Below are 56,893 nucleotides of genomic sequence, written 5' to 3'. Positions count from 1 at the left end.
CTATCTATCTATCTATCTATCTATCTATCTATCTATCTATCTATCTAACTAAATATACATACATATAATTTTTTCCCTTCAACTAGTCTAATACTGACAAAGGTCTCATGAGTTACGAATATCATCTTTCCATGCAGGAATGTAAACAGTTCAACCTTAATAAGTCTCTTATGATTTCTCTTTCTTGTTTACCTCTTCATGATCCACTTGATTCTTGTATTTGAAAGTCAAATTTTCTATTCAGCTCTGGTCTTTTCATCAATAATGCTTGAAAGACCTCTACTCCACTGAATAACCATTTTTTCCCCTAAAGGATTATACTCAGTTTTGCTGGGTAGGTGATTCTTGGTGGTAATCCTATCTCCTTTGCCCTCCAGAATATTATATTCCATGCCCTGCAGTCCTTTAATGTAGAAGCTACTAAATCTTGCATTATCCTGATTGTGTTTCCACAATATTTGAATTGTTTCTTTCTAGCTGCTTGCAATATCTTCTCCTTGACCTGAGAACTCTAGAATCTGGCTACAATATTCCTAGGAGCTTTCCTTTAGGGATCTCTTTCAGGAGGAGATTGATGGATTCTTTCCATTTTTATTTTGCCCTCTGGTTCTAAAATATCAGGACAGTTTTCCTTGAGAATTTCTTGAAAGATGATGTCTAGGCTCTTTTTTTTTATCATGGCTTTCAGATAATCCAATAATTTTTAAATTCTCTCTCCTCAATCTGTTTTCCAGGTCAGTTGTTTTTCCAATGAGATATTTCACATTGTTTTCTAATTTTTCATTCTTTTGGATTTGTTTTACAGTGTCTTGATTTCTCATAAAGTCACTAGCTTCCAATTGCTCTATTCTCATTTTTAAGGAAGTATTTTCTTCAGTAATCTTTTGGGCTTCCTTTTCCATTTGGCCAATTTTGCTTTTTAGGGCATTTTTCTCATTGGCTTTTTGGACCTCTTTAGCCATTTGGGTTAGGCTAGTTTTTAAGGTGTTATTTTCTTCAGTATTTTTGGGGGTCTCCTTTAGCAAGCTGTTGACTTGTTTTTCATGATTTTCTTGCATCCCTCTCATTTCTCTTCCCAGTTTTTCCTCTACTTCTCTTACTTGCTTCTCAAAATCCCTTTTGAGCTCTTCCAAGGCCTGGAACTGATTCATATTTTTCTTGGAGGCTTTGGATGTAGGAGCTGTGACTTTGTTGTCTTCTTCTGGTTGCATATTTTGATATTCTTTGTCACTAAAGTAAGATAATATAGTCTGACTCTTTTTATGCTGCTTACTCATGATCCTGGTGAATTACTTGAATTTTAAACTGTTAAGGTAAGAGTTTGCTTCCAATGTGGAGAATGTACTGTCCCAAGCTTCAGGGGTTTGTACAGCTGTTTTCACAGATAGTTCTAAGGACCTGTAAATTTTCAGTTTTTCCAACATGATATGATAAGGGGTGAGGTGTTTCCTCTCCACTGCCACAACAAGCTCCAAAATGCCAGAATTCTCCTTGCTCCAGGACGCTCCCCTCAGAACTGTGACCCAGATTCAAGCACGGGCAGGGCAAGAGATTCCTGCCTCAGCACTAGCAAAGAGATCCCTGAAATCAGTCTGTGGTCCAGAAGCTCAGGAGGCAGCCACTGCCCCAGAGGCTGTGCTCAGGACTTGTGACTGAGACCTAGCTCCTTCTCTCACCGCAGTCACAGACTATTACCAGTGACTTTCTAAGCTGTCTTTGGCCTTCATGTGTTGAGTAGTCTGGAAACTGCCACAGCTGTCTGTAATTCAGACCTCTGAGACCTGCTCCAGGTTCCCTGCAGCCCACATGCCCACACAGCACTGCACTACTCTCCCCTCCCGGGTCGATATACCTTTTTGATCAACCATCCAGGTTGTCTTGGGCTAGAAATTTGTTGTACTCTGTCTTTTTGTGGTGCTTTAGAATTTGTTTGGAGCCATTTTTTTACAGGTATTTGGAGGGGTGTGGGGGAGTGCTCAAGCAAGTCACTGCTTTCACTCTGCCATCTTGACTCTGCCCCTGGAAGTTTCTCTTGAGAAAACTTAGTTAAATTTTTTCAAGGGAAATAGAGGGGTTTTGTAACTGTTGCTGTTTTATTTTTTGTTGTTTATTTTTGTAAGTATTTATAACTAAAAAAGAAAGTCCTTTAGCTTCTGCAGTTAGAGCATTTATGACCTTGACAGAGTAGTTTTGTGGCTGATTCCGGGGAATTAACCACTTAATAGTGTGCAGTGGAGAACTAGAGAAAATGAATCTGGATGATTCTTGCTTAGTTTGGCAGTGAAAAAGAAGAAGTCAATACACTGAAGATACCTCAGATTAGGAATTGAGGTCAATACAACATTGTGGATAGAGGAGACTTGAACATTCTTGTAGGTGAAAGAAATAATCAAAATGATCAAGCATTTATTAACTGTCTATTATGTGCCACATAGAGAGCTAAGCATTTTACAAATCCTATCTGTTTTTTTTTCCTTTATAGTAACCCTCAGAGTTAGGCATTATGATTATCGACAATTTAAAATTGAGAAAATTTAGGCAGATAGAAATTAAGTGACATGTCCAAGGTCATACAACATTAAGAATCAGAGGTCAGAATAGAACTCAACTTTTACTGACTCCAAGATTGTATGAATTATTTGCCTATTAAAGAAAAAAAATCATGATTCCAATAACAATAGAAACAAAAGAGTCAAGAGCACAGGTGAATGGTGAATTATTGGAAAGGAAGTCCTCCTTATGCTTTGAGCAGGAGGGAAAATATATGTTTTGTTTTGTTTTTGTTTGTTTTGTTTTGATCTTGATCTTTTAAGCAAAATAGGCAAGGCATTCTCCTATGGTCTATGAAATATTAGATTTAGTACTGGGAGTAACAGTTTAGAAAGCTTCTTGAGAAGCTTAAGGGTATCCAGGGGAAGGTAACAAAATTGATGCAGGGACTCAAATCTATTCCATATGTATTGCAGTAAACGGTATTCAGCCTAAAGAAAAAAAAATGCTTTACATGTTCACTGTTTTTAGGCATTTTAACAGGCTTTTATGTGGAGGAAGAATATGCTTTCCTTGCTTCATCCCAGAGATGAGATTCAGCAATAATAGGTATTCATTGTATAAAGAAAAATTTCATTCTAAATGAAAATGAATCTTCCTAATAGTCGTGGCTATCAAAAATGAACTGAGTTGATTCAAAACTAGTGGATTCCCCCTGATGTAAAATCTTTAAGAAGTTGATGAGCACTTTTCAACAATTTTCACTGACTTTTTCAGTCAAGGTTTAGAGGAGATGGGTGACAAGATCCCTTTAAACTATGAAATCCAACAATGCATCTATTGAAGGTTGAGAAGTGTAGTTTTGGAAGAATGTTTAAGGTTTGCTACAGAGATTGAGGAGGTCATAACATGAATAATAAAATTACAGAATAGAAAAGAGTAAATAGCAGAAATTAGATAGGTTATACTGTGGTGCATTCAATCAGGGCTGTTTTTTGAGTTTAGGCAACAATGCTCAACAGCTCGGAGCATACATGATAGGTGGTTCAAGTTGCACAAAGTTCAGGCCTGGCACAGTAAGAACAATAGAAGGCCAAAGGGGTAAAGAATTATGAGTTTGTGATATCATATAAACTATTAATCATAGAATCCCAAAGCCTTATGGAGAAAAATGAAGCCAACATACTTCTAAAGAATTGAGTTGGGGCAGCTAGGTGGCACAGTGGATACAGTACTGACCCTGAAGTCTGGAGGACATGAGTTCAAACCCGGCCTCACACCAAACACTTGACACTTACTAGCTATGTGAACCTGGGCAAATCACTTAATGCCAATTGACTAAAAAGGAAAAAAAAAACTGCCAAAAAAAATTGAGTTGCTTGTTTGTCAAAACATGAAGTCATTGAGGAAAAAAAAAGACAAAGACAGATGCAGAGAGATTTGCAGTTTTTAATAAGAGAGAGACAGAGACAGAAAAAGACACAGGGAGATATTTGCAGTTTCTATTTGGTCAGGGAGGCATTTTGGTATTTGGCACACTATTAAATAGCATTTCTAAAATATTTATTAACAATTTAGCATAGTTTTTTTTTGCTTCAACTTTAATGCATTAAATGGTACTCTAGTGCTCTGATAGAGTAACTGTGTCCTTCTAAAAGCTGAACGTACCTCTAGAGTTTGATTTTGGCACTGAAATTACTGAAACTGTCTTAGGAGGCAAAATTGAGGATTGCACATTGGAATAAAAGTACCATCTAAAAGCTCAGCAATTCATTCTGAGGAAACTGTATTAAAACTGAATTGCCCATCTTTCTCTTCACAATATCAGGGAAAAACTAGTATTCTATAACTCAAAATCCTTACAATCAAAATATATTTCCACAATATTCTTAAATCCCTCCTTCCACATCTTAAAGTTATACCCTGAGTCTAGGTCAATGTTAAGTTAAAAATGAACTTAGTATTACTTATCATTATTTTTATGGAAAAAACCTTTCTTCCTTGCAAATTTTCTGAAAGTCCTTTATTAGCCCTCTTTTGATTATATGTCTTAGTTTTCTGGGCTTTCTAATTGTCAGCCTTTAAACATCTTTTCCCTAGAATTTGGTCTGTATTGATTAGTCTCCCCTTCTGAAACTTATCTTATCCAGGTCTCCAATTCCAAGTGTTTCCCTAGAGAAAAGAGTATTGAGGGTAGGGGAAAGAGAGAAAAGAATGAGTTCATTCTGAGCAATTGTCACATTAAGGATGAATAGGCCTGGTTAAGTGTCCAACAGTGGAAGACTCTGGGCAGAGTATTTCCAGTTTATCAGCCTCTTGACTGTCCTTTTATCCCTACCCATATTATTTTCCATAGATAGTTCTTTAAATCTAAATTATGTGCAAATCTGTATAAACCTTGCCCTAGTTTCTTTATTCTCATTCATGAGCAATGGAGCTCTGCTAATTATACTATAAATTTATATTATCTAACCTTAGCTTTGCCATTGGAGGTGTTCAGCTTTATTTAATCCATGCCTGTTTGGCTCCATTTAGAATTCTCCACATCCATAGTTCCTCCCCCTATCCATATGAGTCATGTTGTGAAAGAAGAAAGAGAACAGAAGAGAAAGAAAAAGCCCCAAACTGTAAAAATATTATGCTTTGATCTGTATTCTGATTCCATCAGTTCTTTCTCTGGCCGTGGATAGCATTTTCAATCATGACTCTTTTCGAATTATTTTGGATCATTGTATTGCTGAGAAGAGCTAAGTAAATCACAGATGATCATTACATGATGCTCTTGTTACTGTGTACAATGTTCTCATGGTTTTGCTCACTTTACTTTGCTTCAGTTCACATAAGTCTTTCTAGGTTTTTTCTGGAATCCACCCATACATAGCCATAATTTTATACTTTTTTTTATACTTTTAGCCAACCACCAAACCATCTCCCAACCCCTTCACTTATCAAATAATTTCATTGCTTTTTTTTAATAGACAAAGTGAGAAACATAGAATTTTATTGTACCATAAGAAATTCATAATATGACAGATTCAAAGAAACTTGGAAATATTTGTAAGAAATGACACAGAATAAAGTAAGTGGAAGCAGAAGGAAAATTTACTTGCTAATCACAATAACAATGTGAAGAGAAACAACTCTTAAAGACCTTAGAACTGTAACCAAAGCATTGACCAATAGAGACTTCAGAAGATTGTAGATGGAACATAATTCCTATAAATACCCAATTTGCAGAAAGGTGATAGACTTGAGAAATGGTCTCCAGAGTGAGTCCTGAGACTCCAGAAAAGGACAGGTATTAAACCCCATGAGTCCCAAAACCTCATCCTCAGGGGTATTTGATCAACCAGTCAGAGGGTAGGAAAATGGGTGATATTCTTCTTTCCATAGCATTAGTCGAACATGGGGGTAATCTTCAACAGTTGGCATTAGTCAATAAACACCTCCTCTCCACCCCACCCCATCACTCATCCGAAATGGAGATAACTGAGAGGGCCTAGAAAATAGAGACTCTTATCCCTGTCTTCCCTGCTGAGTGCTACAGCAGACAGGGAGGATAAATGTGTATATGTATAGCAGTGGACAAAAAAATGATCAAATAAGTACCAAAAAAAGAGGCATGCTTGGTTCCTTTAGGAAAACAGAGAAACTTTCTGGGTCAAGTGACACTAGATGCAAGTGATGAACCCCATGGCAGAAGCAGGGCAGGACCTACTGACTAGGTCTTCTCTGCTAGTCCCAGGCTTGAAGGCAGCCTGTAGAGGAGGCCCAAATCTTGCCCATACACACCCTTGAGGTCTTTTGCCTAGACCTCTTCCCTACCAGGGGCTTTATCTAGTACCGGGATTCTACCATAGGATTCTCAATTTCACGCTTTCTTGAGAGCAACAGTGAAATATGTCACTTTCCTTCATATTTGTCTTACAATGTATCTGTATCATCAAAAATCTGGCCAAGGTATATATTGTTAGAGCACATGACCTTGTCTGAGCCTCCCTGTCCCACACATTATTCTCTACTGTGTGTGATATTAATTTGCATACATGCTGTTTCCTACCAGTACAATATCAGCTTCATGAGGGCAGAGATTATTTCATTTTTGCCTTTGATTCACTAGCATCTAACAGACTGTCATGCACATGGTAGCATATCAAGCTCTATATCCAACAATTTTTGTGCATAATAAGATTTAGTTATCATTGAACATGCTACATTCCTTGATATACTTGCTTCAATAAATATAATACTGTCCCTTAATAATAGCCCAATATTTTTTATAGTATTTAACATCTACAAAATATTCTTCATATCAACTTTGTGAAACACATTGTCTAGGAATCATCTTTACATCTTTACTTTACAACTGAAGATGCTAAAAGAGTCCTTTAGACTCTATACTGAGAGAGTAGATAGGATTTCCCAATGATCCAAGCTTTAAATCTGTATCTTCTGATTTCAAATCCAGCACCCTTTCTAAAACTTACACATAACCAGTGTCAGCCTTAGGCAAAATATGAAAGAAATTCATTGGCCCTTCTTCACTCTACTTGCTGTATCTATATCTCATCTGCTTCTCAGCCATCCATGCCTTTTATGCACCTGAGTGAATGCCATTTTTTATTTTTAGAAAACTTTGTTGTTATTGTCATTGTTGTTGTTGTTGTAAATTTTCCTTTACATTGCAACTAAAACTACCAGTTGAAAATTTTCCACAATTGTTCCTAAGTCCATTATCTAGGTCAAAAGAAAATAAATTTAATCTCTTTTTTGTATGGTAAACCTCCATACTTTAGCTGATAGTTACACATATCTCAATGACTCTATTCTCTAACCTAAACAATTTCATTAACTACAACTGACCCTGAAGTGTCATGATCTTGACACCTTTCATCCTGGTTATATAGATAGATGGAGGTTTTTATTAGTTGATTACTATATGATTGGTACTGCTCTAAATAATAGGGACTAAAATACAAACAAACAATGTAGTCTTTTCTCTAAAAAAAGACAAAACTTTACATTATAATTGGAGAACACAAGACATAAGAAGAGCTAGAAAGAAAGAGGGAGTGTAGGCAAGAGAAAAGAGGTTTGATTACAAGAAAGACTTACCTATCAGAATAAGAGGTGGGGGGCAGAGGCGGTTGAATTAGGGATGGAGTTCAAATATTGTGGATGAAGACAGTCATAGTGGGAATGTGGGTAGGCTGAAATGCAGTAACAAAACCAAACAATATTACAAGGTACAGTAGATATTTTTCCTTCCCCATTTTGTACTTCATGGCCTTCTTTCTTCAGTTATACTTTTGTAAATTATATACTTCTTGATTGATGAGTTTGTTAGAAATGATGGGTTAGTTCACTGGATTCTTCCTGAATAGATTTTGTCAATTTCTCTAAAGAAAATTTCATAAAAGTGTCAAGTGGATCAGAACTGGTCTCTAACTTGTGGATGGCTGGAGGCAAACAAACAGAGCAGGACACAAACAAGAGAGTCAGGATACAAACAGAAATTGATTTAATTTTAGAGTGATGGACATGGTGTATGCATAAGGAAACTCCCCCTTCCTAAGAAGGAGGGTTTATGGCTGCTAAGATTGGGGTCACTTATCTACATGAAAGTCACTGGCCCACAATACAATAATTCTTAGGTCTTTAGATAGTTATCATGACTGGCATTTCTTGGGATTATACAGGAATCCTTGGGCCCTATGGGAGCAATCATTGTTTCAAGTCTTAGGGGTCATGACCACCCTGACAGGTAAAGAACCTGAGCTCTGTGACAGGAACGGGGTACCTGTCAGTGACAAGGAACATGTGATCTATGACCCTGGGAAATAGGGGGATTTCAATTAAATGGTTCTTTAGCTGTGATGTCATTTGATGTCTTTAATGTTTCAATTGATTTTTTAAAATTGTAGTCCTTTTAGCTGGTTCATTGAGCCCAGTGGCATTATAGAAGCATATTTTGATATAGGTTACAATATTAACTCAGTATATCAATATGCAATGCATTAAGAAACCAGGACTTTGGAGAGTATATGAATCAAAACAGTGAATAAAAATGGATGCTGAATGACAGCTTTCCTTAAAACAAATACCCTAATGGGTAGAGAAACATCAAACTTTCTGCTCTGTGCTGAGGGATACATAAAAAGAAAATTCATACTCCAGTATATTTTTACTTGCTATTCATTGTATAATGATATTTAAAATATTTTTTCTACATTGGGTAAAATATAAAATGACACAAATAATTGGAAAAATGAAAAGTGTAACTGATGACTTTCTTTACCAGCTTCTACAGATGTATACAGTAATGGAATCATACTTTTTAAATTTTCATTATTTTTCCTTATTCAATAGTTTATTTATTTACAATTACATATAAAAACAATTTCCATCAAATTTTGAGTTCCAAATTCTTTCCCTTCCTTCCTTTCACCCCTCATAGAGAAGGCAAACAATTTGACATAGGCTATATATGTATAGTCATGCAAAACACATTTCCATGTAAATCTTTCTGTGAGAGAAAACACAGAGAAAAAATGAGAAAAAAATAAAGTAAAGAATAAGTACTTTTGACTTACATTCAGGTTCTACAAGTTCTTTCTCTGGAGGCAGACAGTACCTTTCACCATAAGTCCTACAGAATTGTCTAGGATCATTGCATTGCTGAGAATAGTTAAATTATTCATGGTATATCATCATACAATATTGCTGTTACTGGATACAATGTTTTCCTGGTTTTGCTCATTTCATTTTGCATCAGTTCATGTAAGTCTTTCCATGTTTTTCTGAGAGCATCCTGCTCATCATTTCTTAAAGTACAATAGTATTCCACCATAACAATATACAACAACTTGTTTAGCCATTCTCCAATTGGTGGACATACCATTAATTTCCAATTCTTTGCCACCACTAAAAGAGCAGATGTAAATATTTTTGATACACATAAGTCTTTTTTCCTTTTTTTTAAATCCCTCTCTTTGGGATACAGATGTGTAGTATTGCTTGGACAAATGGTATGCATGGTTTTATAGGCCTCTGGGCATAGTTCAAAATTGTTCTCCACTATGGTTGAATATGTATACAATTTCATCAGTAGTATATTAGTGTTTTAATTTTTCCATATCACCCCCAACATTTGTCATTTTCCCTGTCATAGAACCAATCTGTCAGGTGTGAGGTAGTAGCTCAGAGCTGTTTTAATATGCATTTCTCTCATCAGTAGTGATTTAGAGCATTTTTATATGATTATAGATAGCTTTCATTACTTTGTATGAAAGCCACCATTTTAAAAAAATTAAAAAAAATAATAAAAAGCTACCTTTTCACATCTATTGACCATTTATCAATTGAGAAATAGCTCTTATTTATATGAACTTAACTCCATGTTCTATGTTTGAGAAATGAAGTCTTTATCAAAGAAACTCACTGTAAAATTCTTTCCACATTAATTATTACCAATTATGTATTTTCCTCAATCCTATTTTCACCATTTATCCTAATTTGTCTCTTCTTTTACCTTGTCCATTATCAAGTGTTCTGCTTCTTACTTTTACCCCCACCAAAACTGTCCTCCCTTCTATCAGCTCCCCTGTTCTTCTATCCTCTTCCCTTCCTACTTTAGTGTGTATATTATTCTCTCTTTGAGCCAATTCCAATGAGAGTAAAGTTCATGTGCTACCCTCCCCACTTTCCCCATATTCTCTTCCAAAATGGGTGGGGAACCTGTGGCCTCAAGGTCACATGTGGACTTTGAGGTCCTTAGGTACAACCTTTTGACTAAGTCCAAGTTTTCCAGAACAAATCCTTTTATTAAGCAGCTTTGTTCATGAAGTTTGTATTTAGTCAAATGGACACACTTGAGAACTTGAGGCACACATGTGGCCTCGAGGCAACAGATTCTTTACCCCAGCCCTCCACTATAAAATCTCTTTCAGGCCTCTTTTATGCCAGGCCATTCTATTTTGCCTCTCCCTTTCACCTTCTTCCAGTGCATTCTTCTTTCTTATCCATTACTTTTTTTTTCCTATTCATACCATCACATTCAACTCACAACTCTGCTTTCTGTCTACGTGTACTCCTTCTAACACCCCTAACAATGAGAAAGATTTTAGGAGTTATAAATATAATTTTGCCATGTAAGAATATAAACAGTTTAACCTTATCAAAACCCTTATGATTTCTCTTTCCAGGTTACCTTGTTCTGCTTCTTTTGCATTTTGTATTTGAAAGTCAAATTTTCTATTCAGATCTGGTCTTTTCATCAACAAAGTTTAAACTCTTCTATTTTGATGACTGTCCATTTTTCACCTAAAGGATTATACTCACTTTTGCTGGGTAGGTGATGCTTGGTTGTAATCCTAGCTCTTTGGCCCTCAGGAATATCATACTGAAAGACCTCCAACCCTTTAATGTAGAAGCTCCTAAAACTTCTGTTATCTTAAAAAGGGCCCCAGGATATTTGAATTGTTTCTTTTTGGCTGCTTACAATATTTTCTCCTTGATCTGGTCTGGAAAATGGTTGTTATTCTAGGGCATTTTCATTTTGTGATCTTTTCAGGAAGTATTCAGTGGATTCTTTCAATTTCTATGTTACCTTCTCATTTTAGAACATCAAAGCAGTTTAATAATTTCTTGAAAGATGCTGTCTAGGTTCTTTTTATCATTATTTTCAGGTGGTCCAATAATTCTTAAATTATCTCTTTTGGATCTGTTTTCCAGGTCAGTAGTTTTTCCAATAAGATATATCACACTTCTTGCTATTTTTTCATTCTTTCGATTTTGTTTGATTGTTTCTTGTTGTATCATAATAATTAGCTTCACCTTAATCAATTCTAAATTGTTTTGTCTAATAATTTATTTATTTTTAGTTTTCAACATTAACTTCCATAATATTTTTACTTAAATTTTCTCCCCCTTACTCTCCTCCTTCCTCCCCAAGATGGTGTGTAATCTGATATAGGTTCTACTTCTACATTCATATTAAGGAAATTTTCATATCAGTCATGGTGTGCAGAAGAATTAGAACTAATAGGAAGAACCACAAAAAAAGAAGAAATAAAAAAACAAAACAAAACAAAACAAAAGGAGAGCAATTCGTATGCTTCCATCTGCACTCAAAATCCATAGTTATTTCTCTGGACATGGATAGCATTTTCCATTATGAGTCTCTTGAGTTGTCCTAGATCCCTGCATTGCTGAGAAGGGTTAAATCTATCAAAGTCAGTTATCACATTATGGTGTTGTTACTCTGTACAATGTTTTCCTGGTTCTTCTCATTTCACTCATGAACAGTTTATATAAGTCTTTCAAATTTTTTTTTCCCTGAAGTCTGCTTGCTCATCATTTCTTACAGCATAATAGTATTCTATTATATTCATACACCACAACTTGTTCAGCCATTCCCCAATTGATGGGCGTCCCCTCAGTTTCCAATTTTTGCCACCACACAAAGAACTTCTATAAATATTTTTGTACATGTGGCTTCTTTTCACATTTTTATGATTTCTTTGGGATTAAGCCCTTGAAGTAGTATTGCAGGGTCAAAAGGTATGTACATTTTTATAGCCCTTTGGGCATAGTTCCAAATTGCTATCCAAAATGGTTGGATCAGTTCACAACTCGACTAACAAGCATTAATGTTTCAATTTTCCCATATTTTCTCCAACATTTATCATTTTCCTGTTTTGTCATGTTAGCCAATCTGATAGATGTGATATGTTGTTTCAGAGTCATTTTGATTTGCACTTCTCTAATCAAAAATGATTTAGAGCAATTTTTTGTATGATTAGAGATAGCTTTAATTTCTTCCTCTGAAAACTGCCCATTCATATCCTTTGGCCATTTGTCAATTGGGTAATGAGTAGTATTCTTATGAATTCAATTCAGTTCTCTCTATATTTTAGAAATGAGGCCCTTATCAGAGATACTGGCTATAAAAAACTGTTTCCCAGATTCTTGCTTCCCTTCTAATATTGGTTGCATTGATTTTGTTTGTGAAAAAAAATTATTTAATGTAATCAAAGTCTTACATTTTGCATTTCATAATGTTCTCTATCACTTGTTTGGTCATAAATTCTTCCCTTCTCAATAGATCTGATAGGTAAAGTATTCCTTGTTCTCCTAGTTTGTTCATAGTATCAGTCTTTATATCTAAATCCTGTAACTATTTTGACTTAATTTTGCTATAGTGTGTAAGATGTTGGTCTCTGCCTGGTTTCTGCCATACTGTTTTCCAGTTTTCCCAGCAGTTTTTTTGTTAAATGGTGATTTCTTATCCCAGAAGTTGGAGTCTTTGGATTAATCAAATAGTAGATCAGTATAGTCATGAACTGTTGTGTCTCGCATACCTAACATATTCCACTGATCCACCACTCTATTTCTTAGCCAGTGCCAAGTAGTTTTGATGATTGCTGCTTTATAATACAATTTAATATCTGGTACAGCAAGGCCACCTTCCATTACATTTCTTTCTATTAGTTCTTTTGATATTCTGGACCTTTGTTCTTCCAGATGGATTATGTTACTGGTTTTTTTTTCTTATTTTTATCTCTATAAAATAAATTTTTGGTAGTTTGATTGGTATAGCATTGAATAAGTAAATTAATTTAGGTAGAATTGTCATTTTTATTATATTAGCTATGCCTACCCATGAGCAACCAATTTTTTTTGTCAATTGTTTAGATCTGACTTTATTTGTGTCAAAAATATTTTGTAATTGTGTTCATATAGTTCTTGGGTTTGTCTAGGCAGGTAGACTCCCAAATATTTTATGTTGTCTACTGTTTCTTCAAATGGAATTTCTCTTTCTATCTTTTGCTGTTGGACTTTGTTAGTAATATATAGAAGTGCCCATGATTTAAGTGGGTTTATTTTATATACTGGAACTTTGCTAAAGTTGTTTATTATTTCAAGTAGGTTTTTTTTTATGTGATTCTTTAGGATTTTCTAAACATACCATCATATCACCTGCGAAGAGTGATAGTTTTCCTTCTTCTTTATCTATTCTAATTCTTTCAATTTCTTTATCTTCTTTTATTGATGAAACTAACATTTCCAGTAAATTATTAAGTAACAGTGGTGAAAATGGACATCCTTGTTTCACCCCTGATCTTACTGGAAATGCTTCTGGCTTATCCTGATTGCATATAATGTTTGTTGATGATTCTGGATAGATGTTACTTATCTCTTTGAGGGAAAACTCCATTTATTCTTAATGTTTTTAATAGGATGGGGTGTTTTTTTTGTTTTGTTTTGTTTTGTTTTGTTTTTGTCAAATGCTTTCTCTGCATCTATTGAGATAATCATTTGATTTCTGTTAATTTTCTTGACGTTATGGTCATTTATGTTGATAGTTTTCCTAAAATTGAACCAGACTAGCATTCCTAGTATAAATCCCACTTGGTCATAATGTATTATCCTTGTGATAAATTGCTGTACTCTCTTTGCTAATATTTTATTTAAAATTTTTGCATCTACATTCATTAGTGTGATTGGTCTATCATTTTCTTTCTCTGTTTTGGCTCTTCCCTGTTTAGATATCAGTACAATATTTGTATCACAAAAAGAATTTGGGAGGACTTTTGTTTTGCCTCTTTTTCAAAATAGTTTATATGTTATAGGAAATAATTATTATTTATTTATGTGGTAAAATTTATTCAAATCCATCTGGCCCTGGAGATTTTTTTCTCAGAGAGTTCATTGATGGTTTTTCAATTTCCTTTTCTGAAATGGGGTTGTTTAAGTATTTTATTCCTCTTCTGCTAATCTGAACTACTTATATATTTTTGTAAATATTCATTTATTTCACTAAGACTGTCCAATTTGTTATCATAGAGTTTGGTAAAACATCTCCTACATATTGTTTTATTTAGCTCTTCATTAGTCATGAATTTTCTCTTTTCATTTTTGATACCTGTAATATAGTTTCCTTCTTTCTTTTTTTAATCAAATTAACCAAAAGTTTATCTATTTTTTCATAAAATCAACTCTTAGTTTTGCTTATTAGTTCAAAAGTTGTATTAATTTTATTTTTATTAATCTCTCCTTTGATTTTGGTATGTAATTGGGGATTTTTATTATTTTTCCAGCTTTTTTCATTGCATGTCCAATTCATTGAGCTGTTCTTTCTCTTTTTTATTTATGTAAGCATTTAGAAATATAAAATTTCCCCTAAGAACTGCTGTGGCTGGATCCCATAAGTTTTGATGTGTTGCCTCATTATTGTCATTTTCTTCGATGAAATTATTGATTGCTTTTATGATTTAATGTTTGAACCACTCATTCTTTAGGATTAGATTATTTAGTTTCCAATTATTTTTAATCTATCTTTCCATGGCCTTTTATTAATGTAATTTTTAGTTCATCATGATCTGAAAAGGGTGTATTTAATATTTCTGCCTTTCTGTATTGAATTGTGAGGTTTTTAAAGCCCTAGTACATGAATTTTTGTGTAGGTCCCATGTACCTACACAAAATTCAGTTTCCTCCAGAGGTCTACCATATCTAACATTTCCAAGATTTTATTCACCACCATAATTCCTTTCCAGTTTAGTTTAACATTAGATTTATTTAGTTCTGGGATGGAGAGGTTGAGGTCTACCACTAGTATAGTTTTGTTATCCATTTCTTCTTGTAACTCACTTAACTTCTCTTCTAAGAATTTGAGTGCTATACCACTTTGTGCAATATGTATAGCATTGGTAGTACTTCATTGTTTATGGTACATTTTAAAGAGATGTAGTGTCTTTCCTTATCTCTTTTAATTAGATTTATTTTTTGCTTTTACTTGGTCTGAGATCTTTTTTTGTTTTTATTTTTTGTTTTTTTTTGTTTTATTTTTACTTCACTGAAGCATAATATTTTCTGTTCCAGCCTCTGAATTTACTCTGTGTAGCTCTCTGTTTCAAATATGTTTCTTGTAAACAACATATTGTAGGCTTATGGTTTTTAATCCACTCTGCCATCTGTTTTCATTACATGGGAGTGTTCATCCCATTCACACTCACAGTTATGATTTCTAACTATGTCTTTCTCTACATCCTATTTGCCTCTGTTTATTCTTTTCTCTCTCCCTTCTCCCTTTCATTCTTCACTGGTGTTTTGCCTCTGACTACTGCCTCCCATAATCTTCCCTATCTTCTATCAGCGACCCCTAGCTTTTCTTTTACCTTTCCTCTATGACTTTTTACTTCTGTTTTTACCCCTTTCTCCTCCTACTTACTATAGGGTAAGATACATTTCTATAATGAAGTGAGTGTGTATGTTATTCCCTTTTGAGCCAAATCCTCTGAGGGTAAGGTTCAAACAATACTCCTCTCCCTCCCCTTTTCCCCTCTAATCTAATAGGTCTTTGTGCCATCTCATTGTTATATTTTACCCTTTTCTGTCTCCTCCTTTTCTATTCACCCAGTACAATTCTTTCTTTCACCACTTAATTATTTATATCAATAATATCAAAGTCAATTGATGTCCACACCTTCTGTCCATGTATATCCCTTTTAAATGTCATAATAACAATACAGTTCTCAAGAGTTAAAAGTATCATCTTCCCATACAATGATGTAGTTGGTTTACCTTTACTGAATAATATATTTTTTCCTTCTTTACCTTTTTGTACTTCTTTTGAGTCTTGTATTTGAAGATCAAATTTTCTGTTCAGCTGTATTTTTTTTTCATCAAGAATGTTTGGAAGTCCTTTATTTTGTTGCAATTCTATCTCTTCACTTGAAAGATTGTGCTCAGTTTTCCTTGGTAGTTGATGTTGGTTGAAATCCAAGTTCCTTTGCCCTTCAGAATATCCTATTCCAAGCCGTCCAATCCTTTAATATAGAAACTGCTTGGTCCTGAATAATCCTGATTTCACTCCAATGACACTTATTTTTTTCTGCTTCCAGCATTTCTTCCTTGACCTTATAATTCAGGGATTTGGTTGCAATATATCTTGGTGTTTTCAATTTGGGATCTCTTTCAGGAGATGACCAGTGGATTATTTCAATGACTATTTTACTGCCTGATTCTAGGACTTCAAGGCAGTTTTCCTTGATAATATTTGAAAGATACTGTCTAGGCTCTTTTTCTTATCATGGTTTTCAGGTGGACCAATAATTCTTAAATTATCTATAAGTCATTCTCCAATTGATAAATGGCCAAAGATTATGAACAGCCAGTTAGCAGATGAAGAAATTAAAGCTATCTATATTCATATGAAAAAATATGTTCAAAATCATTTTTGATTAGAGAAATGCAAATCAAAACAACTCTGCAGTACCACATCACACCTATCAGATTGACCAACATGACAAAACAGGAAAATGATCAAAGTTGGCAATGTGGGAAAATTAGAACTTTAATGCACTGTTGGTAGAGTTGTGAAATGATCCAACCATTTTGGAGAGCAATTTGGAACTATGTCCAAAAGGCTAGAAAATTTGTGCATTCTCTTTGAACCAGCAATAACACTTCTAGGGCTGTATCCAAAAGAGATCATAAAAAATGGAGAAAGTGCTTACATATACAAAAACCTTTGTAACAGGTTTTTGTGCAGTGGCAAAGAATTGAAAATTGAGGGGATGCCCATCAATTGGGGAATGGCTGAACAAGTTGTGGTATATGAATGCAAGAGAATACTATTTTTTCTTTTTTTATTAATTTATTTTTATTTATCAATAATCACTTCCTTATGCTTTTGAGTTTAAAATTTTTCTCTCACTTCCTCCCCACCACCCTCCCCAAGACAGCACACAAACTGATATAGGTCATACATTTACATTACTATTAAACATATTGTTACATTAGTGAAGTTGTAAGTAAAAATTAAAACTAATAGGAGGAACCATCAGAAAGAGGAAACAAAACTCAACAGAAGAGAAAAAAATAGCAATTCAACTTTCATACTTCTCTCTTTGGATGTGATAGCATTTTCCATTATGAGGCCTCTGGTGATGTCTTAAATCCTTGTATTGCTGAGAAGAGTTAAGTTTATCATTATTAGTCATTGCACAATGTGGTTGTTATTGTGTACATCGTTCTCTTGGTTCTGCTCACTTCACTCAATATCAGACCATACGAGTCTTTCCAGGTTTTTGTGAAGTCAGCCTGTTCATTGTTTCTTATAGAAAAATAGTATTCCATTACATTCATATACCACAACTTGTTCAGCCATTCCCCAATTGATAGGCATCCTCTTAACTTCCAATTCTTTGCCACAACAAAAAGAGCTGCTCTGAATATTTTTGTACAAGTAGGTCCTTTTCCCATCTTTCTGATCTCTTTGGGATATAGCTATAGGGTTCTGGCAGTTTACCTGGTGTTGGGCTGGAATCAACAAGGTTGGGACTCTCAGGCAAATCTAGGTTGCCTCCTTTTCCTTTGCTTTAGCTTTGTTCAGCTCCTTTTAGATGAGTGCTGCCTGGTGTTTATCTGCCTGGGGCCCCCTGCAGTGCTGCCTCACTTAGTTCTGCTGAGGCACTGGGAGACTACTTTGCTGTAGAATGCCGATGCACCCGGTGGTTTTCTGAGCTAGTTTCCCCCTCTTCCCCTACCCTCACTGAGGTACTCAGAGATTCAGGTGTTGGTGTTTGCTTGCTCTACCACCTGGGCTTCAGGATCTCCTCCTGGTTGGCAGTTGGAGGCTGTAGGTTTCTGACAGCTTTCCTGGTGTTAGGGCTGGAATCAGCAAGGCTGGAACTTTCAGACAACTCTAGGTTGCTTTCTTCAGCTCCTTTCAGATGAATGATGCAGAGTGTTTATCCGTCTGGGGCGCTTTGTAGTGCTGATTCCCTTATTTTTGCTGAGGCACTGGGAGACTCCTTTGCTGTAGAATGGTGAAGCACCAGGATCTCCAGGTGTGCTAAAGTGGGTCTTTCTGCTAGCTGGCTGGGATGCCTCCTATTCCCTACTACTCCCCTTCCCCCAGGGTAAGATGGGCCTTTCGCATTAATCTCTCAAGCTACCTGGGCTACTGCACTGCTGTTCCCCGTCTTTTTTCTGTTTCTGCTGTTCCAGGGTTTTTTTCTGGGGTGATATTTTCTGGGTTTTCAGAAGTTAATAGGGGAGGGTGAGAGTGACTACCTTTTTACTCCACCATCTTGGCTCCCAGAAGCAGAGGAATACTATTTTTCTGTAAGAAATGATGAGCAAGCAGATTTCAAAAAAACCTGGAAAGATTTGTATGGACTTAACGTTGTGCACAGCAGCAGACATGATATATGATGACTAAATTCGATGGACTTAGCTCTTCTCAGCAATGTAAGGATCTAAGACATCTCCAAAAGTCTCATGATATAAAATGCTATCTATATCCTAAGAGAGAACTATGAAGCTGTAATGTAGATTGAAGCATACTATTTGGTCTTTTTTTTTCCTTCACTTTTATTTCTTCTTTCTTGTATTTCCTCCTATTGGTTCTAATTCTTTACAACATGACTAATGTGAAAATATGTTTAATAGGAATGTATATATAGAACCTATATCAGATTGCATGCTGTTTTGTGGAGGGAGTTGGTGAGGGAGGTTGGTGAGAAGATTATGGAAGTGATTGTTGAAAACTAAAAATAAATTACTTAGTTAAAAAAAAAATCCTTAAAGCATCTTTCCTGGATCTATTTTCCAGGTCAGTTTTTTTTCTTTTTTCCAATGAGGTATTTTTTTTATTTTCTTCTTTTTTTCATTATTTTGATTTTGTTTGACTGACTTTTGATATCTCATAGATTCATAAGGTTCCAGTTGCCAAATTCTAATTTTTAACATATTGTTTTCTTCAGTTAGCTTTTGTTTCTCCCTTTCTATTTGGGAAATTCTAGAGATCTTTAGCTCAGTGAATTTGTGTACTTTCCTTTCCATTTTTGCCAATTCTACTTTTTAAGTAGGTTTTCTATTCACTGCATTTTGTACCTCTCTTTTTCCATTCTGCCAACTGTATTTTTTAGGGGTTGTTTTTTCAGTCAATTTTTGTCTTTCCTTTTCCAAGCTACTGACTCTCTTTTGCGTACCTCTCCCTTCTTTTCCTAATTTTAATTCTACCTCCCTTATTTGACTTATAAAATTCTTCTTGAGCCCTTCCATGAGGCTTTTGGGGCTTGAGATCAATGAATACCCCCCTTTGAGGCTTCAGATGTAGGTACATTGACAATGTTGTACTCTATTTTGATCTTCCCTTACATCATGATAATTCTCTATGGTCAGTGTTCTTTTCTGCTTTTTGTTCATTTTATTTGTCTATTTCCTAGCTTTTAAAGTTGAGGTCTCCTGCTGGAGCACAGGGAATACTAGTTTCTTGTGCTGAGGGCCAGGGGCCTGATCATTGGCTTTGTGTGCTAGAGACTCAAGTGCTGGTAGCTGGAGGCACGAGTGGTCTGGCAGCTGACCTCGTGCTGGGCTGGGTCCCTAGTGGTGGTGTCTGTCATGTGCTCAGGTCAGCTGGGGTTTTTCTGCATTTCTCCAGGGCTAGACTGAAGCACAGTGAAATCAACTGCTGGAGATGCCTGTCCATCCAGGGCTGTGCTAAGCATGGGGAGGTTGCTGGCAGAGAACAGCTATCTGCCAGGGGCTGTGTCTGCAAGTGTAGTTTTTCTGAGCTGGAGTCTGCTGGTTCTCCTGGCTATGCTGAGGCAAGTGGTGGTCCTGGTGTTGGGATTTGCCTTTTCCGCCATCCTGGGACTCAGAATCTCCCACTAGTTTGTTGAAGTGGGGATTTCTGCTGGCTTACTAGGACTCCTCCTGTCCTGGACTGTGTTCCCCTTTTTACCTGAGTGAAATGGACTTTTCTTGGTGATCCTCCAAGTCCTCTTGGCTAAAAGACAGCAAATATGGCTTTTTGACCCACCCACCCAATATAAAAAGGTACCCTGAACCCTGTTTCCTGAGACATATAAAAAGTAGTGGTGTTCACAGCAAACCACAATCCACTTCACAGGTTAAAGGTACTATATTCCAGTGTGTGTCTGTCCAATGATATTAAAAAAGGACCTCAACTATTAGTTTCAAAATGCCAATTATTATTGTCCAAACAACAGATTCTTCATCTTGAGACATCTTCTGGTGTATAAGGCTGCTTTTGGCTTGTAGCTTTATCATCTGTGGCATAAGTTGCTTCACCAAATGGATATTCTACTACCCTTCTATCATAATATACTTTTATTTCAAATTCAGTCTCAAGGTGAGTTGGATGTCCTATTGCTGGCTATAGATACCTATTCCCATTGGGTTCTGAAAGTGTCTCGGCACAAAAACAACATCTTGGCCACAAGTTACAGACTGTAATTCATATTCATCAAAACTTAGATGAAGGGTGGTATCAGATGTATACAAATCTGTATCACCTTTTAAGCTTTCCTTTGAAGAACTATTTTCCCTTCATGATTTAGTCTAAAATAGCCATAATTTCCAGCTCTAATCTGACTCTGAACCACATGCAAAAGAATCCATTCTTTAGGCACTTCCTCCTTCTCAATGCTATTCACTAAGGACAGTGCTTGGGATGTTAGAAGTATCAGAAGGGCTTTCTTCCAGGGTATTGCCCTAATTGCTGATGGTTTACTAACAAAAGAACTTATTTGTCATCTATAAACATCTTGATTATCAGAGACTTTGTAGCAGGGCTCAGGTCCAGCAGGAACACGACCTGTCACAATCAGTATCGCAGTTCCCCTTCCAACGCAGGAAGCACTGGGTGAGTTCCTGGGAGTCCACTGCCCTCAGGCCTAGGCCAGACTGGGCCATCCCAGGGTGCAGGGATCATGGCTCGGAGAAGGTCAGGTGGGCAGTGGCCACTCAGGCCAGATCGGCAGTAGTGAACTCCTACTCTTCTGTACTATGCATTACTTTGTGAACAACCACAAGCACTCTTTTCAATCCTGAGCTGAGACCAGGGTCCCTGCTCCCCTGCACTTGCAAATTCTGTTGTGCTAGTGGTCATCATTGGATTGGGACTAAGACACAAGACTGAAACCCAGATCCAAGTATATGCAAAGTAGCAGAGTCCTACTCCTGCTGCCAGCAAAGTGACCCCAGCAAATCTCCTTCTTACTTATTGTCTAATCCCCTTACCATCTGTGGGCTGAGAAGTCTGGAAACTGTCACTGCTGCCACTGATTCAGTTGCCCCAAGGCCTGCTCCTGGTTTGCTAGGGCTAGGTTTGTGTTGGCATGGCCTGCACTAGACTATACTCTTCTCTCACCCTGGTGCAACAGATCTTTCCTGTTGACCTTATAAGTTGTTTTGACCTGGAAAAAATATTTCATTGTGTCTTTTTCTGGGTTCTACAGCTCTATAATTTTTAGAGTCATTATTTAAAAATATTTGCAGGGGTTTGGGGGAGAGCTCAGGAGAGTCACTACCTTGCTCTTCCATCTTGGCTCCCCCTAGAATTGTATTTTTAAAACAATGTTTTCTTCAATCAATTATTGTCCTTCCTTTTCCAATCTGTTAACTTTCTCTTGCATAGCTAATTTCTTTTTTCAATTTTCCTTCTATCGGACTTATTTGGTATTTAAAATCCTTTTTTGAGCTATTCCAAGGTTTTTGGGGATTGAGTTCAATTCATCTTCCCCTTTGAGTCCTTTCATTTTATCAGTGTTGTCCTCTTCTGAGTTTGTGTTTGGATCTTCCTTTAGCTACAGTACCTTTCTATAGTCAGAACTCCTTTTTTTGCTCATTTTGCCTATTTCATGACCTTTAACATTGAGCTTTGCTCTTGGGGCTTAGGGAGCATTGAGACAATGCTTCTTATACTTGGAGCCAGGGGCCTGGTCATTGACTGTCTCTTCTGGAGCCCGAGGTACTGGTGGCTTGCCCACTGCACTGGGGTGGCACAGCATAGTTATACCTATTGTGCTGGGGTTCCAGGACTGGAAGTTTGCTTTCTGTGCTGGGGTTGGAAGCCTCATAGCTGGCCTGCTGTATCACTGGCCTGCTGTGGCAGGACCATGAGGCCTAGGCTGATGATCTGTGCCATGTCAAAGAGCTTCCTGATGGCTTGCTCACACACTGTCTGCACTGGGCTGCACTCCCTTTTTACTCATGTGAGACAGACCTTTTTTGAAGTCTTTCTAAATTATCGTAAGCCAGGACATTTGTATTATTCTGTCTTTTCTGGGTTCTGTCACTCCACAACTCATTTAAAAGCTTGGTTTAATGTTGTTTCTGATTGAAACTGGGGAGAGCTCAGGCAACTTCTTGGCTTTTCGCTGCCATTCTGGCTCCACCTCCAGCTAATAGTTTCAAAGTCCTATTTATAAAAATTCAATTTATTTTCCACAAGCAAAATTTTATATGTAGGTTCATCTAAATCATTTTGAAGTCTTTTTTTTTAATTCAGAGATTTTTTTTATTCTTTGGTAAAGTTTTCATTAGAAGACATATAATAAAGCATGAGGAAAAGATATAGAAAAGGTAGTATGATATCACAAATACAGGCTAATGAAGGTGTTTGTTCTAGGCTTAAAATCTCCAAAATGAAGAGTATTTTTCTGCAAAGACAATAAAGTGATTTACCCCCTCTCATATGCACAATATGTCAGGGAATGGAATAGATGTATTCATACACAATCTTGACTGTTATATCTTTCTCTGAAGTATAAAAAAAAAACAAAAAACTATGTTGACACTGGATATTTTGCTGAATACCTCCACTTTTAAACATATTAGAAGACCATTCCTTAGATATGGGGGTCAGACACTTTTCCAAGAGTCAAGTAGCTTGTCTTACATAAAAAGAATGTTATTTTTGAAATGGACACAAGCAAATGGGGAACCCAGGATGGCATAGGGAGAAAGGTTTTCCTCCTATCTGCTTTTCCAGGATGTGAATTCCAGGATTGAAAGAAAAAGCCAGACTTATCATGCCAAAACTGGAAGACAAAAAATATACATAAGTTGTAAGTTCTGTATCTCTCATTCTTTTTTAATTTAATTTTTATTTTCATAATAGTTTATAATAGATGGGAAGAAATATAAAACCCATTATATATGTGAAGTTATGCAAAGCATTTTATATTGGCCACTGGAAAAATAAATAAAGAACAAATACACTTCACTTTGCACTCAGAGTCCATTAATTCTCTCTCTGGAGGTAGATAGCGTTTTTCGTCCTGAGTACTTTAAATTTGTTGTGAATCATTGATTGATCAGAGTTTTTAACATTTGGTTATCATCACAATGTTGCTATCATTGTGAATAATTCTCTACCTTCATTCCACTTTGCATCAGTTCATATGTGTCTTTCTAGGTTTTTCTGAAACCATTTCCTTCATAATTTCTTGTAGAACAAGAGTTTTCAATGAAAATCTATACCACAATTTGTTCAGCCATTCATCAAGTGATAGTCATTTCTTTATTTTCCAAATCTTTTCCACCACAACAGGAGATGCCATAAATATTTTCTTTTTTTAAAATATATGGACTCTTTAACCTCTTCTTGTCCTTAAATTACAGATCTAGTAGTGCATTTCTGAGTCAATGTGTATGAACAATTCTAAAGCACTTTGGGCATAGTTCCATATTGATTTCTAAAATGGTTGGGCCACTTCACATTTTTACTAACAGAGTATCAGTGTATCTATTTTTTCACATCCCTTCAGCATTCCTTATTTTTATTTTCTGTTATGTTATTCAATCTAAAGAATGTGAGTTGGTTTTTCAGATATGTTTTAATTTTCATTTCTTTAATTAGTGATTTATAAGATTTGTTTTCTTATTGTTATTGATTAATAGCTTTCATATAGTTTTCAAAAAAAAACACCTGCACATAATCTTTGATGATTTGTCATTTGAGGAATGGCTCTTATTTATTATAAATTTTGCTCTGTTTTCTGTATATTTAAGAAATGAGATTCTATCAGAGAAATTTAGTATAACCCTCCCCCCAACTTTCCTACTTTAAAAAAAATTTCATCACATTGCTTTGTTTGTCTAAAGCCTTATCAATTTAATGAAATCAAATGTATTAATTTTATCTCCTATGACTTCCTCTATTTCTTCCCTTTTGCAAAGGTCTGACAGCCAGTTTTCCACCATGATCCCTTAAGTTGCTTATGATATCACACTTTAAGTATAAATTATTTATCAATTTTAAAATCATTTTGACATAAGATTTGAGGTATTAGCATATATTTACTTTTGCCATACTACTTTCTAGTTTCCCCAGCAGTTTTTTTATTTGTTTTTTTTCTTTTTGGTCAAATAGTGTGTTTTTGACTTAATAGTTGAGAGCTTTAGCTTCATCAAACACTAGGTTACATTACTCAACCTAGTAATTAGCAATTCCTATTTCTCCAATTTTATCTCTTTATTTGTTCATATAGTGTGTACCTAATCTATCTCAATAATCATCATCCCCTCCATTTCTTATTCAGGAACAAATTATTTTGATGATTACATTTGTAGTAGAAATTGAGATCTAGTACTACTAAGCCACCTTCCTTCACTTTTTTATTTCCTTAATAGTCTTGACATTTTGTTCTTCCAGATGAATTTCATTAAATCATAAACTTAGAATTTAAATCTAATCCAAAAATCTTTCAGATACCCCCCACATTATAATTATTAAATTTGATAATAGAAGGAAATAATATTTTCTCTTGTGTATCAAAGAACATCATAATGAGATTAGCATGTCACATTTTTTTCCCAAATTGCTTTATTCTCAATAAGAAAAATATTTTATCTGACTCTTACATGTAGAGCTTAGGAAAGCCTTTCCTAATCCCCACTTCTAATGATGAATACTCTTATTTAGCTAGAAATCTCTAAACTGACCATTTTTGTTTAAAGAATATATTTTTAGGCTTTGTCATAGTTATATAAGTTGTCAAACTAAGTAGTTTTATCATGGTTATTAACCTTTTCAGGACTGTGTAGTACTGATGCATACACATACATTGAACTATTGTATCCTAGTCTAACATTGTATGGGGAGCACAGTTCTTCTGACCTCAAAGAAAGTAACTATGTTAAAGCTATGTGAGTTTATGATGACCTGTTCTCTTTCAGGGCTTAGGAGTCAGAAATGTATTTACATTCAGGAAAAACACTTACAAAATCTACATCCTGAAAATAAGACACAGATTGTGGTTAGCTTATCTTGATTATTATATTTGGTATAGTCCATATAGCAAATGTTACTTATATATGTGAAAAAAAGAGACTTTTTTGGGGGGGACAATTTATTCTTATTTCATTTTCTTAGATAGATATTTGCCTAAAGGAAGCCAATTCTTAACCCATTGATTGTTATTTGAGATAGAAATTTTAAAACAAAAATTGCACTGATTAGATTTGACTTGGGATTGCTTGCTGCTCAAAAGGAAATTATTATAAAATGTTGTCATTGACACATTTAAGACCCTTGGAGAGTGCTTCATGTGATATGGCTGAAGAAAGTAATATGAAGTACATTTTTTCCAAATTTGTGGACAGATGAATAAGAGATTATAACCCTTCCAGCTGAATAATGAGGAATTGAACCCTTTTTTTCATTGTTCTTTTCTGTTTCATTATAAATATATCCTTAAATAACCAATATTTGCTATGAATTATGAGTTTAGAATTTGCAAAGCACAATTCCTATAAGCTGAATATTTCCTAGTAGAAAATATGATCGGATTTCCGAAAGTTGTCACTTGACAGAGGTTAATCATTTTGATGATTTAATAATAGCTAATATTTGTATAGTGCTCATTATGTGCTAAGCAGTATATTATGTGCTTTGCAATTATTTTGTCATTTTATCCTCACAACCCTGGGATGTAGGTGCTTTTATTATCCCCATATTACAAATGAGGAACTGAGGCAAACTGAGATTAAATGACTTGGCCAGGATCATGCAGCTAGTAATTGTCTTACACCATGTTTGAACTCAGATCTTTCTGATTCCAGGCCCTGTCTACTGGACCTCTTATTTGCCTGCATTTAAATCTTATCAGTAAGATGATTACCAGTTTAAATGAACTCAGAGTGAGAAGGTAAGACACCACTCAAATAAGAATGTTCAGTTGTAAATATAATCATTTTATATTTTACAAACATTTATTAAACTAAAACCCATAAATGTTTTGTATAAGATGAAGCAATTCAATATGTATATTTGTGCAGTTAGTATGAACATTCATCATGCATTGATGTCTACTGAGTATACTATGCAAAGTTCTGTCTGGATACTCTCTCCATAAACTTTCTTGGGGTAAATGCCTTATTTCACATGGTTTTACTTCTAATGACAGACAAATGAATTTCACATCTACATACATAGTCCTTCTTTCACTGCAGAACTCTACTCTTTTATCTTCAATTCTGGTGGTTATTTCAAATTGGATCTCTAAAGGTATCTCAAAGCCAATGTGCCCTAAAATAGAACTCTTTGTCTTTCCCCTCATACTTATCCATCTTCAAAATGACTCTATTACTGTGACTTGTCCTTTGTTCTCAAAGAGGACCATGACATAGGGGAGATGATGGCATGACTTGCAATTAAATTTGATTTGAGTTAGGGAGGGCTGTGCAAAGTCAACATCTTCACTCTCTCCTCCAAAGCCATCTGGGTCCAGTGGCCAGATATGATCAGAATGACTGGAGATGGCTCAGGATGCAATGGGAGACCTTAGTCTTTTTGAGCTAAGGTCTTTTCAAGACCTCACTTTGAGTGAGGGAAAACCTTAAATCCAATTCATTCTGGATCTCATTGAATGGGCAATAGGTCTCTGCCCTGCCCAATGACCACTTAATGGTTATTTTTTGGGCCCTCCTGGCTCAGAATGAATGTCTATAGCAACTATTTCTCTTTTGGCCAGTGGCCCTGAGGGTCTTCCCCTCCAAGTTTGATTTTTTTTTTATTAAAAGAACCATTCCTTAACTCACTTCTTAGAGAAGCCTATTCACTCAACGGTTATGACCTCCCTCAAAGTGAGAATGCTTGAAAGTCCACTATTTCACTGAATGTCCATTTTTCACCAGAAGGATTATACTCAGTTTTACTGGATAAGTGATTCTTGGTTGCAGTCCTAGGTCCTTTGACCTCCAGAATATTCTATTACAAGCCCTTTGGTCCCTTAATGTAGAAACTGCTAAATCTTGTATCCTGATTATGTTTCCACAATATTTCAATTGTTTCTTTCTAGCTGCTTGCAATATTTTCTCTTTGACCTGGGAACTCTGAAATTTGACTACAATATACCTAGGAGTTTTTTTTGGATCTCTTTCAGGAGGTGATCAATGGATTCTTTCTGTTTTACCATCTGGTTTTGGAATATCAAGGCAGTTTTACTGGATAATTTCTTGAAAGATGATATCTAGGCTCTTTTTTTTCTATCATGGCTTTCAGATAGTCCAATACTTTTTTAACCTTTCTCTCCTGCACCTATTTTCCATGTCAGTTGTTTTTCCAATGAGATATTTGTTATTGTTTTCTATTTTTTCATTATTTGGGATTTGTTTTACAATGTCTTGATTTCTATTAAAGTCACTAGGATCTATTTACTCCATTCTAAAAAATGATGATCTTGGAGTTGTTGTTCACTGCTTTCTGATCTGATCTTAATTTTAACCTCAATTTATGCAACAGTGATGCTGGATCTCTCTCTCTCTCTCTCTCTCTCTCTCTCTCTCTCTATCTCTTTCTCTCTCATATATACATACATTATATATATATATATACACGTATATATAATGTATGTATGTATCTATTTTTTTGCTGCTGTTTTGCCTGTTTTGTCTTACCTGAATCAAGTATATAATCACAATAAAGATGTATTTAGATCAACCAAACAGTTATTTTATAACAATAGAACATGTAGTTTTTTTTTTCAGTTTTATGAAGTTTATTTTTTTTAGTCTTTTTTTAACTTTTATATTTAATTTATTTTTTTCGCTTCTGGGAGCCAAGGTGGTGGAGTAAACAAGTAGTTGCTCTTACCCTCCTGTATCAACCTGTGAAAGCACAGGAAATATTGCCCAAGGAAAATCCCTGGATCAGCTGAACCAGAAGAAAGATGGGAAGCAGCAGTCCAGTAGCCCAGGTAGCTTGAGGGATTTATGGGAAAGGTGTCTCTTGCCCTGAGGGAAGGGGTGCAGTACAGAACAGGAACTGTCCCAGCAAGCTAGCTGAAGGTCCCACTTTAGCATACCAGGAGGAGATTCTGAAATCCAGGTGGTGGAGCATGCAAACACCAACACCTGGTCCTACAGGTGACTTATTGAGGGTGGGGGAACCAGTGGAAACCAGCTCAGAAAACCAGCAGGTACCTCAGTATTCTACAGCAGTCTTCCAGGGCCTCAACAAAAATCTGTGAAGTGGGGGGTAGAGCCAAGATGGTGGAGTGAAAGCAGTGACTTGCTTGAGCTCTCCCCTAAACCCCTCCAAATACCTATAAAAATGGCTCTAAACAAATTCTAAAGCAGCAGAACCCACAAAAGAGAGAGAGTGAAACAAATTTCCAGCCAAAGACTGCCAGGATGGTTGATCAGAAAGGTATATGGCTCTGGGCTGGGAGAGGAGCGTAGTTTGGAATGGACACGCAGGCTGCAGCAAACCTGAAGCAGGCCTGAGAGGACTAAATCTTGGCCAGCTATGGCAGTTTCCAGACTCCTCAACACACAAATGCCAAAGACAACTTAGGTCAGGGGGAAAACTCTGTGACTGTGGTGGTGAGAGAGGAGCGCAGGATCCCAGCCCCATTCCTTGGGGGCCACAGCTGCTTCTTCAGCTTCTGGCCCACAGACTGAGGGGGAATTGAGTGGCTGATCAGAGGGGGATTGCAGGGATCTCTCTGCTGGTGCAGGATTCTCTTGTTTTGCCCATATTTGGATCTGGGTCACAGTTCTGGGTGGCAGTCCTGGGGCGAGGAGAGGAAACCCTCTTCACAGTTCCAAGTCAGAAGAGAGTGCTCATAGACCAGAGCACAGGCCAGGAAAGCAGTAAACACCTTACCCTTGATCATAGCACCTTCAAAGAACTAAAAATTTACATGTCCCTAGAAGTGTCTCTGAAAACACCTGCACAAAACCCCTTAAGCTTGGGACAGTACATTCTCCACACTGGAAACAGACTCCTGCCTTAACAAAGAGTCTGTAACTCAAGTAATTGGCTGAGATCATGAGCAAGCAGCACAGAAAGAGTCAGACTATATTATCTTACTTTGATGACAAAGAAGATCAAAACATACAACCAGAAGAAGGCAATAAAGTCAAAGCTCCTAGATCCAAAGCCTCCAAGAAAAATATGAATTGGTCCCAGGCCATGGAAGAGCTCAAAAAGGATTTTGAGAAACAAGTAAGAGAAGTAGAGGAAAAACTGAGAGTGATGCTAAAGGAGACCCAAAAAATGCTGAAGAAAATAACACCTTCGAATTAGCGTAACCCAAATGTCAAAAGAAGTCCAAAAAACCAATGAGGAGAAAAATGCCCTTAAAAGCAAAATTGTCCAAATGCAAAAGGAAGTCCAAAAGCTTACTGAAGAAAATACTTCCTTAAAAGTCAGAATGGAGAAATTGGAAACTAGGGACAATTTGAGAAATCAAAGCACTGTAACACTAATTTTAAGGAATGATAAAATAGAAGAGAATGTGAAATATCTCATTGGAAAAACAACTGACCTGGAAAACAGATCCAGGAGAGAGAACTTAAAAATTATTGGACTATCTGAAAGTCATGATCAAAAAAAAGAACCTTGACATCATCTTTCAAGAAATTATCAAGGAAAACTGCCCTGATATTTTAGAACCAGAAGGTAAAATAGAAATTGAAAGAATCCACCACTCACCTCCTGAAAGAGATCCCCAAAGGAAAACTCCTAGGAATATTGTAGCCAAATTCCAGAATTCACATGTCAAGGAGAAGATATTGCAAGCAGCCAGAAGGAAGCAATTCAAGCACTGTGGAAACACAATCAGGATAACACAAGATTTAGCAGCTTCTACATTAAGGGTCAGGAGGGCATGGGGTATGATATTCTGGAGGGCAAAGGAGTTAAGACTACAACCTAGAATCACCTACCCAACAAAACTGAGTATAATCCTTCAGGGTAAAATATGATCATTCAACAAATTAGGGGACTTTCAAGTATGCCTGTGGAAAAGACCAGAGCTGAATATAAAATTTGACCTTTAAATACAAGACTCAAGTGAAATATGGAAAATGTAAAGAGGAAAGAGAAATCATAAGAGGCTTATTAAGGTTGAACTGTTTATATTCCTGCGTGGAAAGATGATATTTGTAACTCATGAGCCCTTTGTCAGTATGAGGGAAAAGTATATGTATGTATAGATAGAGGGCACAGGGTGAGTTGAAGATGAAGGAGTGATATCTGGAAAATAAAATTAAGGGGTGAGAGAGGAATATACTGGGAGAAGGAGAAAGGGAGAAGTAGAGTTAGGTAAAATATCTCACATGAAACAGACAAGAAAAGGCTTTTACAGTGGAGGGAAATGGGGGAAGGTGTGAGAGAATGAGTGAATCTTATTCTCATCAGATTTGGCTTAATGAGGGAATAACATACACGTTCATTTGGGTATGGAAATCTATCTTACTGTACTGGAAAAAAAGGGAGGAAGGGGACATGAGAGCAGGGGGTTGATAGAGGGGAGAGCAGATTGGGATCAGAAGCAAACACTTCTGAAGAGGGACAGGGTCAAAAGAGAGAGCAGAATAAATGGGGGGTAGGATAGGATGAAGGGAAATATACTTAGTTTTTCACAACAGGACTATTATGGAAGTGTTTTGCATGACTACACATCTATAACCTGTACTGAGATGTTTGCCTTTTCAATGAGGGTGGGTGGAGAGGGAGGAAGGGAGAAAAATTGTAACCCAAAGCTTTAAAAACACATGTTAAAAATAAAAAAAAATTAAAAAAAAAATCTGTGAAGTGCTCCAAGGGGCCCAAAGTGGATAAACATCCTGCAACATCAGGCAACATTCAGGAGCCAGACTACTCAATCCTATGCCCAGAGTTCCAGTGTTGCTGATTCCAGCCCAACACCAGCAAACTGCCAGTACCCTACAGGTTCCACCTGCCAACATTGGGGACCCCAGTACACAAAGACAGTGACGAGGCCCAAAACTCCCAAACAAGAAGCTTGGGTCAGTGCCCTCTGCTCCCCAGCAGGAGAGCTCCATCTCTTTAAAGGCCAGGGAATAAGCAAACACCATGAGTAAAAAGAAATGTACCATATATTGATATTAAGAGAATAATAATGATCAAGGTAAAAATTCTGAAGAGGAAAACATTGTCAACAAATCCACATCTGGAACCTCAAAATGGACTATAAACTAGTCTTAAGCCCAAAAAGCCTTCTTAGAAGAGTTCAAGAAAGATTTTAAAAGTTAATTGAGAGAGGCAGAAGAGTCCTTAAAAAATACAATCGACCAACTGGAAAAAAAAGTACACTGAAGAAAACAAGTCCCTAAAAAATACCATTGGCCAAATGGGGAAGGAGATACAAAATCTAATAGAAGAAAACAATCTGTTAAAAATTAGAATTGGGCAAATGGAAGCTAATGACTCTATGAGAGAGCAAGAATCAGTCAAACAGAAACAAAAAAATGAAAAAAATAGAAGAAAACATAAAACATCTCATTGGTAAAACAACTGACCTGGAGAATCAATCCAGGAGAAACACTTTAAAAATTATTGGTCTACCTGAAAATTATGATGAAAAAAGAGCCTGGATGGTATCTTTCAGGAAATCATAGAGGAAAACTGCCCTGAGGTCCTAGAACCAGTAAAACATCAATAGAAAGAATCCACCAATCACCTGCTGAAAGATATCCCAAATTGAAAACACCAAGGAATATAGTAGCCAAATTCCAAAATTACAAGTCAAAGAGAAAATACTGTAAGCAGCCAGAAAGAAACAATTTAAATATCATGGAACAACGGTCAGGATTACATAACTTCTACATTAAAAGATTCATAGTCTTGGTTATGGAACGTGATATTCTGTAAGGGAAAGGAGCTTACATTACAACCAATGATCAACTACCCAGCAAAAATGAGCATCATCTATCAGGGGAGGAGATGGATATTCAATGAAATAGGGGAATTCCAGACCTTCCTGATAAAAGACCAGAGCTCAATAGAAAATTTGATCTTCAAATACAAGACTGAAGAGAGACATAAAAAGGAAAATGTGGCAGAAATCTACGGTATGTTGTTAATAAGGGCAAACTGTTTACATCCCTGCAAGGAAAGATCACACTTGTAATTCTCGAGAACTGTATTGTTATTAAACCATGTTAAAGGAGTGCACATAAAAGGTGTTGACTTTGATATAATGATAAAAAAAATCTAATCAAGGGTGTTAAATGGATCCAAGTAAGTAGATTAATATGATCTAAGAAAAGGTACTGAGAAAACAGGAGGATGACAAGGGTAAATTACATTACAGGAAAAGACACAAAAAACCTATTACAGCAGAGGGAAAGAAGGGAGGTGGGTGAGGATTGTTTGAACCTTACTCTCATCAGATTTGTCTCAAGAAGGGAATGACATAAAGAGTTAGGAATAGAAATCTAACTTGCCCTATAGGCGGTAGGAGGGAAAAGGGAAAAGAAAAGGAAGGGGGAATAGAAGGGAGGGAAGAAGCAGTAAGGGCAAAGGGGAAGAAAAAGGAATGGGCTAATAGAAGGGAGGAGGGACTGAGGGAGGTGGTGGTCAAAAGCAAAACACTAGTGAGGAGGGAAAAGGAGAAAGGAAAAAGAAAAGCATAAACAGGGGGAAGGACAGAGAGAAAGACAAAGATAGTAATCATAACTGTGAAAGTGAATGAGATGAATTCTCATATAAAACAAAAGTGGACAGCAAAATGGATTAAAAACCATAATCCTACAATATGTTGTTTACGGGAAACACATTTGAAAAACAGTGACACACACAGGGTAAAGGTAAAAATCTGGAACGGAATACGTTATGCTTCAGCTGAAGTAAAAAAAAAAAAAACAGGGGTATCAATCCTGATCTCAGACAAAGCAAAAGCAAAGCTAGATCTTATCAAAAGGGATAAGGAAGGAAACTAAATCCTGCTAAAAGGCACCATAGACAATGAAGTAATATCATTACTAAACATATATGCACCAAGTGGTATAGCATCCTAATTCATAGAGGAGAAGTTCAGGGAATTACAGGAAAAAATAGACAGCAATACTATACGAGTGGGGGACCTCAATCTCCCCCTCTCTGAACTAAATAAATCTAACCACAAAATAAACAAGAAAGAAGTTATGGAAAGTTAGGTATGACAGACCTCTGGAGAAAACTGACTTATCCAGAGTCACACAGCTAGTGAGTATCATGGGTCTGAGACTGGATTTGAACTCAGGCCCTCCTGACTCCAAGGCCAGAGCTCTATTACTGCAACATCTAGCTGCCACAAGGAGGAGAATTCTTTATATATATATATATATATATATATATATATATATACACACATACACACACACACACACACATATATACATATACATACATATATATACATATATATGTATATATATGTATATATACACACATATATATGTATATATGTATATATACACACATATATGTATATATATACACATATATATGTATATATGTATATATACACATATATATGTATATATGTATATATGAAACATAATCAATTTAATAGCATAAAAACTTTTTTATTTGTTCCTTTCTCCACACATTTTTGTTTATTTTCATGTCTTTTTCCTTCCTTTCTTTTTTATTATTTTTATTTAAGTTTTCAACATTCACTTCCACAAGATTTTGAGTTACAAATTTTAGAGCTTATTGCAAATTGTATGTTGTCTTTGAGGGGGTGAGGGGGAGGGAGAAAATTTAGAACCCAAAATCTTATGCAAATAAATTTTGTAAACTTGAAAACACAAATTTGATTAAAAAAGAATTTTAAGTAGGATAAATGATGAAGTGATATGAAGAAATAAGTCTCAAGATTATGGGAGAATGCAACAAATATATATTCATAAGGCAATTTTAAGTAAATTCATATAGATATATAATTAAAATGAAGTTATCTGAAATGAAAAATAAGCATCATATGCAATAGGGTTACAGTAGGAACTTTCATTAAAAAATAAGTAGGGGCAGCTAGGTGGTGCAGTGGTTAGAGTACCAGCCCTGAAGTCAGGAGCCCCTGAGTTCAAATTCGGCCTCAGATCAAACACTTGACACTTACTAGCTGTGTGACCCTGGGCAAGTCACTTAACCCCAATTGCCCCCCCCCCCAAAAAGTAAAGAGATAAAGCCTCAGGCAATGAAAAAAATTAATTCATTAAATAAGCCAACCAATAATAAGTAAATTAATGGTTGATAATTCTCTTGGTAATAAAAGTCTTACATTTTGTATTTCATAATGTTGTCTATCTCTTCTTTGGTCATAAATTCTTCAATTCTCCATAGATCTGATAGGTAAACTATTCCTTGCACTCTCAATTTGCTGATAGTATTTGCCTTTTATATAAGCCTTGAGCCCATTTTGACTTTATTTTGGTATATGGTATAAGATTTATGTCTATGCCTAGTTTCTGCCATACTATTTTCCAGTTTTCCCAGCAGTTTTTGTCAAATAGTAAATCCTTATCCCAGAAGCTGGAGTCTTTAGGTTTATCAAACAGTAGATTGCTATAGTCATTGACTATAGTGTCTTCTGTAGCTAACCTATTCCACTGATCCACCACTTCCGAGTAATTTTGGTGATTGATGCTTTATAATATAATTTAAGATCTGATATGGCTAGGCCATCCTCCCCATCACTTCTTTTGATGAGTTCCCTTCATATCCTGGAAGGTCCATTTTCTTTAAACTAGACATTCCACTATTAGACATATACTACAAGAAGGACATTGACAAAAAGAAAACCTCTATACCTAGAGAAATATTTAGCATAGAATTTATTGTTAGCTAAGTATTGGCCAAATAGGAAGTTAGTCATGGAATTGTCAAATAAAATGACACAAGAAGTAGTGGCATATTAATGTGTTTGGCAGCCAAAGAAAACAGTCGATATAATCAATCGTGAAAAAAAAATGTATATGAACTAATGCAAAGTTAATCTATCAAATGACTGCAATAATATAAACAGAAAAAATATAATCACAATAAAACTGGGTGTTCTAAAATTATTAAAAAAGAATAAGCTCTATTCTTCTTCTCCCCTCTCTCCTCTCAGTGTGTCTTTATCTCTGTATCTTGAGTCCCATACCTTGAATCAGCAAGAACTGAATACAAAACTGGCTTCAGATATTCACTTCAGATTTTCACTATCTGGACAAATCATTTAACATATTTACCTCAGTTTTTTTCATCTGTAAAATAGAACCTACTTCTAATGTTTGCTGTGAGAATCAAAAACATAATATTCTCACAGTGCCTAGCATATAATCATGTGTTATTATTATTGTTATTATTATTATTATGTTTATGTATCTATTTGTCTGTCCATCTGTCTGTCCTTTGCCTTTGTTCTAATCTATCTCTCCCCATATTTCAATTTTCTCTATCAGTTAAAAGTTCTCTAAGATAAGCAATGGCTGTCTGGGAAAGGGGATAAAGAGTGAGATTGTTGGAAATAATTGCATATAACATACTGAATTACCAATTGAGGAATGCTTTCAACCACACTCAATGTGATTACTTGGTGAGGGTGTTTTAGAAAAGGCTTGGTGTTGTATGAGATGAGGTTTTGTTTCAAAAAATTTAACAGAAAAAAAAATAAAAACTTAAAAGAAAGTCAGTGAAAGCACTTGGGCTTAAATGTTGATTTTACCATTTATGTCTAATAGAACAAATCATTTCCTCTCTTTGGGCTTTTTTCTTTTTAACAAAAATGAAAGGGTTGCATTAGAAAATTTCTAAGGTCAGGGGGCTGAGACCAGATGGTGGGAATAAAAGGAGTGACTTGCTTGAGCTCTCCCACAAACCTGTCCAAATACCTGTAAAAAATGGCTCTAAACAAATTCTAGAGCAACATAATCCACAAAAAGAGTGAAACAAATTTCTAGCTCAAGAAAACTTTGAGGGTTGATTAGAAAGGTCTATCACACCAGGCTGGGAGAGGAGCACAGTTCAATGTGGAACCACAAAGACTGGACCTCACTGAACCTGGAGCAGGTCTCAGAGGTCTAAATCAGGGGAAACTGTGGTGGTTTACAGACCTCTCAACCACAAATGCCAATGACAACTTAGAAGGTCAGTAGGAAAAGTCTTTGACTGCAGTGAGAGAGAAGATCAATCCCAGCTCCAGTACTGGCTGTAACCCCAGGGTGGTGGCTGCTTCAGGAGAGGCAGAATTCTCTTACTTTCCCTATGCTGGGATCTGGGTCACAGTTTTGGATGGCAATCCTAGGGTAAGGAAGAGTGGTAGAGTTTGTGGTGGTGGTGGAGAGGGAATCCTCCTCAGAGTTCCAAAGCAGAAAAGAGTGCTTGTGGTCACTCATAGACCAGAGCACAGGCCAGGAAAGAAGTAAACACCTTGCCCTTGATGATACCACCTTGGAAGAATTGAAAATTTACAGGTTCCTAGAAGTATCTCTGAAAACACCTGCACAAAAACCCACAAAGCTTGGGATATACATTCTCCACATTGGAAGCAGACCACTACCATAACAAAGAGCTTACTACTCAAGTAAGTCGCTGAGATCATGAGAAAAATGTGCCAAAAAAAGTCAGACTATAGAATCTTTCTTTGGTGGCAAAGAAGATCAAAACATACAATCAGAAGAAGACAACAAAGTCAAAGCTTCTACATCCAAAGCCTCCAATAAAAGTCGAAATTAGCCCAGACAATGGAAGATCTCCAGAAAGGATTTTGAGAAGTAAGTAAGAGTAGAGGATAAACTGGGAGGAGAAATGAGAGTGAAGCAAGAAAATCATGAAAAAAAGTCAACAGTTTACTAAAGGAGATGAAAAAAATACTAAAGAAAATAACACTTTAAAAGATAGCTTAACACAAATGGCAAAAGAGGTCCAAAAAGCCAATGAGAAGAATGCCTTAAAAAGCAAAACTGGCCAAATGGAAAAAGAAGTCCAAAAGCTTACTGAAGAAAATACTTCCTTAAAAATTAGAATGAAGCAATTGGAAGCTAATGACTTTATGAGAAATCAAGATACTATAAAACAAATTCAAAAGAATGAAGAAAAAAGCAAACAATGTAAAATAGCTCATTGGAAAAATAACTGACCTGTAAAATAGATCCAGGAGAGATAATTTAAAAATCATTGGACTATCTGAAAGCTATGATCAGATAAAGCCTAGACATCATCTTTCAAGAAATTATCAAGGAAAATTGCCCTGATATTTTAGAGCCAGAGGGCAAAATAGAAATTGAAAGAATCCACCAATCATCTCCTGAAAGAGATCTCCAAAGGAAAACTCCTAGGAATATTCTAGCCAAATTCCAGAGTTCCCAGGTCAAGGAGAAAACATTGCAAGCAGCCAGAAAGAAACAACTCAAGAATTGTGGAAACAAAATCAGGATAACACAAGATTTAGCAGCTTCTACATTAAGAGATGCAGGGATTGAAATATAATATTCCAAAGGTCAAAGGAGATAGGATTACAACCAAGAATCATCTACCCAGAAAAACTGGGCATAATCCTTCAGGGGAAAATGGACATTCAATGAAATAGAGGACTTTCAAGTATTCTGGATGAAAAAAACCAAAGCTGAATAGAAAATTGATTTTAAGATACAAGACTCAAGAGAAACATGAAGAGGTAGATAGGAAAGAGAAATCATAAGAAAATTATTAAAGTTGAATTGTTTACATTCCTGCATGGGAAGATGATATTTGTTACTCATGAGTCCTTTGTCAGTATTAGAGTAGTTGGAGGGAAAAAAAAAATTATGTTCGATATAGATAGATAGATAGATAGATAGATAGAGAGAGAGAGAGAGAGAGAGAGAAAGAGAGATAGAGAGAGAGAAAAGAGTGAGTTGAAGATGAAGGAGTGATATATGGAGAATAAAATTAAGGGGTGAGAGAAGATTATATGGAGAGGAGGAGAAAGTTAGAGATAGAATGTGTTAAATTATCTCACATAAAACAGACAAGAAATGGCTTTTGCAATGGAGGGAAAATGGGAAAAGGTGAGAGGAAATTGTCATCATATTTGGCTTAAGGAGAGAATAACATACACACTCAATTGTGTATGGAAATCTATCTTACCCTACAAGAAAATGGGGGGGAAGGGGACAACAAAGCAAGAGGATGATAGAGGGGAGAGCAGATTGGAGGAGGGGGTAATCAGAAGCAAACATTTCTAAGGATGGACAGGCTCAAAAGAGAATAGAATAAATGGGGGGGCAGAATAAGATTAAGGGAAATATACTTAGTTTTTCACAACATGACTACTATGAAGTGTTTTTCATGACTACACATGGATAACCTGTATCAAGTCACTTGCCCTTTCAATGAGAGTGGGTGGGGAAGAAGGAAGGGAGAAAGTTTATTATACAAAGTTTTAAAAACAAAAGTTAAAAAAACATTGTTTTGACATGCAACTGGGAAATAAGATATACAGGAAATGGGGTATAGAAATCTACCCTGCCCTACAAAAGACTGAAGGGGAATGGGATTAGAGAAGAGGGAGAGAGATACAAGAGAGGACGGATTAGGAGAAAAGGTATTCAGAATGCATGCCATCTTGGGATGAGGGGAGGGATGAGATGGGGAGTAAATTTGGAACTCAAAATTTTGTGGAAGTGAATGTTGAAAACTAAAAAGTTAATTAATTTTTAAAAATAAAATAAAATAAAATGACACCAAAAAACACAAATTCTTTTTTTAGCTCCAAATTTTCCCCCTTTCTTATTCCCTCCTGAATCCCATGAGGAACAATAAAAACAAAACATATCAAAAATATATATAGTCGTACATAATAAATTTCTTCATTACCTATGTTAAAAAAGAGGAAAAATAAAACATGCTTTAATTTGCACTCTCAGGCCATCAGTTGTCTTTCTAAAGGTAGATAGTATGTTTTATCATAAATCCTTTGGAACTGTCCAAAAAATAAAAAAAGATGTCATCAGAGAAAAAAAATACAAAAAAAAAAAAAAAACAGACAAGAGAAAAAAAGAAACTACTTCCTTAAAAATTAGAATGGAGGAATTGGAAGTTTGTGACTTTATGAGAAATCAAAACATTGTAAAATAAAACCAAAAGAAAGAATAAAAAGAAGACAATGTGAAATATCTCATTGGAAAGACAACTGACCTGGAAAATAAATCCAGGAGAGAGAATTTAAAAATTCTTAGACTATCTGAAAGCGATGATCCAAAAAGAGCCTAGACATCATCTTTCAAGAAATTGTCATTGGAAACTACCCTGATATTTGAGAATTAGAGGGTAAAATAGAAATGGAAAGAATCCACTAATCACCTCCTGAAAGAGATCCCCAAAGGGAAACTCCTAGGAATATTGTAGCCAAATTCCAGAGTTTGCAGGTCTTGGAAAAAAAAAATATTACAAGCAGCCAGAAAGAAACAATTCAATATTGTAGAAAAACAATCAGGATAACATGGGATTTAGCAGCTTTTACTTTAAGGGACTGCAGGGCTTGCAATATGCTATTCTGGAGGGCAAAGGAGAGATGATTACAGCCAAGAATCCCCTACCCAGCAAAAGTGAGTATAGTCCTTCAGGGGAAAAATGGATAGTCAGTGAAATAGAGGACTTTCAAGCATTCTTGATGAAAAGACCAGAGCTGAATAGTACAAAAATATTCATAGCAGCTCTTTTTGTGGTGACAAAGAATTGGAAATTAAGAGGATGCCCATCAATTGGGGAATGGCTGAACAAGTTGTGGTATATAAGTGTAATGGAATACTATTGTGCTATAAGAAATGATGAACAGGCTGACCAGAAAAACCTGGAAAGTATTGTATGGTCTGATGCTGAGTGAAGTGAGCAGAATGAAGAGAATGTTGTACACAATAACAGCCATGTTTTATGATGAATAATATTGATAAGCTTAACTCTTCCCAGCAGTACAAGGATCTAAGACATCTCCAAAGGCCTTGTGATGGAAAATGCTATCCACATCCCAAGAAAGAACTATGAAGTTTGAATGCAGTTCAAAGCAAAATATTTGCTATTTTTTTCTTCTGTTGAGTTTTGTTTCCTCTTTCTGGTTGTTCCTCCTATTGGTTCTAATTCTTACTTACAACATCACTAATGCGGAAATACGTATATATATATATATATATATATATATATACACACACACATATATATATATATACATATATATATGTATAGTTTATATCAGATTATGCACCATCCTGGGGAAGGTGGTGGGGAGCAAGAGGGAGAAAAATTTTAAACTCAAAAGCATATGGAAGTGATTGTTGATAAATCTAAGTAAATTAATTAAAAAAAGAACTCAAATGTAGTATTTTACATTTATCTCTATTAGGTTATATCTTATTGAATTTGCTCCAGTGTTCCATTTTATCAAATGGTTTTAATCTAATTCTGTCTATTTTATCAAAACATTGTTCATTCTTTATATGGTCCATCAATTTGAAAAGCATATGTTTATCCAAGACACTGGGGAAAAAATATATATATAGATAGATAGATAGATAGATAGATAGATAGATAGATAGATAGATAGATGTAGATATAGATATATGTAATGAGAGAAAGAGAGAATAAAAATAACTAACTAAATAAAAACAATTATATAATAGTTAAAAATTTTGCTAAGCACTATACATACATATGAAATAGTTTGATCTTTGTAACTCTATGTGTTAAATGATATTATCATAAATTTTTTATGATTTGGAAACTGAGGCTAAGAGTTAAGTGACTCACTGGCATCACAAACACATTGTATTTAAAACAGGATTCAAACTCATCTTTCTGACTCCAAATCTTGAGCTCTATACTACCACCTTGAATGATTATTGCAAAATTCTCCAAAATGTCTCCTTCTTTTGGTCATCAACATAACTATACCATAAAGTTTTCCATGTCGACAAGGAAAAGTCTGTCAGGTGCTTTGCTGAAATGTACCTATGCTCTCTTCATGGTTATCTCTTGATTTTACCCTAACCTTATCAAGAGAAGGAATGTAATTAAATGGAAATAATTCTATTTTAATGTTCTCAATATTTTCTGATTTTGAGGTTGACTCTATTCACTACACACCATTCTCTAACCTCTGAGATATACTATGTAACCCTGAACAAATCATTTAAACTCCTATTGGCCTTAGCAGTACTCCAAGACTATAAATTGTAATAATCTACATTGATAGAGATAATTTCCTCATATGTGTTCCTTACATAAACAACTAGTCCAGTAGAAATTAAAACAAAACAACCTGGTTTGGACTATGACCCAGATCCATATAAAGACAATGAAACAGAATCCTGCTACCAATGCCAACAAAGGATCCCCTGTAATCTCCTTCTGACTAGTTGTCCAATTCCCTTACCATCTGTGTGCTGAAGACTATGGAAGCTGCATGTGATGCATATTCCTTGAAGATCTGCTGCTGGCTTGTCAGGTGTGCCCTGAATTAGCTTGTTCTCTATTCTCACCCCAGTGACAGAAACCTTTATTGACTTGTGCTGGGAAATTTTTTCATCTCATTTGTTGGTTCTGCCACTTCACAATTAATTTTGAGGTATTAATTTACCATAGTTTGGAGGAGAATTTGGGAGTGCTCAGTGGAGTCTCTGCATTAAAATTTACTATTATCCAAAGTTATTTTCTCTAATTCTAAAAACAGAACAAAATAAAACCAAAAAAAAAAACCACTCAAAATGGTTTGGCTATTAGATCTACAAGATAATAAAATATTAGATGTAGAAAGCTATGAATTGACAGAACTAATTTAGGTTCAAATTTTCTGAAGATGTATTGATTTGCCACACTCTGGTTGGACTATGATGCAAGAGGATCTTTATCTTTGGATGTTGGGATGAAATTCAATGGAAATAAATTCAGTATCTCTTCATTAAAGGTAATTACTCTGAATTGACTGAAGAGTGCTGAAGCTTCATTATAATTATTAAGATTTTTTTATTCAAACAGTGAATTTATCTTTGATATGATGTGTGAGTAAATATTTTTGTGAGAATGTTTGTAACTATGATCTTTGTATTAGTATGTCAATCAACCAAGAGTCAGATAATTGGTGGAAAAGTAGATATAGCAAAGAACTTGGACTTGGAGAGACACAAGTTCTGATCCTGTCTCAGACACTTACTAGCTATATGACCCCATAATTATCCCTTGTCTTCTTTAAGACTCAGTATCCTTACTTGTAAAATGGAAATAATAGCATCTGCCTCCCAGAGTTGTTGTGAGGATCAAATGAGTTAATGTAAGGAGTTTTGCAAAACTTAAAATACCATATAAATACATTTCATTTTAAATAATGAGCATTTATTAGCTGTCCACTAGGTGACAAACACTATTCTAGGTGCAGGAGATACAAGTACAAAAGATGAAAAAAAAATCTTACTAACAAGATTGTTATCAAGCGTAACAAGAAATTTATTATGGAAATAGAAGAAATATATTAAGTACAAGGTAATTAAAAGTAAAATATTTTGGCATGCAGGGCACTGGCAAAATCTCTAGTTGTTGGTTTTATCATAGAGTGAATTCAAAGAAAAATCATTTAGCTTTGTATACCAATTTGTGGCTTTTGTATATTCCAATTTATTTAATTTTATTCTAATAACCATGATTTCCTTTTAATACTAACTTTGTATTAGTTTATGGATTAATTGATTTCTGGTCTTTTAAAATAAATGTTCATTAATGTTTTCTATTAATTTAGTATTTTAACAATATAATTTTTCTTTTGAGGATTTTGGATCCAGAATTTTGGCATTTTATTTAGTTATTATAACTATCTTTCATACATTTGTTAATTGTTTTTACTAATCAACTGTTTGTATTTCATTATTAATTCTCTCTTTAGGTCTGTTTCTTTTGTTTATACTCCCTGAATTGAACTTTATTTTTATTTTATTAATTTCTATGAAATGTGTTCACTATTTCTGCCTTTTTATATTTATTAATAATGTTTTACCCTAACATCCCAATTTAAATATTCCCTGCAATGTTGAGAAACAATGGTATCTTTAATAAATTTATCATGCATACATCACATCTTTTCAGCTCTAATTAATTCAGCATTTTATTCTAATTTTTTTTGCTTCAGTTGATTTTTTTTTCCATTCAAAACATATAAGTCTAAGAGAAGATCCTAAAGATTTCCTTATATATTTGATTCTCATAGTTGTGTGTCAGTGTTTCTACTTAGTTCCAATCTTGTCATCAAGACTGCTTAGATGTACCCTAGTTCATTAAAGATCCACTTGTTTTCCTGTAAGAATATAACACAATGTTAGACAAATGATTCTTATTTCTAAAACTATTTTTCCCTCTTAGAATATAATATTTTAAGTTCTCCATCCCATTATGATCTAAATCATCTATGAAACCAATTGCTTTTCCTCAGTACTTGAATTCTTTCTTTCTGGCTATTGACAATGGTTTTTCTTTGACCTGGAAGCTCTGGTTTATAGCTATGATCCTTCCAGGAGATTTTACAATGGAGTTAGTAGATTCTTTCATGATTTATTAATACAGGGAATTCAGACTCTTATGATTGTTTTATTATTTTTGTGATTGTTTCAGAAAGTCTTTAACTACTATTTGGTTCATTTTCATTTTCAAAGTGTATGTTAGATGGGTAAGATCTTTTCCTGTTTTGCTGAACAGCTAATTCTCTTTGCAGCCATTTTCCCCATATCTGTTATTTAGCCTCAAATTTTTGTCTCCAGTATTCTCTTTAAATTTATCATTATAATTCTTGCTTGGTTTGTTCTGGAAATTGTAATTGAAAATGATTCCAAAGTGTATTTTTACTGAGCCTTTGTTTGTAGGTTTTTGGAGTTATTTTCCCTTTCTGGATTTGTGTCATGGGTATATGCAGCATCCTAAAAGCTCTTTATCTTTTTGTTCATACATTCTTCCTCTCTTACTTTCTGGATTAAAACAGGGACTTTTGTGGTTATGTATGGTCCTGGTTTGTCTTATCTGATGTTCTCCTACTGCAATTAGAACAAACATGCTTCAGTACTGTTCATTTCCTGGGGTCTAGATCTGAGGTGCTCTTTTTTGGGGGATACAGTGATATACAGTAACTATCCCCAGTGCCTAGAAAATGATTCATAGATTACCACTTCAAAGGATTTGAGCAACTATAATAAGGCTCTTTAATTTTCTAATATACTGATCCAGTACCAAGTAAAACTACAAAGAAAAGTGTTTTATTCATTTTTTATATTTTTTAAATTTTATTGATATATTTGCAATTAGATTGACAACTTTCACTTAAAATATAACTTGTCAGCATTATCAAGCTGTTAAGAAAAAAAGTCTTAGCTTGTTAGATTATCATCATACACATTTTAAGAGCCTTTTAAAATGAAGTAATATAAAAGTGTTACATAACTGTTCCTTCATTGTATGATAAAATACACTGACATGTACCAAAATTACTATTTGTACATATTAAAAGAAAATGACTCAATTTTCATCATATTTAATAGCCTCTGAATCCATTGGAATACTTGTGTTGATATCACAGAAGAAATCTGTTTCTCTTGTTGTTTTATTTCACATTAAATAACCAATAAAAGACAGTGTTAAATCAATTCCTTTTGTTGAATTCAGAAAATGCTGAAAGGACCAATATGAATTTCTCTACATTTTTCAGATTACCAGAAAACAAAGGTCACTTTAAAACTACATGTATATAGTGTTATACTTCTCATATTGCTAAAGTGAACTTTTCCAGTAAAAATATTGAACAACAGTGGTGATAATGGACATCCTTGTTTCACCCCAATCTTATTGGAAATGTTTCTAGCTTGTCCCCATTACATACAATGCTTGCTGAAGGTTTTAGGTAGATGCTATTTATTATTTTAAGGAAGACTCCATTTATTCCTATGCTGTCTAGTGTTTTGAATAGGAATGACTGCTGTATTTTGTCTAAAGCTTTTTCTGCATCTATTGAGATGATCATGTGGTTTCTGTTAGTTTTGGTGTTGATAGGATCAATCACGCTGATAGTTTTCTTAATATTTAACCAGCCCAGCATTCCTGGTATAAATCCTACCTGGTCATAGTGTATTATTCTTGTAATAAGTTGCTATAATCTATTTGTTAATATTTTATTTAAAATTTTTGCATCTATATTCATTAGAGAAATTGGTCTATAATTTACTTCCTCTGTTTTACTCTTCTTGGTTTAGGTATCAGCACCATATTTGTATCATAAAAATAATTTGGTAAGACTCCTTCTTCACTTACTTTCCCAAATAGTCTATATAGTATTGGAATTAATTGTTCTTTAAATGTTTTGATAGAATTCGCATGTAAATCCATCTGGCCCTGGGGATTTTTTCCTAGGGAGTTCATCAATGGCTTGTTCAATTTCTTTTTCTGCGATGGGGTTATTTAAGTATTTTAGTTCTTCTTCTGTTAATCTGGAAAATTTATATTTTTGTAAATATATATCAATTTCACTAAGATTGTCAAATTTGTTGGTATACAGTTGGGGAAAATAGTAACTAATTATTGTTTTAATTTCCTCTTCCTTGGTGGTGGATTAACCCGTTTCATTCTTGATATTAGTAATTTGGTTTTCTTCTTCTTCTTTTTTACTTAAACCAAAGGTTTATCTATTTTATTGCTTTTTTTCCCACAAAAAAAAACCAAAAACAAAACTTCACCTATATACTCTTGGAAAAGCCTACAGGGACAGGGCTTATGAACAAAAACTGCTATCTATCTGTAGATAAAGAACTGATGGTGTCTGTCTAAATACCCACTGAAGCCTACTTTTTTTTTTTACTTTTTTTTCTTTTTCACCTATGTTTTCTTTCACAACATGACTATTATGGAAATGTTTTGCATATTACACATGTATAACCTATTTTGAATCTCCTCAATGGGGTGAGTATTACACATTTATAACCTACTTTGAATCTCCTTCTCAATGGGATGAGGGAGTAGGGAAGGAGGAAGGGAGATAATTTGTAACTCAAAGTTTTAAAAACAAATGTTAAAGTTTGTTTTTACATGTAAGTGGGGGAAAATAAAATTTTAAATAAATATTTTCCCCTCCTTTGGGGAAGGGTAGCATAAAAAAAAGAATTCTCCCTCTAGTCATATCTATTAAGACTACCCGATCTTGTTTTCTTTTATTTTTTTTTTTTCTTTTATATTTAGGTCACGAATCTTATCGAGGTATATCGTGTTAGATGTCTTCTAAATCCCAATTTCTGCCAAACTTCTTTTCAGTTTTTCCAGCAAGTCTTTTCAAATAGTGATCTCCTATATAAGAAATTTATGTTCTAAACCTATATCAGATTGCAAGCCTTCTTGGGGAGGGAAGTGGGGAGGGTGGGGGAGAAAAGTTAAAACTTGAAAGCTTATGGAAGTGAATGTTGAAAGCTAAAAATAAATTGATTTAAAACAATAAAAAATAAATCACTAGGTGATAAAAACTCCTAGGAAAACTGGGAAATAGTAGTATGACAGGCATACTATAATAGGCATCAACCAACATCTCATACCATATACCAAGATAAGGTAAAAAAAAAGTACATGATTTAGATATAAAGGGTAATACCTCAAGCAAATTAGGAGAGGAAGTGATAGTTTACCTATCAGATCTATGAAGAGAACAATTTGAGATCAATCAAGAAATAGAGAACATTATGAAATGCAAAATGGATAATTTTGATTACATTAAATTGAAAAAAAGGATTTTGCACACACACACACACACACAGCAAAAAAAAAAAACAAAAAAAAACAAAAAAAAACCCTAATGCAACCAAGATTAGAAGGAAAGTGGAAAACTGAGAAATAATTTTTACAGTTTTTTTTGTTGTTTGTTTAATGATGAAGGCCTCATTTCCGAATATATAGGGAACTGAATCAAATTTATAAGAACACAAGTCATTCCCCAATTGATAAGTGGTTAAATGGTATGAACTGGCAGTTTTCATATAAAGAAATTAAACCTATCTATAATCATATAAAAATGCTCTCACTATCAATTAGAGAAATGCAAATTAAAACAACTCTTATTTACCATATCACACCTATTAGATTGGCTAACGTGACAGAAAAGGAAAATGATAAATGTTGGAGAATATGTGGGAAAATTGGAACACTAATGCATTCTTGGTAAGCTTTTTTTTTTGTGTGTGTTTTTTTTTTTAATGAGGCAATCGGGGTTAAGTAACTTGCTGAAGGTCACACAGCTAGTATGTGTCAAGTGTTTGGTCTGAGGCCGTATTTGAACTCAGGTCTTCCTGACTTTCAGGGCTGGTGCTCTATCTGCTGTGCCACCTAGCTGCCCCTGATCCAACTATTCTAGAGAGCAATTTGGAATTATGTCCTAAGGGCGAGAAAACTGTGCGAACCCTTTGATCCAGCAAAACCACTACAAGGTCTATATCCCAAAGAGATCATAAAAGGTGGGGGGGGAGGACTCACATGTATAAAAATATTTATAGCAACTTTTTTTTTCTGGGTGGCAGAATTGGAAATATATTGGCTACCCATCAGTTAGGGTATTACTGAATAAATTGTAGTTCAAGAATGTAATGGAATATTTTACTCTAAGAATTGATGAAATGACTGATTTCAGAAAAACCTGGAAAGATTTTGTTGTTTGATTGACTTAGCTCTTCTCAGCAATATCATAATCCAAGACAATTCCAAAGGACCCATGATGGAAAATGCCATCTACTTTCAGAGAAAGAACTATGGAGTCTGAATGCAGATCAAAGCATACATTTTCACTATTTTTTTTTCTTTCTTATGGTTTTTCCCTTTTGTTCTAATTCTTCTTTCACCGCATGACTTATGTGGAAATATGATAAATGTGATTATACATGTATAACCTACATCAGATCACTTGTTGTCTTGAAAAAGGGAAAGGGGAAGAATCGAGGGAGAAAATTTTGGAACTCAAAAATCTTACAAACGTAAATGTTGAAAACTATCTTTACATGTAATTGGAAAACAATAAAATACTATTAATTGGAAAAAATAAAATATCTTTTATGTAGGAGCTTTCCCATTTATCTAAAAGTTTCTCATTTTACATACCTAATGGTTATTTTTAAACTTTAATGGATTTTTAAAGTGAAAACAGTTTAAAATATTTTGTTTCATAGAAAAACTGTATGAATCCCAGAAATGTTCTGTCACTGTCATAAGACTACTCTAATAGTAATCATCAGAGCTTTGTTTCAAACACAAGTGTTCTAATGCCAACTTGAGTGATTTTTTTTTCACTCTATTGCAAATATCTTGTCTCTCTTTATCCCAAAGATTACTTGTTTTCCTTTAATTGCTGAGTGCTGGGGAAGGAAATAGCAAACCAGTCCAGTATCTTTGCCAGGAAAACCCCAAATGGGGTCACAGATGCAGACAGGACTGAAAAGCTGCTTCCTTTCTGTCAGGTGCTGGAGATATAAACAAAGATGAACTATAGACCCTGTTCTCAAGGAGCTCGCAGTCTAATAATGGGGGCAAACCACTATGTAAAACAATCATTTTCAGGGTAAATTGGAAATATTTAAGAGAGCTAAGACACTACATTTATTTAGGGGGATCAGGAAAGGCTTCCAAAGGTGGGGTTTTAACTGGCACTTGAAGGAAGACAGCAGCAGAATTTGAATCCAGATCTTCTTCATACTATATTTTATAACCTCACACTAAAGCTTAAAATTTTTAATTTTGATAATCACATGCCCTAGGTTATCCTCCAAAATTATAAGTAGCAGAACAGTTGCCAATTTACATACACAGAGGGAATTTCCTCACTTAGCATCCTACACAAATGAAACTATAGGTCCAAACAACAAAAAAATGATCATTGTATCAATGGCAAAGGATCTAAATAAAATAAGTTGAAACTTGACTCGCTAAACATAGAGCCAATCCCAGATTTTAATGTTAATCTGCACAATTCATTCTGAGGTGTTGATTTTGGCTCAGCTAGTTGCCTAGCTTCATTGGCAAAAAGAGGGAAAGGAAAGAAGCAAGTTGAGTATTTTCCAAATTTGTTAAAAATCCAGTCTTCTTGGATGATTATCTTAGAAGCCCTAGGGCCCATTATATAGGTTAAAAGAACACTGTCAGAGCCTGTTATGATAGCTTTCAGAGTTCATCCCAGACCGACTATCCTGTGGCTCTAGTATGGGATATGTGACCTAAGTACTGCTTCCATCTTTCAAATCTGGTTTATTCCTATTAGCTACTTGTGCCATAAACACCATTCACCCATTCCCCAGAGGAGCATTTGTTTCTTACCACTGACTGGCAGTCTCCTGCCTGGCTTAAGATTCTGAGCTAGGGCTTTCACTGAGTGACACTGAGTCAAAGATTAGGTGGAATGGTTCTCAGAAAGCTGGCTCAGTCTCAGGCTGTGGTCTCATCAGGCTCCACTCCTGGTTGGCCAGACAAAACAAAACCAGGTCAGAGACGTACCAAATTACATCAGTTAGTGAACTGGCCTCAGAGTCAGGAAGACTCTAATATCAAATCCAACTTTGGACACAAAAATCACTTATTGGCAATTCTAATATGTAACTACCATTTCAATGAAATATACCACTCCTCTCACCACAAAAATGTTTTCCCCCCAAAATGTTTGCCCCCATTTTCCCAAAAAGTAAAGAATTGAATTCAAATTCAGTAGAGTCTAGTCCACCTGACAGTTAAGAAACTAAAAACTTATCAGTTAAATAGGCATTCCTAGACTTGAGAAAGGAATAGAAGTTATTGTTTTTAAATTCACTTATGAGCAAAATGCCTAAAAAGAAGCAGAGAGGAAAAATCTTGCTTTTACTCTTTTGAGGGAGATTACATGTCTTAGTCTTAGACATATTTATGAGTTTGAATAAGTTATCTTTGAATAGAACAATGGGGCTATTTCCACCCCCCCAGATTACTCTGCAAGCTGAATCAGCAAAACATCAGGAGCACTGATAAAAAAGACAGATATGGGGGATGTCCTCAAAGGGAAATATGAAGCAGCCATTATAGATGTAAAATATCTTATTTGTAAATGCTGATCCTCTAAATCTGTTTCCACAAATTCAAACACTCTGTATACTTCAAAAAATTCAATTTTTTTTTTTTTTGCCAATAGTAGGTACTATTATGCAGAATAGAAAAAAAAAATCCTGTAAGGCAAATACTGGTAGGATGTTGGAATATTGTACAAGAGAAGAAAAATATTCAAGAAACAATTTCATATGGCTATTTATCAAGAGAAAAATATATACAATTGATTTACTCTATAAGATAAAAATACATCATGCCATATCCATTACAAGTTTAGAACTGTATCACTGATATACTAACAGTTTTACAATCCATTTTAATTGTACACACACACACACACACACACAAAAACCCTTCATTTCATACTTAGCCTGTGAAGTGTCAGTACCAAAATTTTAAGTATAAAATAAAAAGCTAACCTGGGAAAAAAGAATTAGTGGGTGTCCATTAGAAAAAAAATACAAAGGGGCAGCTAGGTAGTACAGTGGAAAGAGTATTGGCCCTGAAGTCAGGAAGACCTGAGTTCAAAGCCAGCCTCAGATCAAACACTTGACACTTACTCGCTGTGTGACCCTGGGCAAGTCCCTTAACTCCAATTGCCTAAAAAAGAAACTTTTATTTTTTCCACCTTTATCATAAGCTATTTAATGTAATAAGACATTTATTAAATTGTGAGCACAATTTAAAAAATGTAAATTAAAACAAATAGTTTTATTTTGCCCAAATTTTGGGCTAGTACCCACTAGCAGTACCCACTCACTATTCTCAGTTTCCTTTTAAAAAGATCACATAGAGTCAAAGCATCATAGAAATAAAGCTCTAAGAAATTACTGGTGAATTAATCATACACCCTCATTTTCTGTATGAGGAAGATAAAACTTACAGAGATGGAGAAATGTCTTGATCATGTTCACACACAACTACATATATGCAAACTTACATACATATGTGTGTATATACACATAGGTATGTAAATTGTAGACAAGAAAGAAAGAAAGAAAGAAAGAAAGAAAGAAAGAAAGAAAGAAAGAAAGAAAGAAAGAAAGAAAGAAAGAAAGAAAGAAAAAGAAAGTAGGATGGAAGGAAAGAAGGAAGAGAAGGGCAGGAATGGAAGGAAAAGGAAGAGAGAAAATAGGGGAAAACAGGAGAGGGGAATTCATTCTTATTAGTAACGTACTAACTGATAGAATGATACAAAATAATAACTGTAGAATTATTGCTCAAATTATGAAATACAACATTGAGATGTTGCTGATGACTTGACATGGTAATTTATCTTTTGTAATTTTCATTTTATTTGGATATATAAATCAGACAGGTTTATATAATTATCTGGTAAGTAGGGATTAACTGGAATTTGTCCTATTTAGCAATAGAAGAATACTATGACAGTCTAAAGAAGTTGACCCCAAACCTGTCATTTTAGGCAGTAATTTGAAAAGATTTGCAGACTTTCTAGTGAATTCACTTCTCTACTAATTGCCCCCTGAGGAGCAAAATGTCAGCAAGAATTCCTACCAAATCTTGCATAATGATTATAAATGGAGAAACCAAGGCAGCTGAAGTAAAGGTCACTGTATAATTTCCATTTGTTGGAACAAGTAGACTTAATGGAAGTATTCTATCTTTTGTTTATATCTTTGCAACTTTTTTTTTACTAGACCTGGAGAAAAGAGGCTTATCATTTTTATTACATTGTGTTTAATGTTTTGTTTATGAGCTTTCTCTTGTTGATGATAATGAGGTGTGAGCGTCTTACACATGCCCTTTTCCTTCAAGAAAATTAACTTTTAAATAAGGCTTAATTGTGCTTTTAGCAATCAATGACTTGGGAAATAGGAATTTCCACAGACAATACAAGTTTTTTTTTTCTCTATCCAGATAAAAGCTTCAGAATTCTAACCTAGGATCCTATTCTTAGAGTTAAAAAAGTAGATTTCATCCTGATAATATCAATAGGAAGTAAGACTATTCTCCATCCTCGCCTTTTTCTATAGCTGAGGAATAGTTAGTTAGCATAGGTAACAACATTTTCCAGCCCTATGATTATTTAATTTTAAGTATGTGCTACTTAAATGTAGAATGACATATTTTAAAATAGATTTTAATTAGCTACCAATATGGGAAATTGCTGACTGCTGATTAGGGAGGACTTAGCTGTGAAATAGTTATTTTTCTCTGGTTATGTGTTTTCCCCCAAGGAGAAACAATGAATTGTACATAGGCCTGGTGATTATTCCTCAAATGGTAAAACTAAATGAAATGGCTTAGCACAAGTTTCTTTGACTCATTTGCTTGGGCCATTTTAGGGTAAAGTTTCCAATCAAAGTAATTCATTCATGGCTATGATTTTAAGGGATTCAGTTTAGTACAGGTTGTTGGTGACTAAATGGTAAAATTCATCAATGACCTAAAAACAGAATTGTGAAATATATTTGAATATGAAAAAGTATTTAATGATTATTTTATTTTGATTTTTTCTTTGGTTTGTTTTTATTAATATGATATGAAGCACTTGTTTATTCCTCTAATACAATTAAATTTTATATAGAATTCAATTGGAATAATAAACATGTCCATTATCTAAACACTTCTTTTAATGGTGACATTATAATCTTTTTATTGGGTGTCTGACATTAAACAGCTCATGATTTAAGCTCAGTTGGTTATTAGATAATATCTCTCCTTGATACCTCCTATTAGTTTCTGAGTCAAAGAGAAATAATTTAAAATAACTGGACAAAATGTTCTATGTATACTATGAAACTGCTTATTGTTTACTTTTCCAACTCACAATAAATATATGGATGAGGATTATTGTTTGTCCTTCATTCTTGAAGAAGATGATGGCATCAGAATAGCAATATCATGATTTGCAAGTGAATTGGATGCTATACAAAGTCACCAGCCTCATTTTCTCCTCCAGAGTCATTTGGGTCGAATGGCAAGATATAGATCAGGATCACTAGAGAGGGATGCAGGGGACACTTGACTTTTTTAAGCTAAGGTCTTTTCCAGGTCTCAGTTTGTCTGACAATGCCCATTCAGTGAATAAAGGCTAATAAACAAATATATTGGTAATCTGTCTCCTTTGCCTCTTAACTGAAGCTTAGCTTTGAGAGAGAGACAGAGAGAGACAGAGACAGAGAGAGACAGATAGACAGAGAGAGACAGAGACAGAGACAGAGACTGAGAGACAGAAAGGGAGATGCTTATTCCTTAAAGCTTCTATTTATGTGGTGCCAAAGAGCCTAACATCTTACCACTGAATTGATTATTTAAAGATGCTACGTCTTCATTGGCCTTCTTAAGAAATTTAAAGGCTATTTCATTAATGTTATGTTGATGTTATTCCATCTATTTTCTCAATGGTAAGTTTCTCCCATGTGGTTAATCTTTTTGACTTTATAGAGGAAATCTAAACCTTTTTTTGAACACCTGAGAAAATCTTTATTTAGGAAACATTTGTATTTTTTTGTTGAGTGATAACAATAGAGAGAGTGAGAGAGTCTGGAAATGGTAATGAGCATCAAATCCCCAATGCCTGAATAACGAGTTGGGAGTATGAGAAAGAGAAGCTGAGGGAGACAGCTGCACATCTCTACCTATGAGATTAGCTTCCAAAGTCCTCGCAGAGTATAGAAATATCACCTGCGGATGATCAGGACCTTGATGCATTGCCTTAAATTTTCTAATCACCTGCTTTCTTGACATTCATCTTGCATCATTGGATGATACAATGATGGTTCATTCCCCACTTGTTAGCATGTTTTCACATTCTCCTCATTTAGATACTGAATCTCTAGATTTCAAAAAAAAAATCCCTATTCATGACTGTGAACTATCTCATTCTCATCTACCTCGTTTTTTTTTTTACATCTGTTGACCCTTTCCATTGTGCCATCCTGAGCCTGCTCCATTACTAACAAATTTCCTCTTTTCCTAAATTGTATGCTCTCTAGTTTCTTCCTTCTCCTGGATCTCACTGAAACCTGGATCACACATCTCTGGCCTCCTGTCCTATTACTGGTTACTCTTTCTCTTATATCACTAGCTCATTCTTCTGGCACTGGGAATGTGAAATAATCCTTGATCCTCATTGCCTCTTCTAGACATATTCTCTCTACTATTATGCCTCAGTAACCTTCACAATTTTGAGCTTCATGATACCAAAATGTATGAATGAATGAATCATTCATTAAGTGTTTATTAAGTACATCTAAGTGTGATAAGCACACAAAGAAAACATAAAACAGTCTTTGCTTTCAAGGAGATTAAATTACCATGGAGAGGTTATTTACAAATGACTTGGAAGTTTCTACAATCCTTAGGGTTCAGTGGCAAAGTTGATAATAATTGTTTAATAATATTTCCACTGATAAAATCATATCTATATCTCATGTTGAGTCATCTGACAGTAACAAAGACTTTGAGGATAAGCATTTTCTTTGTGAGTATTCAATAGCTGTTTCTGTAGCACCTGTAGAAGTAGTTGTTATACTGCCTAGCACTTTCTTCTCAGGATAATGACTATTGAAAAGAAGTTAGACTAATTGCTATTTCCAAGGTTCTTCTGTTCAGGGACTGAGGAGACATAGTATTCAAGAAGTGGTAGGGATGGTTTGATTTTCCTGGAATGTGCTTCCTCTGATTTCTCCCTCAGTGTACCATACTACTTCAGCTTAAGTTGGGTTTCCTGCACTGTGATTAGTACTTGTTGGAAGTTTTTGTCTTTTTTTTTAATTTTTTTTTATTAAAGGTGGCCAATCCCTTCTTTATAGGAGTTATGTCTTTGTGCAATATCTATGAGGGCAGGACTGGAAGCCAAACAAGTGATCTTGGGAAGTGATGGTGCTTTAACTCCCAGAGTGTCTGGAAGTACCTGCTTTTTCAAACTCAGTGGAGTTCATTTAATCATACTTTACCAAAGTAAGTGAGATGATTGACAAAGAACTTTTTCTTCTCCTCTTGTCTTCATCCCACAGCTCTCTAAAAGCATCCCTCAATATTTCTTCAATCCACCCAGTCTCTGATAAATATGTGGCCCTACTCCTTGTCAATGACAACCCCTCAACATGTAATCTAGATCTCACTATCTCCTGTTTTCTAAGCCATCTTTTGTCCCCTCTATGATTTCCATTCTCCTTAATATGAAGTTTCTTCTTTTCTGTTGATTCCTTACCTGCTACTTATAAACATGATCATATCCCCATTGTCCTGAAAAAAAAAAATTTAAAAATTGCTTAGATCCTGCCAAGTCCACTAGGTATAGCGGCATCTCCTTTGTGTTGTAGAATTGTTCAAAACCTTTTCACATTGTTGTTTAATCTGCATAACAACCACTAGGATGTAGGTATTAGAAATATGCCCATTTTTTATTAGTAAATTTACTTGTTCTTAGTTTTCAGCATTTACTTCCACAAGATTTTGAGTTCCAAATTTTCACCCCATCTCACCCCTCCCCCCATCCCAAGATGGCATGCAGTCTGAATACTCTTTCCCCTAGTCTGCCTTCCCTTCTATCTCTCCCCCCTTCTCTTATGCCCTTCCTCTTCTATTCTATTGTAGGGCAGGATAGATTTCTGTACCCCATTTCTTGTATTTCTTTTTTCCCAGTTGCATGTGAAAACACTTTTTAAAAAAATGTGTTTTTAAAACTTTGGGTTCCAAATTGTCTCTCTTCCTCCCTCCCCACCCACACTCATTGAAAAGGCAAGCAACTCAATGTAGGTTATACAAGTACAGTTATGTAAAACACTTCCATAGTAGACATGTTGTGGAAAACTAACTCTATTTCCCTTAATCCTTTCCTGCCCCCCAATTTATTCTATTCTTCTTTTGACCCTGTCCCTCCTCAGAAGTATTTGCTTCTGATTACCCCCTTTCCCAATCTGCCCTTCTCTCTGTCATTTCCCTACTCTCTTGTCTCCTCCCCCCCCATTTTCCTGTAGGGTAAGACAGATTTCCATACCCAATGGAGTGTGTATGTTATTCTCTCCTTAAGCCAAATCATATGACAATAAGATTCACCCATTCCCTCTTACCATCTCCCGTTTCCTCTCCGCAGTAACAGCCTTTTCTTTTCTGTTTTTCTGTGAGATAATTTACCCTATTCTACCTCTCCCTTTCTCCTTCTCCTAATATAATGCTCTCTCACCCCTTAATTTTATCCTGCAGATACGACTCCTTCATCTTCAACTCACCCTGTGCCACCTATCTATCTATCTATCTATCTATCTATCTATCTATCTATCTATCTATCTA

The 56,893-nt window shown here is 35.1% G+C and overlaps 1 pseudogene; it reads right to left on the bottom strand.

Moving 5' to 3' along the window:
- Positions 1–20,457: 20,457 nt before the first annotated feature.
- On the bottom strand, positions 20,458–21,222 carry LOC114035991 (annotated as a pseudogene).
- Positions 21,223–56,893: the final 35,671 nt, after the last annotated feature.

Source organism: Vombatus ursinus, unplaced genomic scaffold (assembly GCF_900497805.2).
Source record: "Vombatus ursinus unplaced genomic scaffold, bare-nosed wombat genome assembly UNPS02009573.1, whole genome shotgun sequence".
In the NCBI taxonomy this organism is placed as follows: Eukaryota; Metazoa; Chordata; class Mammalia; order Diprotodontia; family Vombatidae; genus Vombatus; species Vombatus ursinus.
The sequence above is the reverse complement of the archived record's forward strand: the minus strand, read 5'-3'. Positions and strand labels throughout refer to the sequence as shown.